The sequence below is a fragment of the Ursus americanus genome, chromosome 10 (assembly GCF_024610735.1).
Source record: "Ursus americanus isolate L20-20 chromosome 10, mUrsAme1.1.p, whole genome shotgun sequence".
NCBI classification, from domain to species: Eukaryota; Metazoa; Chordata; class Mammalia; order Carnivora; family Ursidae; genus Ursus; species Ursus americanus.
This window is the reverse complement of record NC_142136.1, coordinates 44,118,084-44,190,172: the sequence shown is the minus strand read 5'-3', so window position 1 is coordinate 44,190,172 and position 72,089 is coordinate 44,118,084. Positions and strand designations below refer to the sequence as shown.

The following is a 72,089-nucleotide window of genomic DNA, read 5'->3' as shown; positions in this document are numbered from 1 at the left end:
TCCCTCGTAGTCCTCTTTGCTGATGTCTGTCCTTCTGCCCCTTTCTCTTCTCACAGTTCACATTACTTACAAAATCTCATCCGCATCAGCCATCACAGACAATTTATATACGTAGAACTTTCAAATAGCAACCCTGATCTTCCTAGTTCCGGACTACTCTGCCCAAGAATCTAGTAAAATTTTTATTTGGATTTCCCAGAACTATGTCTAACTCATCCTACCCCAAATTGAATGAATGTGCTTCCTCACAAAAATGCTTACTTTGATAAACCTGTCCCTGATCACTCCTTGGGTCGTCCCTAGTCACCCAAAGCAGGAGACTGAGAGCCCACCTATTTAACTGACTACCCTTTGCCCTTCACACCCAGTTGGTCCCCAAACACTATTGACTCTGCCTCTTAAATACTTAACGGCTCTACTCTTGTCTTCTCCACTTTTATTGCTGTGGTCAGGTTCTCATCATTACTTTCCTGCAATGTAGCACTGGACTCCTAACTATCTCATTGTCTCTCCTTCTTAAATATATCCTGCAGAGTCCTTCTCTGCTTTTATTCCTTAAAAGACATACTATGAAGAAAACAATAAAACTTCCTAGCATATCATACAAATGATTCACCATCTCAAGAACACCGTTACTTCTTCTAATAATGTATTATTTAGATATTAATAATAGCTACTTCATAAGATTTTTGTGAGACATACATGGGTTAATATATATAAAATTCTTAGAAGAGTGTCTCATACAAAGAGACTGCTCAGAAAAATTAGATAATATTCTAGTAAGAACTTAATAATGTTCAATAAATAAATGATAACTGAGATGATCAGCAGAGGATTTCATGATTTGTATCCCAGTGCTGTGCTGCACACAGGAAGTTAAGTGTAGGCACACTCAGCTTCCGATTCCAGACTAATAGGAAAAAACTGCTAACGTGATGTCAGGTTAAGGCCCTCACTGGTTCAAAACTATATTTCTGGTTTTTGCAACCCATATCAGGGTAGACGGGCAGTTTGGGACTAAAAAGCACATTACAAGATCTCTTTCTTTGTCTCTTATTTTTATTTCAATTGGGAATGATTTGTTTCCATTTTCTTTTTTGCATTTTCACGTATTTGAAACTTTGAGCATAGACAGACACATGGTGAGGACTATACTGCACACAGTGGAAACTCAAGTTCTAAATGATGTTCTTTGGGTACATGGTGATGAGAACATGCTCCAGTGATGACCATGAAGACGCTGATCATCAGAATCCCCCTCTCCCACCCACCTGTGTCATATTAGGCTGCCAAAAGAGGTGTCTAACCCTTATAACCTTAAGGAAGATTTTACGTAAAAATACAACCGTCTTGCAGGGTCACAGGTGGCAGATCCTGTCTCTGTCAGAGGCACTGAAATTTATGCTGCAGAAGGACATCTCTGTGCTCATTCACATTAACCTCCAAGACATGCCTGAACTCCCATTAATGATCTGTCATTGTTATTTATCTAAACTAGGCCTACAAGCTGTTTATGTTATTAGTCTCCTTCACCATTTGTAGACAGTGAGCTTCTCAAGTTCCAAACTTTTCTCTTTTAAATTGAAAGGGGTCACTCAGGTGGACTTGGGTTTGAGGGGAAACAAAAAGGGCTGAATGGGGAAACTTCCTCTGTACTACTATGAGATCTGACAACAAAAGACTTAATATTCTCCCAGATCTTTCACTGGGGCAGGATATAGCCACAACTTTTAACACGAGGACCACAAACCACTGCTGATAATGCAGACACATATTTCACGTTAGTAATTAAGGCCAGAAAAGTACATTGTTTTAAAAAGAAAAACAAGTTATTTGATTTTAGACATTTTTAGTCTTCTGACTCTTCCCTGTTCTAAGGATTCAGAAAGAATCATATCATATAATTAAATTCTTTACATAAACATACAAAGCAAGTATAAGGCATTTAATATAGTGCCTGGCACAGAGTAAATGTAATAAATGGTCATCATGGATGTTGTTATTTTCATTATTCTGATCATCTCCCATAGTCCATTGGGGATACGACCAGAAAACAGAGCCAACCACAAGTGTGTCTTCTATTTAGGTAATAAATGTGGATAGAGATAGAGATAGAAGAATATATGAATGTAGATGAAAGTCTTCTGCACTTATCACATCACATTCACTTAGGACCCCTGTCAGTCAGGAAAGGTAATATAATTATCCTAATGTTACATATAAGGAAACTGACACCAAAAGAAGCAGATCACAGCAGTCAACGAAAGACTTAAGCCTGCAATGTTATCTTTCAGACTCCTACCTTCTTACTCTTTCTCTCTGAGGTTGAGGGAAGGGTGCAAAGGAGGCTGGGGGACAGTGATGCAAGAGAAGTCAGGGAATGAGAAATAGTATAGGAAGCTGTTGTCCAGGTTATCTGATTTCCTCAGCCTATGCAAAGTATATTGCTGTCAAGCAGTTTATTTTGTTTATGAAATTTACCTCTTTACTTGGTCATCATCATCATAATTAATTGTAAGTAGGCATTAGTCTACTTTCATGATGTGTTGTTTATTGCACCAGCATGAAAAGCAGAAGAAAGCGCTATATCCTACAAAGATTCAAATTTCTCTTTGAATTTATCATACTTGTTCTAAAGGAGAAGAGAGATTCTGACAAGCATGGGTTGATTTCCCATTATGTTCCCTAGTTTCTTGGCTCAATAAGCTAGACCTTCAACAGTGCCAAGCATACGCTGACTGCCCTGGATCACCCAAGGTACGCTGGAGGCCTTAGGAGACCATATGTTAGGCATCTGACATATGTTAAAAAAAAGAGCTGGTCATATTTCTGAAGCAGATTTCCATAATGTAGCTTCTCCATGCAGGAATTAGCCCTGTAGCTCGTCATGTTTAATTCATGCTTAATTACATTTGAATCCGTGAACTTTTCCATGAAGTCTTCACAATTGCACTTCCATTGTAGTAGTCATACTTGCTAAATTTTCCGTGCTTTAAACACAAATGTCAGTGCCTTGTGAAATTTCACAATTATGCTATTCACTGTCATTTTTCATTCAGCCATGAATCAACATAATTTGATGATAGCTGTACAATTATGAAAATACTGTCGAGTAGACATCACCCATGTGAACCTAGTGCTAAGCATTATTATAATAAAGTCAGGGAAAAGTCATGAAATTCCTAGCCAGCCTGAACTTAACAGAACATGAAGTTATTTAACTTAATTGAAAGTGTTCGCACTGAGTTTTTCTACTTCAGCAACAGAAGTTCCATACAAATTAGAGCTGCTGAGGAAAGGACTGCCTCCGTAGTTGCCTTTCACAGAGCCGACAAAACTACCAGATTTACAGTGGCATTTCATATTCACTCATCCTTCCTCTCTAAGTACCATTTGATTATCTCCTACTGCCATGTTTAAGTCAAATCCTATGAAGCTCCATATCAGAAAGTCATTGACTCATGGCTGAAAGGAACTTTGCTCACATTCTCATCTCCAAAAGGAACTTACATTCATTTTGGAGATGAGAAGCTCAGACCCAGACTTTCCTAGTATCACAGCTATTCAGCGACAGACTGGAACCGGAACTCAGGTTTCCTGATGCCCAAGCCAGGAAATCGTTTTCAGCACACACGAGGGCACATCTCAGTAATGGCAGCAGAGGGTTACAAAGTAAAGCTTTGGTCCGATGTGAGAAATGGAGCACTCAAGGCTCAAGTTCTGTCTCCTTCCCCACCCAGATGTACCATTCCCACTACTCTGGCCTTTTGCCTGGAAACTTCACCATTAGGAATTGGTTTTTGGATTTGAACCATCAGGTTCCTAGTAGAAACTTGTTAAAATGGAAATAATGTATTGTACAACAGAGGCTATCCCTTGAAATGGCCCAAGGAATCCTTTGCATGACTTTCAAGTCAGCAATCAGGGCCTGAACAAATGGTACAAGAGACAGATAATATTTGATAGACGTAACTGATGTGGTAGGATGAGGGATGAGACATTGGACATGGTGGGGAACCATAATGGGTACCTGGAATCTGAAAGTCTAGGTAGGAAAGAAGCTTCAGAGAGGCAGCAGTGAGTGCTTCTAATAGGTTGGGAAATGGAGGGGAAGAGACTCTGATAAAAGAACATTGGAGTGGGTGACTGATACATACCAGAACCCAGGAATAATGACCAGTGACTGGTACTTTCTTCTCCAGAGGAAAATTCTATTTCCATGCAGCATTTTCCTTTTTCATCTCTTTCTTATTCAGAAAAGAGAAGAACACTTCTGCATCTTTCTTAAGCACTCCTGCCCAAGATGTTTCTCTGGGCATGTATTGTCTGCAGGTGGTCAATCCTTTAGCCAGAAGGTCCATGATTTTAGAAAATCTTTCTCTGAGTTCAGGCAGCAGAGAGAAAGCTCCCAAACAAACCATCCTCCTCCCATCCATTTGCTGCAAGCTTCCTCGAGAAGGCTGTGTTCAGGTTTGAAGACCATAAAATACAGGAAAAGAGTGGAAGCAATTACCTAGGAACACCTCTGCCTGCCTCCTCCCTTCTCCATATCTTCTCACACATGTTGGGCAGGGGAAGGTGGTGACACTTAGGGACTCTGGGCTTAGTATACAGCCCCAATTTAAACTGAGTAAAAATATAATGGGGTAGGAATTTCCCATTGAGAGGTAAACTCTTCTTGGGATAAGATATTATATTTAGGTCACTTTCTGGTATGTCTAAATCAAACCACCAGTGAGGCTAGTGTGCTAGGCGATTTGAGTAGAGAGAAGAACACAGGTCTTATACTCAAGAACTTATAACCCACTAAAGGGGAGAGAGCATCTGTGTAGAGAGATAGCCAACAATGACATCAAGATCTGTCAATGAGAGGAAAGGGGAGAGGAAGAAAATGGACGAGAGACATGAGTGGGAAAGAAAGATGTAAATGCATGAAATAGAAGGGATAAGACAGATACCTTTAAGTACATGATAACAATGATTAACTAAGCACTGTGTTCCCAGCATAGTGCTGTGCTTTATACACACTATCTTATTTGATGATATTTGTGACCTTTTCTACAACTCCAGGAAGAAACTGCAATAATCTGTGGATTAGTACCTGTCTTCAAAGACTTGCCTCTAGGAAAAGTAACTGAGCAAAGGTTTATCATTAAAGGATGACAAAACCAAAGCAATGCCTGTGGTTTGATAACGGTGAGTCAATGGCAGAAAGTCTGCCATAGAGCTTCTTACTCTAGGAACGTTGTCTGCCATCTTGTCAACTTTGCTTTGAACGTCCCCTCATACCTGGCTCAGCACCCTGGGCAGAGCAGGTGCCCACTATCATCTATTGGTTGGCCTTGGATTATAACTTCTTGTGCGGGAAGTGACCCTGCATCGTTGTCATCCGTGACCAAATCCTTACCTTTCAGTTTATTAGCACTTCAAGTTCCCAAGATGCTTGACTGAACATGGCCAGACAAGACCCACTGTGGACCTCTGGCTAGTATGTCCTCAACATGGTCAACCATAAAAACTCCCTTACTTCTCCACAGGCCCACGAGTTCCTCCAAGTGCAAAGTCACCCTGAACTGCAAAGAGCACAGTGGAATTGAGAGATTAGTAATGCAAAGGTGGTCAGACAGTGGTAGAGGACAAGAGAACAAAAGCACTTGTCATGTCGAAGACATTTTCACCCCGAGCAGGCCAAACCTTTGTCTGCCAGCTTTGAAAACACTGGCCACAATACATCCTCGGTTTGCCAGGATAAAAGAGATTCTATTGTGGAACTCTCTCTAGGCTCAGGGAAATAATTATTAACTGTGGCTTCCACGGGCTAGGATTATGCCAGGTGGAAAAAACCATGGCTTTAATCTGCTTGATCTGAAATGTCAAATTGGGCCTAAACACTTCCTAGTGCTCTTAGTGCTGCTGGGGAAGCCAAGCTCTTGATGCCTTAGCCCTTCTGTTCACAACTCAGCCTTTTCTTCTACATATCCACATTAATTACAACTCTTTGCAAGGGAGAGAATGATTGTTCTGGCTATTATGTACTATCAACAGGCCATTTTCAAGCTTTTACCCAAAATTCAGTGATTCGGCCTCAGTCGGCATGCCTTCTGGATACCCTCGTTTAGCCCTTCACACTTGCTGCGTAGACAATACTCAGTCCTGTGGTTCTGAGATTGGAAAAATAGAAGGCCCCTTCCACCTTTAATCTCTGTGCCTACAGAACTCGGAGGGGGGAAGACCAGAGATGAATCCTCCTCCTGGGACCAAAGCAGAATCTAACTCACTTCCATAAAAGAGCCTGAGAAAGCCCGGCAGAGGCACATGGAAAACAGGCTTGAAACAACACTGGTCACATTGAGAAGCTGGGCACAACCAGACCGGCAACGTGGACTCTCAGGAATGAGGTGGATTTACACAAAGCAATAAAACGAGACCAGAGCCAGAGGGGCACGAGGGCATTGGCCTCTCCAGATGGAGACTCTCAATGGTGCTGTATGCTGCTGCACGTGCCGGCCTGACGGTGGCTTGTCACTGCCATTCCTTTGCCATCAGGAGCACGGCTGTCATGCATGGGAGGTCACTAAACCAACAAAAACCACAAATTCATTACCTTAGTCGTCACTTAGCTCCATCTACTTTTTGGAAATCGGAAAGATCATTTTCCAAGAGTAAAGAGGATCTGTGTAACTAAGCTCTCAAGGAATAGCAAACACTGTGTAATAAAGAGTCTGACTCCATTTTTTATGTTTGCTGACAGTTTTCAAGGCCCACTACTCCCCTCCTCCCTGCCCCATGGCTGAGCAAGCTAATAAGAAAGCCCAGTGCTCCCTCTTTTGGCACCAGCAGCAAATTCAAACCACACAAGTCACAGTCTGGGTGTGGGAAACTGTAGCCCAGCCACACCCCATGACCACCATAAAACCTCCTTTCTTTGCCTTCTGAAGCCATTGTCAGACCAGCTTGGGAGCCTGCCTTGTCCTCCCCAGAGACCCTCAATGTGTGTCCAATAAACTTTTTCATACCCTTGTGGTGCATGTGTGAAATTGTCACAACCTAATATGAGGTAGGGGTCCACCCTACCTCCGTGGATTGACCACAACACACTGTTTAAAATGCATAAGAGCAAATACTGTTTAAAAAACTTGACTTGAAAAAAAGGGGGGGGTGGCTCAGTTGGTTAAGGGTCTGCCTTCTGCTCAGGTCATGATCCCACGGTACTGGGATCAAGTCCCATATTGGGCTCCTTGCTCAGAGGGGAGCCTGTTTCTCCTGGCTGCTTTGTATGCCATTCCCCCTGCTTGTGTTCTCTTTCTCTCTGACAAATAAATAAATAACATCTTTTAAAAAAATAAAAATAAATTAAAAATTTGACTTGGGGAGATTTCCAAGATATAGTCAAGTTTAGAAAGCAATTTGCAAAACAGCATTGATTGTATGATTCCATTGATATAAAAATAAGTATTACATGTAGTGTATGTTTATATATATAAATGTAATATTGTATATATGTGTATATATGTGTGTGTATATATGTGTAAATGTGTGTGTGTGTGTGTGTATATATATATATATATATATATCTCCTAAAGAAAATGAACTGAAATCTGTTAATTCTGGTCACTCCTAGGCAAGGGAATAGAGAATAGAAAGAGATTAAAAGGTCACCATCATGTTTCAATCTTCATACTTATGTTAGGTTTGAATCATTTATCATAGATGTATTCTATTTGTCTAAGACTCTACCAATGATTAAAATCAAATAAAACAAAATAAAATATTAAGTCTAGGTGTGCCTGGGTGGCTCAGTCATTTGAGTGTCCCACTCTTGGTTTCAGCTCAGGTCATGATCTCAGGGTCATGAGATCGAGCCCCATGTTGGGCTCCATGCTGGGTGTGGAGCCTGCTTCAAATTCTCTCTCTCCCTCTGCCCATCCACCCCCCCAAATATATATATGTTATATATATATATATATAAATATATATATATATAAGGATATGTATATAGGATATAGGATTAGGATATATATATATGTATTTAGGAGATGATAGATAGATGATAGAAATTATTTCAGGATGTAGATAGATAGATCTATCTGTCTACATCCTGAAATAATTTTTTAAACTAATTTTAAAATGGTTTTACTCATCAGGCAGGAAAAACCTTTTTGAATGGGGGTACCCCACATTGAGAGGGATTTAAGGAAATGGGTGCTCTCTGCATTGCCAGTGAGCTGTGGAGAAAACTGATTAATATATATAAAAAGCCTAAAAAATGATCAAATCCTTTGACTCAGTAATTCCATTTCTAGTGATCAATTCTAAGGGAAAAAATTAGAGCTGTGTACAGCAAATTATATAAAAGAGCTATCACATTATTTTTAAAGTTAATTTTTATTTCTACCAGTAGAATACATGCACATAGTTTAAACATGACGTTTGTAAGGCTTATGGTGAACACAACAGCCGCTTCTCTAACATTTCCCATCTCCCGAAGACCATTCCTCCAATTCCACATCTCTCTGCTCTCTGATAGGTTTCTTCTAATGTGTCACTCCATGGTTTGTTTGTTTTGTTAAGATCTTATTTATTTACGTGAGAGAGAAAAAGAGAGCATGAGAAGGGGGAGGGGCAGAGGGAAAAGCAGGGAGCCTGACACAGGGCTCAATATCAGGACCCTGGGATCATGACTGAAGGCAGACACTTAACAAACTGAGCCACCCAGGCACCCCCATATTTTTTCCATACTATGCTTATCCTGCTACTTTTTGGTTCATGGTGGCTGAGACTTCAACTCCTGCATCATCATCCCCACCCATCCTTACTTCCTGTCCCCTCTTCCTCCAGTTCTGTTATCTCTCAGTTTTTATTCTCTATTATTATAACTGTGCAAGTATTGGATTGAGTCAAAAAGTGAGCTATAATCACATTTCCTTTCATGTACAGTACTTTTCCTAAAAAGTTAATCATTGCTTCTTTTTCTTTAACTCTCTTGTGTTTCCAGATGTTAAACTCCTCCTCAGTCAACTCCTCCTCACAGAACTTCCTAGGGCTTCCCTTTCCTGCCTCTCTCATGTTTGATACATATTCATTTTTCTTGATCTTCATCTTTCTTTGTTTACTCCCTACTTTGCTTGAAAGTATCTCCCAGCAGCCTCTCAAGAAGGGAAAAAAGGAAGATCCTTTTTTTTTTCAAAGTATTGTATATCTAGAAAATCCTTTATTACTTATTATAATAATAAGAAGGTAATCTCCCCACCTTTTTTATTTTCCTCTTATTAGTTAGATGTTAGATGTTCTGCATTGATTTTCTAATTTCCTCCAGTAGCCTCCATTTCTGTCTCTTTTTGTTCTGTTTTCTGAGCATTTGTCAATTTCATCCTCCAATCCTTTTATTGAATTGTTTATTCTACTACCATATTTCTAATTTTAAGGGCTCTTTCTAATCCCTTGATTTTTTTATAGCCTCTTGTGTTTGTTTTATAGAGGTAGTATCTTTTATTGCTCTGAAGATATTAAATATAGATTTTTGTTTGTTTTCTTCTGCATTGTCTCTGTTTTTTATGGGTCCTTTTTTTATTTGTTTGTTTGTTTTTCTCTTTAATGTTGGATGAGTTCCTCAAATATATAGTGATCCTTAACTGAACATTCACATTTCAGGCTGGCAATTCCAAAGCTGCTGATTAGAAGCTCAGTGTTCATGAGTGTGACTTGCCCACCATTGGAAGTGTGATGCACACAGGCATGATTTCTCCACCTATGAGCTAAACTGGAAGATTCTTAGCTGTGAAGTAAACAAGGCTTTTGGTGAGAAAGAAATAGCATCAGTATGAGATCTCTTCTCTGGAAGGATTACGTTTCTCCAAAAATTGTCTAGTCCCCTAGTGGGTGCAAGGGAATTTGGTGAAAAGGTATCATACGACCGGCTATCGGCATTCTGGAAGAGTAGGACAGGGGAAGATAGCCGAAGACTCGAAGAAGACTTAATGGCCCTGCTTTCAGCTCTGTGCCCTACCTGCTCATTCCTCCCACCTTCTGTGGTGCCATTGCAAGTCCTGTGACACTTAGTGTTACTACAAGAAGGAGACAGATAAATTGACAGTAAAGTGTGGAGCCTGAAGGAACTGTTATGTTATGGGGATGGTGTGCCATGCTCCTCAAAATGCGTCGGGCTGGAGTCTTCTGTAAGACCAGTGTAGTTTATTGACACTTCAGGTTTTCTAAAGATGAATCCTACTCTTAGGACTAACTCTGGCCAACATAAGGAGATAAAATGTTGTAAGCTGGATAAACAGTACCAGGCAGCAGCCTCACATAGAGCTATATTGCTAAAATAAATCTTCCCGGTTGCTGGTCTAAAGCTCACTGTTTCTGTGTATTGAATTTTAGCCTATTTTTATAGTCATGCATTCCTATAAAGACGCTTATTACAGACTGCAAAGACCTGATTATGAAGAGTCGCTGCAGAAAATGAATTATGCAAAGGAAAGATCTTGCATTCTTAATAAATATACTTGTTAACAAATATGCAGCAAAGAAACAACAGACTGAGAACCACTACCCTAGAAATCAATGCTTATTATTCTAAGGAGCGGGTCATCTAGAAACAAACTGTCTCGTTTGGCAAACACACATGAATGACATCCTGCCACTGGAGCAGATGAAAGGTGTTTAGCCCACAAGGGCTTTATCTTGTGCCATCACTGGGAGGAAACAAAGGAAGTTCTTTCTGCCCTCTTTCTGGGCTCTTGGTTCAAGTTAGACTTCTGTCAACATCAAGGTGAAACTCACTTCCACAGCTTCGTTGGTACTTGGCTCAAAGAGCTAAGGAGAAGCATCCAGAAAGCATGTTCAGAGATGGCTTTTGCATGACCTGGGGGATTTGGGAGCCCTATTTCTAGTCACTCCCAACCACCTGAGAGTAGTAGTTTTATGCTGTGAATAACTGAAATGCTGCTTTGCTGAACATCTCGTATGTGTGAGAAATTTTATAATGTATGATCCAATCCAAGGGAAGTCAGCTTGGTACAAACTCCAATGGATACATATAGCAATTCAAATATTTATTAGATATAATGCCGTCTGTCTACCCCCGTCTACTCATGCCTGCACATTAAAGTTACCATAGTGGTTAAATTATCCTATGACATATCCTTCAATCCTCAAGACCATAAGTAAGTACCCCTACTGTAAATTAGCATGTATACTTACTCCATCTTAACACTGTTATAATTGACTATTAATACATCTATTTACCTTTCGGACTCCTAGTTTTGAAGCCATAGATGGGGCAACTATTATATGCCCTGCCCAATGCCCAGCACAGTGCTGGGTACATAGCATACGCTCACTAAATACTTGCTGCAGGAAGGAATGGCTTACAATGTCTCTGTCAAATCTTCTCATCAAGCTTGCCTCACTGCTCATTCCAGCTTCTAAATAGTCTAGGGGTAAGTGTGGTTGTATAACGGGGGAGAGAGAGTGGATATGGATCAAATTGTCAAATGAATTTGACCACTTTCATGTATCTAAACCTGTCTGGAATGTGTATATTAAAAACCACAACTCCACCTACTTAGATGTATTGAGGGAAATGTAGGTTGAGTTTACATACTACGTCTACCATCCAGCAATTCCATTCCTATAGTCTTGAGGAACTCTTGCATATGCGCACAAAGGGACGTGCACACAAATGTCTATCGCAGCTTTCTATTACACCAGAGAAATGGAAACCCCTAAGGGACAATTGACAAGAGAATGTGGAAATGAAAAAATGGTGACTGAGCGGACATGAACTATAGCTACACACAGTAAGGGTGAATCTTAGAAACATGTGATGATTAATTTTCCATGTCAGCTTGGCTAAGCTATGGTGCCCACTTGTTTGGTCCAAACACTAATCTAAATGTTGCTGTGAAGTACTTTTTAGATGTGATGAAAATTTACAATCAGTAGACTTTAAGCTAAGAAGATTACCCTTCATAATGTGGGTGAGCCTCATCTAATCAGTAAAAGGCCGTAAGAGCAAAGATCGAGGTTTCTCAAAAAAAGAATTCTGCCTCAAGACTGCAACGTAGGAACCCTGCCTGCGTTTCCATTGCCAGCCTGCCAACCTGGCCTACAAATTTTAGATTTGCCAGTCCCCACTCTCACATGAGTTAATTTCTTAAAATGTATATAGATACATTCTTAATAGAAATTAATATACCTATAACAATATAAGTAAGTATAAAATATGTTTTTACCTTAAATTTTATGTATCTGTGTATAATATCTCCCACTGGGTCTGCCTCTGTGGAGAACGTTGACTAACACAAAACACAAACATGAGTGCTAGAGCGTGTAAAACTACACACAGTCGTACTCCAGTCTCAGGCCTATAAAGCTGAAAAAGAAGGGAAATCAAACAAAATCGTGTTAACAGATGTATACATATGTGAAAAAACATATTTTTAAAAGGAATGGTTAGGGGAACCTGGGTGGCTCTGATGGTTAAGCATCTGCCTTCAGCTCAGGTCATGACCCTCAGGTCTGGGGTCTGGGATTGAGCCCCTGTCGACTCTCTGCTCAGCAGGGGTCCGCTTCTCCCTCTGCCCCTCCCTCTCCCCCTGCTCGTGCTCTCTCTCTCTCTGTCTCAAATAAATAAATACAATCTTTAATAAAAAAGGAATGGTTAAGCCCCACATGTGTGAATTCACATTTCCTCTGTGCAAGGAGTCAGGGGAAGGAGCTTAGTCTTTCCTTTGGGGTGGTGTTGATAATGTTCTAGTTCTTAGGTAGGGTGGTAGGTTTATGAGTACTCATTTTATTAATATACTTTGTTTTTATATGTATATTAAACATCGTCTTTTTATGAAGCAAATATTCTATGATTAAAACTTTTTAAAATAACAAATCTTATAGGCACCTATATAAAAGAACATTGTGCTGAGCTCCCTTTGTTGGCTTAGCCACTGTTTTTAACATAAAATATTTCCTCTTGGAAGCCTCTGTCTGTTCCTTTTCCTTTAGTAACACTCTTTCCTCTTTTATCCTTGTCCCACTTGTACTTTTCACAGCTTCTAATCCATTAACCACTCTGACATATGGATTTAAATGCCCTTCTTATTACACTCTGTTGGACTCAAGTTCTCCAGGTCCGATTTTCCCAACTCTGTTTCATAATCAGTAGCTTTTCCTGTAGCCCTCATTTTGAACCCCCTCATCTGGTTGGACCGCATTTCCCTTACATTCATCTCGCCCAGACTCTGAGCTGAGTCCTGGGAGAGTACAATATCCCCTGTGGACTCCACAGTCTTTGATTACTTCTCCCCTTAACCTTGTTCTTTTGGTTAAGTAATTCTTCTTAGGCAAAAGTTCACGCCTGTTCCCCCAAGTTTCTTTCCTTCAATTCTCTCTTTGACCTTCTCTAATCCGGCTTTTACCCACTTCACTCCACCGAAACACAAAGCTACCAATTACGTCCTCCTCAGGGGCTAAGCCTCCTGGCCTCTGTGCCAGCCTCAGCCCCCTTGACCTCACAGCTGCCTTTGATCTTGTGAAACACTCTGTCTTTGGGTCAATTGATAACTCCCACAAGGGCCAGGCAGAATGCGTTCCTTGCCTAGAGTGTAGCCGAGTCAGCATACAGCTGGCTACCCAGAGTATTCTGCATGCTGCAAAGGAGCTCTCAGCTAAAAGAGGGGAGGCTTGAGATGAGAATTAGTTTTTCATTTAAAAGCTGAATAAAGGATTGATCGTGCAGGCTGAAGTAACTTGAGGAAAGAAAAGGCTGCCGATGATCAGCAAATGCAGACCTTCTTTCAAATAATTTCTCAGCAGTTTAACAAATAGTTGAAGAAAATGAAATTTTTTAGAGAATTTGAATTCCAAAGCTCACTGTAATAATTTGCCTCTGTGTTGTTGTTGTTTTTAATTTTCTGAGCGGCATATTTGGGTTTTAGTTTCATAGCTAAATATACGAGCAGCATATTTGGCCTTTTTTATTTGATTGTTTTTTTATTTAGATTTAGAAAGAGCTAGAAATAATCTTTTCTTCTCTGAAATCATACTAACAAAAATTCCTTTATGGCCCTTATTGAAATCTGTCATACATTAAGACAGAATGCATTATTAGTAATACAGTTGCATGAACTCGAGTTGATAATACGCAGTTGGATAGTCAAGATATCCTCTCGCAAAATATCTCCAAATTACTATTATCTCTATAATTTCGTACCCTTTAGCTAAACAGGACTTTTTTCTCCCTCATGCCTTTACTTTCCCTCCTCTTTATCTTTGCTCCTGAAGTTTTTTGCGTTTTTGTTTGTTTCTTTTTTCCTGACTTTAAGACCTCCTCGTTCTCTCATTTCCTCTGGTCAAAATTTCTCCCATTATTTGACCAGCAGTAATACTTGACTTGTACCCTTTCTGACCTTATTTTGTTTTGTATTATGCATTTGCTGTATTATTTAAACTTTTATTTGGAAATAATTTCAAACTCACAGAAAAGTTGCAAAAATAATACAGAACATAACACCCTTGCTTGGATACACAAATTTTAATATTCACCATATTTGTTGTTATCTCTTTCTTTCTCTGCATGCCTGTGTTACGTATAATATTTCCCTTTTGAACTTCTCTAGGATAGGTTGCAACTATTATGTCCTTTTATCCATTAACATTTCAATATGTATTTCCTAAGAATAAAGCTATTATTTTATAGAACCATGGTACAGTCATCAACTTGAGGAAATTTAACACTGACACTATACTTTTTATCTAAGCAGTCCATATTCCAATTTTGTCAATTGTGCCAATAAAATCCTTTAAACACTTTTTTTACTTCCAGTGCGGAATCCAGTCTAAGATCACGCATTGCATGTGGATTGCATTTCATCTAAGTCACGTCATTAGTTGGCCTGTATCATTGCAACTAACAAGCATTCTGAAGGTAGTCATGTTAAGAACATATAAATATCCTACTCTTCATCACACTCTTCCACTACATTAAGCATCCATTGATGATTCTTGCCCAAATTATTATGACCTCTGAAAAATGGTGAATTTCTAATTCTACCACCCCACATTTATCTGTCTGAATTATCCTTTAAGAAAGAGCCCTCCCTTTTCCTAATTTTTTTTAACTATCTAATTATTATCAATATAGACTCATAGGTTTCTAGTTTTTTCACTGGGCTACTGTCCTTATTTATCTTGATGCTTAAAATTGTCTCCGATTTGGCTGGTGAAAGCCTCTTCAGGCGGGCTTCCGGGCTTCTGTATGCTTCTGTTTCGCCCATGCATTTTCAGATCACTTCCTCACTTCCCGGCAGGATGATCCAGACTCTTCTTGCACCTTCTCAGCCCTGCAATCAGCTATTTATTCATTCATCTCGCAAACATTATTTTAGTACCTGCCATGTACCAGGCACTCTTCTAGGCTTCACCGATGGTGATAAGCAAATCTAGCCATCATCCTTTTCTTAATGGAATTTACAGGTAAGTGGATGATATGGACGTTAAAAATTTCTTTCCCCATGTCTCCTACTCATTCATCCTATCCCTGTGTGGTGAAGTACACAAATGTCTCACAAATTGGATTGCATGCTTACTGAATGAGTCTTCAAGTTTTTTTCCGGTCATCTCCAAATTTCTCCTTGTCAGAGGCTAGAGCGGGGTGATCCTGCAGGCTTGTAAGAAGTAGCTCTGAGTCTAAAGTTGTCTTCAGCCAGCAGGGAAGGAAGGTTTTTACAGGGAACTCTGTCCTGGAACCAGAGTGCACCTCAGTGTGTCCTGCTCACCTGCTGTGGTACAGACTTGCTGGGCACGCGCTGGCAGGAGGAGGCACGTGGCATTGGCTCTTAGGAACACAGGGCACTGGATCAACACTACATAGGAGTAATTAATGTCCATATCAGAGATCTTGGTTATGTGGAAAAGCCACAACTTCTCCAGTCACATGTTGAATGATTTTCCATTCATTCTCTTGCTCCTTATGCTTCAGCCACAGTAGTTTTCCTTCCATTTCTTGAAAAAGCCAAGCTCAACCACATCACAGCCTCTCTTATTCTTCTCCACACTATTCTTTTTTTTTTTTTTTCAGTAGGCTCCACATTCAAAGTGGGACTTGAACTCATGACTCTGAGATTGAGAGTCTCATGCTCTACCGACTGGGCCAGCCAGGCAGCCCCCACACTATTTTTATCATTCACATGGAGGGGCCATCTCTGGTCATCCCACCAAGACCCTTGCTGACCCTGTTCATTCCTCTAACTTTACCTTTACAGTCTGAAACACAGAACCTTGAAGAACACGGCAGGAAGCTTGGATTTGTATGCAAGGGCAATGGACTCTGAAAAAAAAAGAAGAAGAACCATCATGACATTTAAGGTAATTGACTATAGATATACCTCTCACTTGAGCTATGAAAAGTCACAACCTAGACAAAAAAGTTAGTATTCTTACCTCTATAATTTAGAAGATTTGCTTGAAATCTGAAAACCTAGAAATGAACAAATCATTGCACTCCGTTTCAAAATAAATGAAATGTCCCATGGTGAGGCTTTAAGCACAACCTCTCGTCTTATCTAGGGATGCAACTTCCTGCTTTGGTCATGCTGTTTTAAAGTATTAGTGTGACTGTTAGGTACGCCTCAGGGACTTCTGAGAATGTAATTTACAACATTTAATACAGATGAAATGTGAATGTTTTTCATACCCAGTTGCGCAAAGCTGAATGCATAAGAGCAGATGACTGAAAAAGTGTATTTGTGTTAGCGGTGCTCAATTTTGAAGACCTTTCCATGACCCTACAATCTTCTCTTTTTTATCGAGAAAGTGGTGGGAAGCAGTAAAATATCCCAGAAGAAAAGGTATCCTGGAGACTTCTCAGCATATAAGCTGTGGGAAGTTGAGGCCTTGAGAAAATGTAATCAATTCATCTGGAAATTGGACAGTAAAATAATCAAATTGTGACTGCTTTATTCACCAACAGATAAGAGTATCTATAATCATGAATGGAGAGATTGTCTCTCTAAAAAAGTCGATATGAAGGAAAGATTAGCATAAGCTTCTTTTAAATTATTTTTTTCTGATGATAAAAGTAACACATGAAAAAATCTGAAATCTTGAATTGCAAAAAAATGGAATAAAGTAAGTTTGCTACAATCCCACCATCCAAATATACTAACAATTGTTATCATTTTGATATGGTAGTCAGATGATAGAGAATTCTACATTCTGACTTTTGTAATCATTTTCTATTCTGAGCATTTCTCCTTGTTCTTAAATAATCTTTGAAATCATGATTTTTAATGCCTACATATTATTTCAGCATACACATACACCTGATTTATTCAACAACTTCCTGGTTTAGGTAAATGGAGGTTGTTTGCAATTGTTAGTCATAGTGAACAATGTTGTGGATTTCTGGTATAAAAATTGGCAGACTGACTACTCACACTTTAGCCTTCTGCTTTCCCAAACCTGCTAAAATTTCAGGAAAAGGGCATTAATTCACATGGAAAAACAGAGTGTGAGAGGAGACTTCAGTAAATTAGAGATTTTAATATATTCCTTGGAAGATTGAAAGAGGACAGAGGAAGGATTCCTGGGTGGCTCAGTTGGTTAAGGTCATGATCTTCTGTTCAGGTCATGATCCCAGGGTCCTGGGATCGAGTCCCGCATCATGCTCCCTGCTCGGTGGGAAGCCTGTTTCTCCCTCTGCCTGCTGCTCCCCCTGCTTGTGCTCTCTCTCTGGCAAATGAATAAATAAAATCTAAGAAGGAAGGAAGGAAGGAAGGAAGGAAGGAAGGAAGGAAGGAAGGAAGGAAGGAAGGAAGGAAGGAAGGAAGGAAGGAAATAACTGGCCATGGAAATATCTTGCTATTTCCTCCCTATAGATAACCTTTCTTTAGCATCTTTCCCTGCAATACCCATGCAAGAATAACAACACACCTTGAATTTACACAGTGTTACATGTGAAATGTATTTCAATTTAATTAATAATTGATTGATTAATTACTTTCCTTTTACCCTTTAAAAAAATGACATCACATTTGTCATTGACCAAGTTAAGAATCAATAAACTCTCAAAGGGCCACCTGCAAAGAGGGGTGGGTGGGTCAAGTAGAACTCTCAGTCAGAAGAGAGAATATACTGGTTGGTCACTGATTATTTGGGAAGGCCCTTTATTTTTCATGAGACGTAGGATGTAGTGTGTAAGCACATCCTGTACTGTGGTTTTCCCCTCCTCCTTCCAACTCCTACTCCCCATCCTTTTGTCCAGTTTCTCATGAGTTCTCATTTTGGTTCATAAAGCAAAAACTTGCTTTTTTGGGGTAAACATCCATTCCAATCTATTATTCTCTGGTATTTCATTTAGCTAGACCCTACCTCCAAGTCCACTGCCCTTTTAATTTGCATGCAACATAGATTATCTCATTTTATTCAGTATATATGTTGAAAATCTTAAACCTCACAACTTATTGCATTATGGTAGGAACTATAAGTCTATTTATGTGACTTTGAAAGTAGCCCAGCTTGCACCAGCAAGTTTAATAAAAGCTTCTGATGATAGAATAAGTGGTTCTTATTATGTTCAAATCTGAGTGCTTGGTTTTTGACACTTTCCTTTGGTGTAGGTAACACACTCTTGAAGGCTTTCTACCTCCATGCTATAATAGCTCTTCTATTACTGCATCTATCACTTCACACTGTAACTATTTGTTCACAGAACTGCCTTACATGCTAGCCTATGAGATCACCAAGGTCAGGAACTGTATTTTCATTCCTTCAACACGTATTTTTGGAGCACCTGCCACATATCACCCAGTGTGATAGGAACAGGAAATACCATGATGAACAAGGTAAACGTGGTTTATTAGGCAAATACAGTGTGGTCCAAACCCCAGGCTGGTATATTACTTAGCCATTGCCACTGTAATGTTGTATAACAAACCACTCCAAAACTCAGTTGCTTACAATAACAAGCATGATTTCTCATGCCATGAGTTTGCAGGTTCTCCATAGTTTGCGAGATCCAGGCTAGACTCCCGTGGGAGGTTCTGCATCAGGCCGAAGGATGGCTGGTACTGGTTCCTCACTGTGGCTTGGGTTCAAGTCTAAGATACTTGCATTTCTCCCGGGGCACAGGCTTCTCAGAGCCTGCTCTCCTCATGGTGGATCACTGGAACACATAATGTCAAATTCGCGGAGCAGGCAGAACAGCAGCTCCGTGACATCCATTAATTTTCCATTGGTGAAAGCGAGTTCATGACCAAGCTCAACATCAGTGGAGCAGGAAAGAGCCCCATGTGCAAGGACACGGTAAAGGGTGAGATTTTTATTTCCAATAGGAAATTGCAGAACGTAATTCAATCTACTAGATCACTGTTTTTGTTACCGCTGATCGTCGTACCCTGTAGTGCCCCCCTTTAAATTATTCATCATAAATAACTTGTTTGGTGTTTGTCTCTCTATTCTTCTGTAAGTTCTATAAAGATAGAGATCCTGGGGGTGCCTGGGTGGCTCAGTCAGTTGAGTTCCTGACTCTTGATTTCGGCTCAGGTCATGGTCTCAGGGTTGTGGGATCGAGTCCCATGACAGGCTCTGCTCAGTGTGGAGTCTGCTGGAGATTTTCTCTCTCCCTCTCCCTCTGCCCCTTCCCACTGCTTACATGTGGACTCTCCCTCTCTCAAATAAATAAATAAAAATCTTTAAAAAAAATAGAGATCCTGTTTTACTCACTAGTTATTTACTAAATTATCCCTTACACATAGTAAATGCTCAGTAAATTAATATTGGAGTAAATTGAATTGGTAAGAGTCATGATGGGGACGTCCAGAGAGCTGATAGATCATAAGGAACAGAGGTTCATACTATTTCCTGCTCATTGTCATCACCTGAGGAACTTTAAAAACTACATGCCTACGCCCCACCCAGCCCATTCAAAAGGAACCTTCTAGTTTTAATCTCTGAAAGTGGAGATGGGGCCTTGGCGAGTTCCCAATGCATACCAGGTGATTCTAATATCTAGCCAGGGATAAGAATCACTGAGCTGGGGCCACCTGACTTGGATTAGGGCGGTTAGGGAAAACTTCGTGAGGTACGTGGCGTCCAAGCAGAGGCTACCCGGGAAGTAGGTTTTGGCCCAGCGTGGGGCTGAGGAAGATGGAGGTTTTTAACAGAGGCCGCTGCATGGGCCAAGGAATTAAGGTAAAAGCTGTTTTACCTGGTGTCTGGATAGGGTGAGGTAAGCAATGTGGAGCCTAACGACTATTGTTCAGGGCAGAATTCTTAGATAAAATGGCCAGAAAATCTTCAGCGTTGAGGGGAAAGTTTTCCCATCGGAAGCAGCAGTCTCTCAGGAAAGGCTCTGCCCAGTCTGAGTAACTTCCCTTGGCTGCTTGCCCAGGTGAGGCTTTTGGTTGGTGCCCTTTTGCTCGAGTTTATTTTTGCTGTTGTTGGTATTATGCTGAAGTCTTTCCAGCTCTTCTTGGTTTATGTAACTCTCTGGGAAGACATCTCACATTTGGTTGTGACAGCCTTTCCAGGTGCCGTTTTTGGTTCATGATGGCTGCTGAGTTACATTTTAATAATAGACAAGCACGTGTATTTTTTTTCAAGTATTAATATATGAAGTAATCATACCAAGAAACTCTCTGCTTTAAAAACAATTCCTCTTCGAGATAGACTTTATGCAGCTTAATATTCTCCCTACACAAATCCATGTGATGAATCAATTTCAGATTTTTTTATCAGTAAAACTTTGTTGGTCTTGTCAAAGTGATTTACTTACTTGCATTCAGTTATGAAAAATATTTATCCATCATGTTTTATTTCTTGTCTCAGGAAGCTTAGAGCTAAAAATTGCAGGATTCAATATTAGCCAGGATTGGGATGTAATTCTCCTCCTGCCTATCAAATTTTAATTTTTTTCCTTTCATTTTTAGCAATTCTGCTCTATATGTGTCTTCAGTGGTAATCTACCTTAAATACTTTCTGTGAAGCAAGAAGCCAACAGATTACCAGGTAAGAAGGTTAAAACACTAACGAGATACTGTGGCAAATGGAAAGGTATAGGACTCATTCACTGTCCCCGAATTCCCAGTCTGTTAAATATTCAGAGAAGAATTTTTCTGCAAATAAGTATATTAGTGAAAGGCTTGTAATACCTAGGCCTCAAATTATCTCGACAGTAGGTCTAAAGCTAAAAATGTATTTCTTTGCATTCTATCTTAAAATCAAAGTTCCAACCATTTTGTAATTAAATTTTTTCCAACAATATACAGAGAGAGACCTGTATGTATGCATATGCACACATCTGCAGAGGTGACAGTAGTTAATACTACTGATTACCATCATTGTGAAGGTTGGCACATGGGAAATGTTTGTTTTTACCGGTTCCAGTTGGAAGGTATAGGGCACGGGCAGTGAAATCGTAAATGCATAAATGCCTGCTGCCTGCTGCAGCTTTCCAGAGAAAATCGTATCAATTGAAATCAAGTAATTTAGAGCCTTGTCATTTTGCAACAGCAGAAAATCTGAGAAAACTGAGCACCCTCCTCCAAGATGTTACGAATACAGGGTTCAATAAACCAACAAGTGGAGACTGCCAAAGAAAATTCTGCCATTGTAGATCCCAACTTTAGGGCTGTCCTCCAACGTCCCTCTTTTTAATAAAAAGAGTAATTTTTTTTAAAGATTTTATTTATTTATTTGACAGAGAGAGGACAAGCAGGGGGAGCATCAGGCAGAGGGAGCGGGAGAAGCAGGCTCCCTGCTGAGCAAGGAGACCCATATGGGGCTCGATCCCAGGACCCTGGCTAGGATCATAACCTGAGCCGAAGGCAGATGCTTAACTAACTGAGCCCCCCAGGCGCCCCAAAAAGAGTAATTTTTTAAACCCTCTGAAAAATACTTGTCACAATTCTACCTTCTGCATTTATTAGCAATTTTATTACCTTCATTTTATTAACCTCTATTAATCATGAAAAACATATTACTGGCATTCCATTGATCTTCTGGTCTGAATTTGTAAGAGAAAACCTTCTTATTTCTGTTTACTAACATGAATGAAAAAAGACACAGCATAGAAAACTCATAAACTTCCACCGAAATAAGCAGTTTCAGAAAAGCAGATGCACCTGGATTGCGTTGGTAAATGGTGCTTGGTTTGAGACCAATCAATACGGTTCATGCTAATTGTAATGCATTCTGGTCAAAATTGTACTTTATCTTCATTTCTTCTGATTTATGTCACTTTCCATAAAGTAATTCTGAAGACTTAAAGCTGATTGCATTCAGTTCCTACTAAAGGAAGACTGATACAATTTAAATATTATTTTTATCCTGGGTATTCAGATATCAGTTACATATTGCTGTTAGTTCAGAATAGACTGATGTTTACTAGATCATACCCCACCTGCCCCAGACTTCCAGTAACCTAGCTCCGAGTACCCGTGATCAACAGGTCTTGACCTGAGGCAAGCATTTGTCTCCAGAGGCAATATCCTTTATGACTGCCTGTGCAAATATTTATAATGCGTGTGGAGTGCCTTGACCATTTTGTTCAGTAAGCAATGCATTTACAAAATGGAAGAAGAATGAAAATTCAATTTTTTTTAAACTTGATTACAAGTCTCTAGTGAACTGTTCTGTGGTTGCTCCTTATATACAGTTCCTATTCCTTGGGACAAATGCAGAAACGGCAGGAGCCAGATCCATCACATGCTATTCTAAAGCAGCCGGAAAGTTTCACAACTTCCTGCTTCTGTGGATGTAAAAAAAAAAATCCTGCCTGCTCCTCTACTAGGCGGTATCGTGTCAGATGATTGCATAACATGTCCTTGTGCGAGCGCCACTTCCTCCTTCCCCCCCCCACCTCCCCACCTCCCCTTCCCCATTTAGTTCACATTTACCTTTAGAGAAATTTTTGGCTAGATAATTCACACGCTTTGGGGAAAAATAAAACTTAGCAAAATGCCAGGCTCTATACTAAGACATTTACAGAAGAGAATCCAATAATTTCCTGTAGTTATCCTTCCCAACATAGTATGGAAATGCATTCAGTAGTTTTTCTTTTCCTTCTCTTGCCAGAATTATTTATTGCTGAAAATTGAGGAGTTGTATTATAGTCATTATTTCTTTTAGTTTAAAAATTCAGTTTGATAGTAATCTTAAAAAAAAAATCCCACAAAGTTTAAATGTGGTTTGGAAAGGCAGCAGAGGGATTTGAAGAGAACAGATCTGATGAAAAAGAAAAATGTTTTAGCATTTTCAACCGACTAGAGTGGAATCAGTGAAAAACAGAAGTCTCCAAAGGAAACTGCAACAAAGTATAAAGGGTTTATAAAAGAATACATAGCCATTTTGAGAGTTGTGTTGGAAAGGATAAGGTGATATTTTTTTATCTGAGACTGTAATGAAAAGACCAGAATTACAGATTTGATGCCTCTGTGAGAATCAAACTTCTCCATGACAACAAACTAGACTTCCATCCCTGGCTAAACATCTTGAAAAGATGTGGAAATATGGAATTGATTATACAGAGTTGATCCATGACAATTTGTGGGAAAACAACACATAATTAAGGGTCATAGTGATCATGTTAATTGAGAACTGTTCCCTCAAACTAATCTGAATGATTATTAGAGCTGAAGGTTTCCTAGGCTATACCACACTCTACAGACATGAAGTAAACAAATTATGGCAAAATCTACTCATTGTTGCTATCCGTGGAGACTGTTCTGCCATCAATTCCACAGCCATGATTATTGTCAACAGCCAAAGTGAACATGCAAACAGCATGGTGCTCTGGGGAGAAACACACAGGGAATAGAGGTGAGGCCTTACCCCCTTCTCTACTCTTCCACTAACCAGCCATTTGATGTCCTGTATAGGGAAGCCCTATAAATTCCCTTTTAGTTCCCTCAACTCTCATATAGAAATAATAATAGTCCCTTATCTTCCACCTTGTTAGGACTATTGAATGATATAAGTAAAAGAACCTTAGGAAAGATTAAAAGCACTTACAAATGTAAGAGATTGATAGTGTTTATTGATCACAGGTGCCAGAGACTGTTCTTGCATCTACTCAAGGCTTTGCTTTCCTAGCAGTTGACAGCATTGATATTAGTTATGTTGTTTTTCAAACTTCATCTTAACACACTCCAATTTCAAAAATAGTACATGAGGGGTGCCTGGGTGACTCAGTCGTTAAGCGTCTGCCTTCGGCTCAGGTCATGATCCGAGGGTCCTGGGACCGAGCCCCACATTGGGCTCCCTGCTCGGCGGGAAGCCTGCTTCTCCCTCTCATACTCCCCTTGCTTGTGTTCCCTCTCTCGCTGTCTCTCTCTGTCAAATAAATCTTTAAAAAAAAAAAAAAAAGTACATGAGATGGTTTTTGCAAAGGGGATTTGTCTTTTGTCCTTGTGTTGCTATAAGTGGAAAAGTTCCTTTGTACAGACTTTCATTTTTAGTATTTGGGAAACTTTGGAAAGAAGTTCAAATTCAGAGGCAAGTTTTAAATCTCTGCAAGAATTTCAGTGGTGATGGTAACAATAATATTTACACTACCTGCATTGATAAAAGCCTTGACTTCCCTTTATGGTCATGTGTCTTGTGTCTACTGCAGTTCAAAAAAGACTAAGGAATACTTCCTGGGAAAAACCAACTGTCCTCAGACAGGTTCCCATAGAGAGGGAGAACATCGGTATGGTTATCAGGGGTCTGGGTCATGGATATGGAGGTTGGAAATTCAGGGTCAGTATATTCAGAGGTGATTGGGCTCAGGCACATGACTCATAGCAACTCAACTCAGAAGTCTGACATTATAAATATAAAATGTCAACTTATTCACTTATAATCAAAATTATAACTCTTCATGGGTAGATCTGGACAGCACAATGCTCATCAGAAGGTTGCTTGATAGATCTGGAATCAGAAGCTTACTGCCTAAACTGAATGGTAGTCAAGTCACCAGAGTTCTATGGGACATTTGTGCCTCACAGGCCAGGTTCTTGGGCTCATGGTTCAGGAAACCCAGTCTTTTAGACAAAGCTAGAGTTGGAAAGTCTTCCTTGCCCCTTTTGACCTGCCCTATTGTTGGCCAATTGGTTTTCAGATTAAGACATTCTTTTCCTTTTGTCATATGAATATTTTCTCTTCAGAATTAGCCTGGGAGGTATTCTACCTCTTTAAGGTCATTCTGTATCTTTGCTCTGATATAGTAAATGTTTGTTTCATAGAAACAATTGGAGGGTACTCTTTCCAAGTCCTCAGCTGTACTCACTGTTGCCCCACGTAATATACCACCAACCATTCTTCCTCACATTTCCCTGAGCTTGTTCTATGCTCTTCAACTTCTGGGCTTTTGAACATGATTTGGTCTGGAATGCTCACCATAACCAATAACCTCCTACGAAACTTTCAGTACCACTTTAAAAGTTCACTCCTCTGTGTCCACAAGGTAGGCATGGGCTAGTGTTCACTAAAAGAGCTACATTACCAAACTCAAATTGTACTGTAGGGCATAGTCACTTTGTTGGCACAGCCCTTCCTCAAAAGGAGAAAAATAGAGAAAAGCATCCTTCTCATTTTGCAAGAGTGACAACGTAGTAATCCATCCTCAAGGAGCTATTCTAGTTCTACAGGCCCACAGCAGCTATGGGACCTCCTCTTGGCCAAGGGGATTTTATTTCATCAAATAAAAAAGTTTTGCTGTTAATCACTGTCATACTTGGAGATTCAAGGAAGAGCCCCAGCACCAGTGGATTACATTTGTCATTGCAGCTAACATTTATCATGTGCTTACTGCATGCTAGGCAGAGTGTAAAGCAGCTTGTATGGATTATTTCATTTAACCTTCACAATAACCTTATGATGTAGGGGGTTTAATTATCCCAATTTATAGATAGGGAGACGGTAAGAACGGACAAGTGGTAGGAGGTAGAGCCAGGACATAAATCTAGTGAAATCTGAAGCTGTGTGGTGACCAAAAAAAGTGTTCCATTACCAAAAACATTTGTTTTTCCCCATGGAAGTTTCCCCTATAGTATGCCTGATACCTACAAGATAGATCTAGACGTTCCATGATGGCTAAGCATTTTGGCAAGATGGAGGCAAATAAGAAGTCAGTAGGTGTAGAAACTTCGACTCTGTTGATGTAGGAAGAATGCCGGGCACTCCCTGGATCAGCTACAGTGCCCAACGGACAACTCCCTCAGCGGCCGAGAGCCATAGACCTAGCTCCGGGGTCTAGTGATCGGGGCTCCGAGCTGTCCAGGGGAACGCCACACGACAAGGAAGGGTGAAGGTTTGAACTAAAAGAAGGGGGGGGTTGTGCCCTAAAAACCATAATTCAAAAAAAATTGTCTAATTTTTCAGAGTTTTCTCATAATTTCCAGAATATTAGACGTCTGCTGTTTGTATCTATGCACAGTTTCTACTCCCAAGAACATGTATTTGGCACCTACCAGGTGCAGGCCACTTTGCTATCAGCCCTCAGTGTTTTAAGTTTTATAAATGTATCCAAGTACAGAAAACCATTTGGTCAGGGTAAAAATGTAGGATTCGTGCTTAATGCGCCTATGAAATGTCAAACAAATACAGGTATCCTCTTCTCAAAAGTTTACTTCACGCCACTACACTTTTACAAAAGACCTACTTTTGTACCTGTTTTCACTCACCGAAAGAAATCCAATGGGATTTTCACTAGTATGAAAGAAGGCAAAAAGCAAAAATAGCATTTAGCATTTGTTTCGCAGCAAGCAGCTATGGAGGCAGCGCGCCCCGGAGCAGCAAGGGGGCACCACCACGCCCCTTGCCTGGGCTTGAGCTCTGTGAGCACCTGTGCTTTATCTTGATTTATTCTGCGCATCTGCTAGTAAGATGCATCCTAAGGTATCTGAAGAGGCTAAGAGAGGTTATTTTTTGGGTCTGGAAATGCTCAAAAATTTTTTCCATATAAGTTAATGGTAATTGCTTCTTTATACCATTTTGGTTTATGAAAGTTTTCATAGAAAGGCTCTGTTTTCAGATAGCGGGGGAAACCCAAGCTCTTGTGTAATTTAGACAAAAGTATGGCTTTTAGAATCAGAGGGCACTCAACTTTCGAAGCTGGTTGTTACCTCTCCCTTCTTCATCTGTCTTTTCCCCAAATCTATCTCCAAGTCACCTTCTCTCATCCCCTACATACAAACACACACTTAATCAAAACAGATCTGGAGAGCAGTTTTTCGCATGGCTACTCCATCATTAAGATCTATCACTTCACAGCACCTTATGGTTATAATAGGATTTCCCCTTTGATTAATTCTTGTTCAACATCTCTCACACTTGCCTACCCGCGAAACTCTTTCCTGGGGGAGAAAACAAAATTATACCTTCTTTTACAATGATCCAGCAGAGAAAATGAGATTGCCCAGCACATTACAGCTTCTATTCAGCGGAGCCACATGCTCCCTCTCGAGATAGGATGGAAAATGAGCTGCCAGCCAAAAAAAAAAACCCTCCTAAAGAGTGTCACAATTACAACTTTTCATTGGTGCTCCTAGTGACAGTACTTCTGACCTAAGACGACTGAGACATACAGATGTACTCCCGAGTCTGCTCATTAGCCTAATGAGGATGGAGTCAGGCAAAGAGTTAATTTGACTAATTTAATCAGCATGCCCCTCCATGCGTCTACTGGGAGAACACCAAAGTGACGGAGACAAACAGAAACACACAGAGGAGAGGAATTTACTGAGCTGTGTTTGCCATCAGGCAGAGCCACTATGAAAACATAATAGAATCAAAGCTGGAAAGAACCTTAATGATTGTTTAACCCATTCATATCATTTTATAAGATCTAATGAGGTTAAGAAATCATCATAAAAATAAAATTTTTTGTCGAATGATATATGGGAAAACATAAACTGTAACCTACTATGTGTGTATGTAAATATTATTAGATTGTTTTTTCCAAACAACATAGGGGAATTTAAACAATGGATGTAATGTTCTATAGTTTCATAGAACAAATACTATAAGTTTCTTTTCCTCCTCCCTATACAAACTGATTCTTTAGCTGTGTGGACAACCTTCAAGCTAGTCATCTTATAAAGATAGTTGGAAATTATAAAATTTTTTTTCCCAAGCTTTTCCTGCTTTTGAAGACTTGAGAATAAAGCACTGATGCATGTTCTTTGATGCTGGATATAAACTTTAGTTTTACCAGATTTAGGGATTTTCAGTTAATACTTGGTGTGGATGATTTATGTGTTTGATTAATGGTTTTCGATTTCTTTAAAGTTCCACCTTAAAATGAGCACCATAAAATGTCTATTTAATGTTGGCAGTACTTCTGATAGCGTGCCTTGATCTTACAATTAGAAATTAAGCCACAATTACCCATCAGATTCAGTAATTCTAAGAGAGTTGATTGAGGGTTTTTCCTGGACAATAGAATGTCATTTGCATTGATTATTTCATTATATTAATTTTCTCATCACTTTTCCTTTTTCTTTTTTTTTTTTATTTCAACATTATTAAGGAAGTTTTTTCAACAGGCTTAAGCCTAAGGGGATGAAAGAGAAAATGAATGGGTTTCTTTGGTTTAAAAAAGAAGAAGAAGAAAAAGGCTTATGGGGATACTAAGCCTCATATCCTATAAATTGGTCCTGTTCTCTTTTTTCCTTGATGATAGTTGGTGGAATTAAAACAGGATAGGAAAAATTATATTTTGAGGTTGAGTCTTTTAAAAAATCAAACTTTTGTAGTGTCCCTTCTATTTGAACAAGATTGTTGCTATCCCAGCAGCCAGACCAGGCAATACATAATGTTCTTTTTCTGTAAGTTTTCTTACAAATCATTTTTCTTTATTCAGTTATTGGTGGAGAGCCTATTATGTATAGTAGGTATAAAATTTATACTCTTGTAGGAGAGATGGACTTTAATTAAACAAATATGACTTTAAATAGAAGTGCAATAAAAGAAAAGAATTTTGTTCTATCACAGAAAAAAAGGAGATAACCTAATTTATATGTGAAGGCAGTCAAGGAAGGCCTCTCTGAGAGAGGTGAAGAGCGGGTGCATGTTTAGGCTTGTAGAGGACAGGAAGAGGGACCAGTCTAAAGCAACTGTATATGAAAACGATCTTGAATCAGGGAAGACCTTGGTGGGTTCAAGGTCACCAACATCAGTGTAGCTGGAATAAAGGAAAAAATGGTACAAAATAAGGCTGAAGAGGAGGCCAGTGTCCAACTTGGAGCAGTTGAAGAGTGAATGGAAGAGTTGATATTACAACAGTGGTGGACTGAATGCAGGATTGAACTCTGCTTCCTTCCAAAACCTCGCTACAGAATGACAGACAGAAAAGAAAATTGTTATAAAAGGCATAAACCCCCAAGAACAAAAAGAGATGCAGAGGAATCCTTGGCATCAAAATTTTTTGCCTCTGCAAAGCATGTGAGCAAGTGGTGATTGATTTATCAAATCTGAGAAAGTCTGCAGTGGGGGAAAGCTGAGAAGTGACCCAATTTACCAAGTTACCTCTAGAATTGGGGTAAAGACGAAGCTAAACACAGGAGTAGTTGAAAGCCCATTCGAGGAGAACTTAGACTCTGTACCTGTCAGGAGGGGATTCAATACAGAGAATGAGATGCTTCTAAACCAGTTGGAAGAACTAGAGAGGCACAGGTCAGAGAAAGCCATGGCTACTTCTTAGATTTACTGGCAGTTTTCAGAGAATCAAGCATTGCAGGAACTTAAGGAAACTGCCAAAGACATCTCAACTATCTGAAGCTTCATAGCAAGTAATTTGCAAAGAAATGCTCCTCAGTTGCTGAAAAATCTCATCTTTGCTGAAGTCCATAAATTGCCTTCAGTAGCCAGAAAGCAATAAAACCTTTCTTATGCCTTCCAGTATTGTAGGCTTGTATCTCATTGGCAGACTCGAATCCAGAACCTGGCCAGAAGATTATTCTGGAAGTGCAGTTCCTTGGCTTCTAGCTCCTGCAATATAAGCAAGACCTTAGAAGAGTCACGATGTCCGGGACAGCAGAAGGAATGTTGGAACTGAGTTGTTATCCATCAGTCCAGGATAGATCCACCCTCCCAGAACCCATTCCCCTTTGTGCAACTGGGCAATTGCCCTTCCCTCCACAGGCAGAAGATGAGGTATAGGGGCGCCTGGGTGGCTCAGCTATTAAGCATCTGCCTTCAGCTCAGGTTATGATCCTGGGGTCCTGGGATCGAGCCCTGCATCGGGCTCCCTGCTCAGTGAGGAGCCTGCTTCTCCCTCTCCCACTCCCCTTGCTTGTGTTCCCTCTCTTGCTGTCTCTCTCTGTCAAATAAATAAAATCTTAAAAGAAAGAAAAAAGAGGTATAGAACAGATGGTCTTTAGACTGGAACACCAGATACAGCTAATGGCTGGGAGACAGTTCTTCATATGAGGGTGTGAGAAAAATTAATATATTAGACCTCTCCTCCCATTTAACTCTGGGTTTAAACTCCCTGGGCCAGACCCTGGATGAGCCTTTCATAGAAAACCTCACCAGCCCAAGTGAAAAGGCCTCAGAGACACTGATCTCAGGGGTTTCTCCAGGAAATGTCCCTGTTAGGTCACTTTATAGAGAATCCACAATGGTAAGCCCACACAAGGGCTTAAGCTTTAAACTATTTAATTTTCTACCTTAAATATGAGCCAAGGATCATCAACATTTGAGGAAGGCAACAAACATGGAAATCACAGCCCAAAATAAACGAAAAGAAAAAAAAAAAAACACAGAAGACAGGTTATGAAGGAAAGAGGAAAATGTCAAAAAGAAAACCAATAATAACTATCTTTGGAAAATAAGGAGAATATACTGAAGTGAGAACAGAAAGCTTTTTTTTTTTTAAAATTAAAGCATGATAACAGAACTAAAGACCTTGATAGAAACCTTAGAAAATAGTATCCCAAAAATTAGAGTAAAAAACTCAGAGGTTTTAAACAAAAAGGGAGGGAAAGGATAGAGAATGGTTCAAATGATGGAATCTCCAAAAATTAAAAACAAAACAAAAAAACAAGGAATTATAAATGAAGAAATTTTAGTGGGAATAATTCAAGATGCTATATCAGAAATGTAGGACACTGTGCTCAGTACAATGAATGAACATAAACTAAGACATTTAAAACACTGGGGACAAAAATCGTACAAAAATTTTTTTAAACATTTTTTTTTAAAGATTTTATTTATTTATTTGACAGAGACAGCCAGCGAGAGAAGGAACACAAGCAGGGGGAGTGGGAGAGGAAGAAGCAGGCTCATAGCAGAGGAGCCTGATGTGGGGCTCGATCCCGGAATGCTGGGATCACGCCCTGAGCCGAAGGCAGACTCTTAACGACTGCGCCACCCAGGCGCCCCAAAAATCGTACAAAATTTTAAAGAAGAAACAAACACAGGACTTAGACCCAGGATTGGCAAACTTTTCTGGAGAGAACCAGATCATAAATGTTTTAGAACTTGAGGGCCATAAAGTAAGTGCCAAACTACCCAAATTTGCTGTTATAGTGTGAAAGCAGACATAAACAATATGTAAATGAGTGAGCATGGCTGTGTTCTAATAAAACTTTATTAACAAAAATAGGCTATGTGCTCAATTTGCTAACCTCTGACTTACATAAAAATTCAAGAATCAAAATGGCATCAGACTGTGGTAAACAGACTGAGGACTAGATGGCAATTGCTCAATGTTGATAAAATACTGAAGGAAAATTATTTTTCACCTAGAATTCCATTCCCAGAGAAATTATCAAATGTGAGGTATGAATAAGTTCTCAAAAAAAATCTGATCTTCCATGAAACTTACTCAGGACACTAACTGACACTGGGCTTCATCTAAATAAGAAAGAAAATCAAAGAAAAAGACATGGGATCCTGAAGCCAGGAATTAGCTTCCATTTCTTGGAACTCAGATTATGATAAAGCAAAATACCAAGACTGCAAGTCATTCAGCACAGAGGGCAATCACTCTCCATTGGAGCAGATCACAGGGTTTTGATAGAAACTGCTTTAAGATGAAACTGAGAGAATACCAACTGTGTTTATATGGATTCACAGAGTATTTATGTAACAGGAGAGGTTTTGGGTGTACTTTAATTATAAGCACGTGGAAAACTAAACAGAACAACTAATATTAACTCCATAGGAAACAAAGTTGCACAGGAAAAAAAATTAATCATTGATAACTACATAATTCCAACTCAGAGGTCTCAGAGTCATTAATAAACATTATATATTGATCTAATCGAAATTATGATAGAACTATATTGAACAGATCGAGGGAAGTTATTGCAGTATGTGGTAGAGATAGGTGTTTGTAGATCAGGGACTTAAAACTTTGTCTCCCATTAGTAGAAAATCAAAAGATAATAGATAAAGCCTAAATTATAAAAATAAATAGTGCTACAAAATTTAGAGTTTTGGAGATAAATACCAAACAAGTCAGCTGCAAAAGTTTAAAGTGGATATTCAGGGTATTCTGGATTAGGGGTGGTGAGTCATTTAACAAGACTTGTAGAACAATTCAACTCTTTGAAACTCTGTATAACACTTCAAATTTAGAGTTAATTTTAAAGAACAATAAGTAGTTTTTTAACAATAGGAAAATAAGCAAATGGTATATGTAATCAATGGATTTTTGTATAATTCTTAAAGTAATCAGGTAAAACTTTTATGTTTTAAGGTAGATAAAGGTTAATAGCAATGCTGAGCAAACAAAACAGCAAATTGCAGAAAGAGATGTAGGGTATGATAGGAAGCAATACTACATTTTATTTATACATAAATGTGTGCTAAAGAGTAATGACTCACACGGAAAAAATAAAAAATTCAGAATGTGATTGCCTCTTGGAGGAAGGACAATGAGAGCAGAGAGTGGTCCCGAAAGTGCTTCCACTCTAGAATATTTTATTTCTCATAAGCAGATGAGGGGAAGTACTACCTTTAGACAAGACAGGAAGCAGTTAAAGATGCAAGAAAGAGAAGGGTAAACATGAACAGCAACAACAGAGATGGGTTCCTCTTTCTGACAACTCTTGGGCCTTCCGTAGAGTCCTTCCATTTTCCTTTCACTTCTCTTTCCTTCTGTTGTGTTTTGCATTTGTTGTTTTGGGTGTCATGTTTGTTTGGGTTTTCCATCAGCATTTGAACATGCTGCTGCAATGACTCTACCTCTCTCCAATGACCGTCCTGTGCTGCCCCACCGCCTGACAGGGTCTCCATTTTCTTACCTCCCATCTGCTTTTAAAGTTGCTTGTGGTAGTGTTTTTAAGTAACAAGGCCTCAGTAGGAGTAATTCTGAGTAAAATACAGTATCACCAATTAAAACTGTTTTCTACCCCAGCCCACCATGCAGTCATGTCTTTGGAGAGCAGGAGCTTTAAGTAAAACCCCTGTGAGATTTGAAACACGGATGTAGCATTAAGCATTATGAGAAAACAGGAAGTAGCTCCTACCGCGATTGGTTCAGTCATGCCACACTGCCATCGGAGCCAAGCTCCTTGTACCCTGCCATCCACAGAGCATGGACTCAGTCCTCAGATTTGCCCCTTGCGGTACTGTGGGGATTGGCATGGTCCCAAAGTCCACTTGAAGGGAGTTGCACCTCTGTTTGTTACAGAGGAAACTTTTCTTGGCAACAAAAGCAGACATTCTTTCAGGTTGCATTCACCAGGGTTCGGTCCCATGCAAAGGGGGGTAGAAAAATGAGAATCTAGGATTTTCAATTCCTACGGTGGGAGGCAGCTTCTGCCAGCAAGCTAGCGGGGGTAGGGCATAGCTGTTGGATAGGGAATCCACGGGGCCTACCACTGACCTCCGGTGCTTCAGAACATCCACCACCATACCCCGCAGAGGGCATAGCAGCGCCCCAGCAGACAGAGCCATAGCCAGCAGAAGCGGCGGCCGTGCCTACCAGAAGCGGCACTCCCCAGAAGGAAAGCCAGTACCGCATGGAAGCCTCAGTGGTGCCAGTGGGTACAATGGGCCCAAAAGACACAGCCAAGTCCAGCACAGGGGAGGCTGTAGCTGCGTTAACATGATCACCAATGTCCTCATGTGGTTCTTTACAATTTAAAATTCACTTCCTCAGTCACACCACCTACATTTCAAGTATGCATTACCCACCAGTTGCTACAGCTAGTTGCCATCATATTGTACATCGCAGATAAAGAACATTTCCATTTTTACAAAAAGTTTATTGGACCGTGCTGGGCTAGAGCAAGAAAGAATTTCTTCAATGACAAATCCACATATGTAGAAATAGGATTATATTATAGCTCGTCTCCAAGTATCTCTAGGGATTCCTAGAGTCATGGTATAAACCTTTGGCCAAAGTGGGAATGAAATGTATTAGCTAATGATTTGTAAGATGCTGTTTAAAGCCCAAAATTCCCCTGGAGGCACCCGTTGTCAGTGAGTCCGCATTGTTTATTGAAAATGTATAGATGACGGTCCCTACCTGGTTTACCTGGTCGTTCGGACTGAGTCTGTGAGATCAGTGCGGTATAAAAACCTCCACGCGGACTTGTGCCGCATCCTCCCTGACACAGATATCTTGTTCTCATGTTGGTGGATCGTGATTTCCAGATGGAGCATATTCTGAGCAACTCAGAGAGGACTCTGGAAGCTGTGCCCAGGTGTTCCAGATCTCTGTAATGTTGCTTTGTGCTTCCTTGCTCCTGGTGCTATGTATCCTTTGCTTGTAATAAATCTTTCATGAGTATACCTTGTTAGAGTCCTGTGAGTCCTTTCAATTATCTGACCCCAAGTAATTGCTGCACTCCGTGGTGGCCAATCAGATTTGGTCATTAACACATATGAACACCCTCAGGACACTGCTAGAAATAACTAGGTTGAACTTTACAAGGCTCTCGAGGTCCCACACTAGCAGATGTGAGCAAGAAACATCATTATATATATAAGATTTTATTGTTCTTCTTCATTCTTTCATGTCAAAAGGAAGTTATGAATGAAGTGATGTATTTTGGCATGAATATAAGTCAGATTATTTGTGTTCAAATAATTTTAGTGCCTAAACCTCAATTTTTCTCTTCTATAAAATGGGCAATATTACAGAATTCACATCATAGGATTGCTTGAGGGTTGATTTATATAATACATGTATTAAGGAAGTACAATGATGAGCATGTAGGAAGAACTCTGTATGAGCTCTTGTTAGCACGCTCCCCAAATGAACATATCTGTTAAATGTGAACATTAACAACAAACTGGGTGATGCATTACCTTAAAGATCTCATTATATGTCTTAGATTTTATTTTATTTCATCTGGTAGCTTTATCTCAATTACCTTCAATTTTGTTTTCCTTTAAATGATATTTTATAGAAATGCAAACTGTGTCTGAGTAGAGTGCTACATCTTCCCACCCTAAACAGAGTATATTTTCATATGCTCTATATTTTTATTCTATGCATGGCTCTTGCTCAGTGGGAAAATTATGGATGTAATTGTTAGGCCACTAACTCAAATTCTTCCCCTGGTGGTTAATCATGGTTTCTAATCCCAGTGGTATAAACGGCTTTCTGGTAGTCTTCTGGCATAATCCTCTCACTTTATAGTGAGATTTCACAGCTAGTAAATGATAGAACTGGGACTCTAATCCAATCAGACCCATATAAATGCTGAAGTTGTAAGAAAAGCTAGATGATACAGTACATTCTTGGGGAGGATATCATTTGTGATGGAAGTAAGAGATTATAAAGAGACAAACATAATTTTAAGAAATTGCTCAAACTAATTTATAGGGCAGTGCTACAGGAGAGGCAACAAAGTATGAGAGAGTCTTCCTACTATTAAAGAACTTGGACCCCAATTATACTTGTCCTATTCAAGTTTCTTTAAGTCACATAAAATAAAAACCCATTCAAGATAACTCAAGAAAAATGGTCATTTATTATAAGGCTATCTCAGAGAAGAAAAGGTAAGAGAGATGCGTCTCAGGGCAACTAGAATCGGAAGGTAGAACGGGATTAGGAATTGAGGCAGACACTTCATCTCTTCCTCTCCTGATGATTAGTTCTCTAATCTCTGCCTTTCTTGATTCTTTACTTTGAGTTCTCTTCTGTCTTCTGTCTTTGAGTTCTCTGCCTGCATATCTGAACAGGGCCGACACAGCCTTGCTCTTAACTGTGGAGTTCATCACTTTGTCACGACCAGCATTGTGTCTCTTTTCTGTTGGGCAGCATCCTCCTTACCATTACGGTCCATCTGCATTGTTTGCCTTTGGTTCAGAAGTTTATCTGTTGTTAATCGGTTTGGCTGGTGGTTTGTGGACGCTTGGAATCTACAGCTGACCTTTATAGGGCTGTGGGAAAGTAAGTACCTCCAAACATATCCTTTATACATATATATGTATGTATCAACGTTCAAGAACCATACAAGGGCAGTCATTTAGGGCTATTTTAGAGGTGTCATGTGAGGTATATGCCAGATATACCTTTACTATATAGTAAAAACAAATGCTTCAATAATTCATGGTAGGAGATATCCATGTTCACTGAAGCTCCAGGAAGTCGGAATAGAAGAGGTGGGTATTAAGTGGTATCTTGAAGAATGGGTAGTGTATGATTATTTGGAAAGAAGATAAAAGGGTATTCCATTCAGGTAAAAAGGTATAAAGGTAGGAAATGTTAAGGTAGAAAGAGTATTTAAACTGGAATCGAATGTTCATCTACAGGTATAATAAAAGATAAGGTTGTGAAAGGTAAATCTTGGGCTAATTGGGGAGGGTCCTACAGTCCATATTATAGAGAACAGATTTGATTCTAGAGGCAAATTTGGGTAAGAGTCGGTTGTAAAATATATTCTATTTGGGGTAGATGGGGAGAAGTTTTGGTATTGGGGCTGTTAGAAAGTAAGTCTTGGGTGGTCCAGGGTAGGAAAAGAAAGGAAAGGTAATGTAACATATTCTACTTCTAAGACTCCATCCTTATGAAATTTTAAAAGATAAAGCAAAAGATTTATGTACCAAAATATTTATGGCAACCCTACAAATAACACAAAAATCTGGAAATGATTTAAATACCCAAAAACATGGAGACTCATTAATAAATTATGTATATCCAGATGTTGTATCAGAATGTTTCCAAAGAATATTTGATGATATGGAGGGAAGGGAGGTGAAGCTACTTGTCACATATTAAATGCAAAATTCAAGGACAAAGCTAATGTTTATGTATATGGTATTGCCAAAAACTTAAATCTTTCAAAGTTTTGATAATTCAGTCTCTACTTCCTAAACAGAGGAAATTAACGTTACTGTTTCATTCTGTTTTATTGTTTACGTTCTTGACAAAGATATAGCAAATATTGGTATCTGCTATATATGTTAAATGCTAAGTTTCTGTAGCAAAAAACACCAAAAAGTATGGCTTCAATAAGAAGTTTATTTCTCTCTCATGTAATTGGCTGGTGTAGGCTTGTTGGGTAGCCCCACTTTGCAAGGTATTTGCAGGGAACTAGAATATAATAGCTATTCAGAAAAACTTTATTAACTGTTTCTCAAAAATCGAAGGGTTTGTTGTTGTTGTTCTTGTTTTGCCTTTAGGTCAGTAATGGAGACTGTGACCATCAGTAAACCAGCCAGCCATTTGTTTTACTGTTAAGTGAGCAATTAGATAATCAAAATATAGGAAGGATAAATCTCAGATCAGAAACTTAGGTGGGAAAAAGTAACCATATTCCTTTATTTTCTTTAAATCTATTTAAATCTGGCTCCAACCCCATGCAGTCTGGTAGGGAAAAAATTCACTCTTAGGTATTACTGGACTCTTCTCCTGGGGCTGTGTCTAGCACTTCGACCAAGCCCCCATGGTCATCAGCCATCAATGAGCATTAGGTATGCGTTCCTTCAAGTGCTGAACTCTGCACAGGGGACAGGAACATTTCTGAGACCACAAGTGCATGACACAGGTCTTACCTCTGGAATCTTTCTGCCATCAGTTCCCATCCCAATTCTAGCGCTGTCAGGGAATAGGTCCCAGAACCCTGTAGGCGGGGCCTCTGGATCTGGGTTTTCTTTTTCTTTTTCTTTTTTTTTTGGCAGTATAATTAACATACAATGTTATATTAGTTTCAGCTGTACAACATAATGATTCAATGATTCTATACATTACTCAATGCTCACCACCATAGTGCAGTCACCATCTGTCACCAAACAATGTTTTTACAATATTATTGACTATATTCCCCATGCGGTATTTTTCATTTCCGTGAGTTATTTATTTTATAACTGGAAGTTTGTACCTCTTAATCCCCTTTATCTATTTCACAATTCCCTCACCCTCCTCCCTTCTGGCAGCCACATTTGTTCTCTGTGTTTAAGAGTCTGGTTTTAGGTTGTTTGTTTATTTTTTAGATTCCACATATAAGTGAAATCAAATGGTATTGGTCTTTTTCTGACTTATTTCACTTAGCATATACACTCTAGGTCCACCCATGTTTTTGCGAATGGCAAGATCTCATTCTTTTTTAAGGCTGAGTAATATTGAAGAGTGTGTGTGTGTGTGTATTACATCTTCCTTATTCATTCATCTATTGACAGACACTTGGGTTGCTTTCATATATTGGCTATTAAAAATAATGCTGCAATAAACATAAAAAAGTACATGTCTTTTTCAGTTAGTATTTTCATTTAATTTGGGTGAATACCGGTTGTTGAATTACTGGATCATATGGTAGTTCTATTTTTAATTTTTTGAGGAGCCTCCATAGTGTTTTCCACAGTGGCTATACAAGGTTTCCCTTTTCACCACATCCTTGCCAACATTTGTTATTTCTTGTCTTTTTGATTCTAGACATTCTGACAGATGTAAGGTGATAATCTGTTTATGGTTCCGACTTGCATTTCCCTGATGATTAGTGACGTTGAGCATCTTTTCCATGCATCTGTTGGTCACGTGTATGTCTTCTTTGGAAAAAATCTCTATTCAGGTCCTCAGCCCATTTTTAAATCTGATTGCTTAGTTTTTTTTTGATGTTGAGTTGTAGGAGTTCTTTATATATTTTGGATATTAACCCCTTACTGGATATATCATATGCAAATATCTTCTCTCATTCAGTAGGTTGCCTTTTAGTTTGGTTGATGGTTTCCTTTACTGTGCAAAAGGCTTTTTATTTTGGTGTAGTCCCAATAGTTTATTTTTGCTTTTGTTTCCCTTGCCTGGGAGACATATCTAGAAAAATGATGCTATGGCCAAAATCAAAGTGATTACTGCCTATGTTTTCTTCTGGGAATATTATACTTCCATGTCTCACATTTAGGTATTTAATCCACTTTGAGTTAGCTTTTGTGTATGGTGTAAGAAAGTGATTCAGTTTCGTTCTTTTACATGTAGCAATCAGCTAAGAAAAAGAAACAAAATGCATCCAAATTGGTACGGTAGAAGTAAAATTGCCATCATGTGCAGATGACATGATACTGCATATGGAAAACCCTAAAGACCACCTCAAAACTACTAGAGATGATAAATGAACTCATTAAAGTTGCAGGATACAATTTTTTTTTTCTTTTTGCTGTTCGCCTTGGTTGCTTTCCTTTACCCTATCTTCAGGTCACTGATCCGTTCTGCTTCTTCTAATATGCTGTTGATTCCCTCTAGTGTAGTTTTTTCTTTCAGTTATTGAGTTCTTCATCTCTGGTTCTTTTTTATATTTTCTAACTCTTTGTTAAAGTTCTCACTCAGATCCTTCATTCTTTTCTCAAATCCAGTAAGTAACTTTGTGACAACTACTCTAAATTCTTTATCAAGCATATTGTTTATCTTCGTTTAGCCCTTTTGCTGTTACATTGTCCTGTTCTTTCATTTGAAACATATTCCTCAGCCTCATTTTGTCTAACTCTCTGTGTTTGTCTCCATGTATTAGGAAAATCAGCTATGTCTCCTGGACTTGCAAATAGTGGCCTTGTATAAAAGGGGCCCTGCGATGCCCTGTAACACAATGTCTCCTGGTCAAAAGAACCAGGCACTCCAAGGGTGTCTCCTCTGTGGGCTGTGTATGTCCTACTGTTATGGCTGAGCTGCATTTGCTTTCAATCCCATTCACTGCAATGATCTGCTTTTCCGTTATTGGTGCGCTGGGCAGGGTTCGGTCCCTGCACTGTCCGAGGCCACTGCGGGCTTGTAGATGGGCAGGGCTAGCAGTCAGACTAGATGTCTGCACTTAGTCTCTCTGCTAGGGCTGCAGGTACACCAAACAGCAGGGCTTTCTCCCATGTGGTCAATTGAAAGACTTGTTGCTGGAACTGCAGGCACGCTGGTATGTGGGGTTATCTCCCGTCTCCCCAGGGCAGGAGTCACTTTGGAGTGGCATCTGTCCCTACTTGGGTTACTTGCATAATGTAGTAGGGCAGCAGCTGCTTTGGAGAGAAGTGGCAGGTTGGGTGGGGTAGGTCCACAGGGGCACACAGTACTAACAAGATAAGCAAAGGATGTTTACACTGGTCCCCACAAACATCTGGCTATCTAGCCAGGGTGAGAGGAAGAGAAATGGCACCTGTCAGTACTTTTTTTATTGGAGAAGTCTCCTGAAGATCCCTGCCCTTCCCCTTATTTATTATACTGGCTCTTTAAGGGTGGTGACTCAATTGCCCTCTGGTTCTCCTGGAACTAAGCCTGCTGATGTTTAAAGCTCGTGAAATTAAGCCCACTGGTTTTCAAAACTTAATGCTGTAGACTAGTCTTCTCAGTGTGGGTCCCCAGTGCCCGGGGTGCCTGGCGTGGGGTCTGCTCCTCTTGCTCCTCCATGGTTAGTCTGGCCAGGAGTTTGGTTCCCAACCATATGTCTGTCCATCCTATTCTTTCAATGTGGCCTACTCTCTACATCGACTGTGGAATGTCTGGTCTTCCCAACTTTGGGTCATCTGCAGAGTTAGTTGTACAGAGGCGGCTGTTATCTCAGAGTATCCATAGGGTGAGATGAACTCAGGTCCTCCTACTCCACCATCTTCCTCACCACCCTCCCAATCTGTGGATCTGTTTTGACCTTCTCAGTTTGATGTAAAACTTTCTTTTCTCCCTCAGTAATGATCAGGGAAATATTGTGAAAGCCTGAAGTCTAGACTAACATTATAAATGACAGAAAATGCTTTAGCCTTTAAGCAGGACTGCTTTCCACCCTGTAAAGTTTCTACTGGCTTAAAATGAGAAAGGAGGGTAAAATAGAGCAAACAAGCCACAAATAATCACCTATAAAAATGATTCTGCCACCAACTTCTGGAATCCCATGTAAAATCGAACCAGCTTACTTCAGCATATGAACTATTTTTTTAATTTAATACTCCTTTATATTTTGCAATAATTATAGATATACATAAAGTTGCAAAAATAGTACAGTGAGTCCCATGTACCCTTCATGCAGTTTCTACCAGTGGTAAGATCTTACAAACTCTAGTACAACTTCAAAACCAGCAAATTGACAATGGCAGAAAACTGCTCACTAGACTACAGACCTTATTCAGCCTCACCAGATTTTACATGCATTCGTTTGTGGTTATGTGTAGGTCTATGTATGAACTATTTTAAATTCACAGAGATTTTTCCGCTGTGCTTGGTTCCTCATGATTGGTCAGATTTCAGAGAGTTGGAAAGGTCAGATAACCTGCACCTGAGTGATGTGTCTGTGTCTGAGTTCCTTGAGGACAAAAATGGGTGAACAGCACAAGGAAAATGGGAAAGAGGAAAAGGTTACTTATTTAACTGCTGTAACTACAAAGTTTGCCTGGGGTTTGAAATAAAGAATCTGGAGGCTGTCATAAAGCTCGGAGAGCGTTTATTATTACCAAAACGTAGGTCACCAGATGGATATAGAATAGCATAGGGAGACCTGAGCATACGAAGAGAGTGGGAAAAAATGTAAGTTTCACCCAGTTCACAACCAGGGCAGGTAAACGGGCTCCTTGCATTCCTGCGGCAGCTTTCTACCCATTCCCACCCCCCTTGAGAGAAGAAAACTCTCTCTCTTAAAATCAGTTTTTCAAGAATCAAATCTCTTATTTCCCAGTTCTTTGCCTATCCGACTTCTCAAATATCAACATTTCAAATTTTTTTTTTAGAAATATTTGACATTTTTCCTGTCAATTTAACACAAACTGGTGATTTTTTTTTAAGAAAACTCATTTTAACACATGAAAACATGACAAGAAGCAGCGTGCAGCCAAGGCTCTGCTAAAGGCACAGGCTGCCTCTTAGCAGACACTTGGTAGGGCCTTGAAAGTCAAACAAACAAGAAGGAAGATCTCAGTTATTTTATGTCAAGGAAAACTTTCTCTACATCTTCACTTTTTCCTGAAGATGAAGAAGTGTGGTAGCAACTTTCCAAGCTGCTATGGTTGACATCTTTATTAATGATCTTGCAGAGACAGCAAATGGTACTTAAATGAAGTTTGCAGATGGTGCTAAATTAAGAGCTGTTGCTAATACCAGTAAAGACAACACAGTAATAAATAAACTCATGATGGTTAAAAATACAGTGAAGAAAAACCCTTACAGAAGAGGCACATTTTGTGATGGTATATGAAAGCTACGCTGCCCCCACAAAGGAGACCCGTATTAGGGTAAATATGAAGACAGCGCCTTACGGAAAGAGGAAATTCCATGTCCCTTCCTCCCAACTACAACGGAACTGAACTTGGAACAGCATGTCTGATTTGGAGCCCTTTATTCAACCTGAAAAAGTCTTAGGAAAGAGAAGAAAGCTGAACTGAGAATCACTAAGTGTGATGCAAATTAAAAGGTTAATGGGAATAAATATTTACAATTTCAAGACTAAAAAAAGTCTGCAACTATTTGAAAGGTACAAATACTACAAAGAAGAGCAATTATTTAGTCTGGGGAAAGGGACTGTAACTAGAAATAATGAAGTTAAGTATGACATTATTTCAGAAATATCCAGAAACTTTTTTCCCAGCCACAAAAAAATTATAAGATCTAAGCAATAGGTACAAAGAACATTCTTCTAGAATATTCCATCCTGTGGGGAAGAGGAGAAGTAATGGAAAGGATCACAAGGTAGTTTAAGGAAAAGCTTTAGTCCACCAGGGAGCAAAGAGCAGGGAAAGCAAAGACCTGGAGCTCAGGAGAACCAACAAATCCCTGGGGGCCTTGAGATGAGGAGCCGTGTGCCTGGACTTACACAGCCAAGGGGAATGCATTACAAAAAGAAGACTCAGGATTCCCAGAACCCCTCCTTCCAGTCTTAGAAAGACTCTACTCATGTATTATGTGAAATGCTTAGAAGAGATCTCTGACTCATATTGCTGGGGTCCTCTATCAATTAATTTTCCTGTGATGGCAAGTAGCTTATTCATCACAGCAGCAAGTGTACTGAGAACAGACAAATCTTTCAAGTGAATATTGATACATTCTGACAACAATGAACTTTGACGATTTCTCCTCCCATCTCTTCCAGATAGTTAAATTATTACACCATGGAGCAGCCCAACATTGTTGGCAAGCCTCAGCTCTGCCACAGACTATGATATCTTGACTAAGTTACCTGACCTTTGTGAGCCTCAGTTTTCCCATCTATAAAAACAGGTGTCATGATAATGTTTAAAAACTACCATTTGTAGTTTTCTACAATTCCCAAAAGCCAAGAATCTCCCTAATCCCCTAAATAAAATAGTTTCATAAACTACTAATTTTGTAAATAACTTACTTTTCTAAGGTAGGAGGTGGGCAATGGATGGCACATCAGACAGAGTTCTTGATCACATGCAACAAAAGCCATCTTATCAAAAGATGATAAAAATTATTTTTAATATAAATGTTAAGGATTGTTTAAAGGCTATTTAAAATAGAGATGGTATGGGAAAATTGGATATTCACATGCAAAATAATGAAGCTAGACTATGAGAGAATTAACAAAATCAACTTGAAACAGATCACAGGCTTAAATATAAGACCTAAAACCATAAAACTCCTAGAGAAAACATAGATGGAAAACTCTTTGGCGTAAGTCTTAGCAATGATTTTTTGGATACAACACCTTAATCACAAGCAACAAAAGCAAAAATAAGCAAGTGTGAGTACATCAAACTAAAAAGCTTCTGCCTGGCAAAGAAAATGGCCAATAAAATGAAAAGTCAACCTACAGAATGGGAGGAAATAGTTGCAAACCACATATCTGATAAAAGGTTAATATCCAAGATATAAAAGGAACTCATACAACTCAATAACAAAACAAAACAAAATCTGATTAAAAAGTAGGCAAAGGAGCCAAGCAGACATTTTTCCAAAAAAGATATACAAGTGACTAACAGGTACAAAAAGAGGTGCTCAATATCACTAATTATCAAGGAAATTCAAATTAAAACCACAGTGACCTATCACCTCACACCTGTTAGAATGACTGCTATCAAAAAGACAAGAGATAACAAATGTCAGTGACAATATGAAGGAAAAGGATTCTTTGTGCCCTGTTGCAAATTTGTACAACCACTATGGAAAACAGTATGAAGAGTCCTCAAAAAGTTAAAAACAGAGCTACCATATTGTCCAGCAATCCCACTTCTGGGTATAAATCTGAAGGAAACGAAATCACTCTCTCAAAGAAATACTTGTACTACCATGTTTACTGCAGCATTATTTACAATAGTCAAGACAAGGAAACAACCTAAGTGTCCATCAACAGATGAATAGATAAAGAAAATATGGGATACACACACACACACACACAGTGGAATATTATTTAGCAATAAAAAGAAGGAAATACTGTCATTTGTGACAACATGGATGGACAGAACTTGAGGGCATTGTGGTAAGTGAAATAAGTCAGAGAAAAATGAATATTGTCTTATCATATTCATACATATGATTCCATACTTATGGAATTTTAGAAAGTCAAACTCATAAACAGAGCAGATTGATGGTAACCAGAGCAGGGGGTAGGGAAATGGGTAAAGGTGGTCAAAAGGTAAAAATTCCTCGTTATAGATAAGTTCTGGGGATGTAACTTGCAGCATGATGATTATAATTTACAATACTGTACTGTATATTTGAAAGGTGTTATGAGAATAGATCTTAAAATTTCTTATAAAAATGTAAATATGTGGGGTGACAGATGTAATTCAACTTAGTGTGGTAATTATTTCACAGTATATTACATGTATCAAATCATGTTGTACACTCTAAACTCATATGTTAATTATATCTCAATAAAACTGGGGGTGGGGTCGAGGACAGAAAAATGAGCTCAAGGGTAAGCTTCTGGAACAATGCTCAAACCTCACCACAAAAACCACTGGTTTTGTCATCATCCCTCTCACCAGTAAAGTCTCCTGCCGTCTGGAGATGCTGTCATTCACAGATCGGCCAGAAACACAACTTGACAGCACGCATGGTTGCCATTAGCACTCTCGCAACTTTTATGCCCCCAAAATGACCTTGTAGCACTGCTTATATCAACAGCCAAAAACCCAGGCAGTCATCTCCTATCAAATGGATTCCACTTATGGGAAAAGAGGTGTTATGACTTCTACATGTGGGAGGCAGGACTCACAAGGCTGAATATTTCTCCAGACATAAGAAGGGTTTCAAGAGATGCTGGGCAGGATATGTGGCAATCTGACTGTGACATTTTGATTCAGCTGATCTGGCTGGTGAGAGAAGTATTCCCCTCCTCATCACTCCATATGCGTCCCTACCCAAGCCGAGTGCTCTTCGGTCAAAGAGGACTACCTTCGCCAAGAGAGGGGGAATCGTTCTTCAGTCACAGGTGTATGACTAGCTGCTCTCCCTTGTTAGAACCTTCAAACAAGCTCTCGAGAGATTCTGGGCAGTCCAAAAACATGACAAACAGCTACTGAAGGACTTGGCTCTGAAACATTAACATACTTATGCTTTGTCCATATTTAAAATTAAACAGCAACAGATTTAGCAACTCTGGAACACAGAACACTGCCACTGAGAAAGTTCCTCGTATGAGGCATCCCAAAAGATAGTCTCGACTGATACTACCTGTAGGCCCAAATCCAAGTTCTTTGAGTCAAGTCAGTTCCTCCTCTACATCTTTCACAATTTTCTCTGGAGTCTTTAAGCTAGGCACTACTTTGCAGACTTCACTCACACTAAATAAAATATGGAAAGGAACGGTTAGTTAAAATGTACAACAAGTATATGCATGAAACAGGGAGGATAATATGAGTAGCTACAACAGTCCTTATCTCTGAATGGGTCACAAGGTTATAGCACTATTTTTTAATTTCCTTTCTCTTCTACATGTTTCATGCTCCCATTGTTATCAACCAGTACCTCAGCTGGTCAGGATTCTTTGCCCAGTAGATAACCCCCATTTTATTCCCAAGGTAAATAAGCCCTTAGTAAACTTGCTTGTAAAGGGTTGCTGCAGTTTTCTTATCTTTAGCACCGGATAAGGAAAAACTAGGAGACATCACATGCGCTGAGGTCCCCATAAAATCTTCCTTGTCTCCATCGCATAACTTTATTTTCCATTGATAATAAGGATCAACCACTTCAGTTAACATGGAACCCTTATTTTTGCCTGTTTTCCAGAAGCAAGAGGAACGCTAAATGGCCAAGTAGCAATCTCAGCTTCCAACACTGTTGTATCACTTGATGAAGGAAACCTTTCTCTCAGGGCTACTGAGACCCATACTAGATTTCAAAGTTACAGGAGAGGAAATAAAGGCCATCAGAGTGATTTAGCTATAATAGTGCGATGTGCCACGCCCACTTCCACTCCTTGGTTTTCAGGGCCCCTGTTTTTGGGCTATGGAGGAGCAGCACTGGATATTGGTTCCTGGTTGGAGTCAAACAAATCTGTAGAAGAGCACACAACCTGCCAAGGAACTGTTACCTACCCAACCAGAGTGGTAACTGAGTTTTCAATGGACCATTCCACTGAGTTATCAGGCTGGCTGCTTTTGGATGGTTGGGTATACAGTAGGACCAGTAATCCCATGGCTCAAGTACATTGGCTCATGTCTTTTGCTCTGAAATAAATTTTCTGTTCTGTCAATTCTGGCCCCAGCTCAGACCTTACTAAGGGCAATTATCTTAAATTTTTCAAATGGGCAGCCTTTGGTATCCTGCCTTTACATAGTTCTCTCCTTAAATTTTCCACACAGTTTAGGGAGCCAGAGAACAGGATTCTTGAGATTGCTCAGAATCACACAGCAATCACAGTAAGGCATTCTAACCCACCAACTGGACTGAGAGGCCAAGTTCACAGCAGTTTCTAATCTCCTCTCTCCCCCTCCACTCCCCACCCTCTCCCCCCCATTCCCTTTACTTCTAGAACCTTTCTTCTTCCTTTACTGTCTCTCTTTTTTTCTCTTCCTTCCCCTTCTAATTCTTCTCCTTCTTCCCCTTGCACATTCTTCATCATTTTTGTAGTTTCAACCATCTGCTGCCTATCCATCTTGGGAGAAGCCCAATCCCTACCTAATTTTCCCAGGGCAACCTTTATCCCACTAGACTGCCTCCCCCAATCCCCAGCATGCTAGGTTGGAGGAAACTCAGCACATATAGAAAAACAACAACAAAATAGTCTTGAGACTATTAAATTATTCTCCCTAGCATAAAAACATCAATTTCTCTCATTTGTCTTTAAAATTCCAAACTTTCATTCTTTCACTATAAAGTGTACACATTTAGATATCAAGGGAAGTGTTAACAAATTCCTTCATACAATCCTTACAAATTTTCTCAGTTTCAACCTCTAAGATGATTTTTTTCTATAATAAAAATCCTCTTTCACATCCATAGTCTTATTAAATAATTGTTTTAACTGAGTATTTGATAGGCCTTTAATCTGCATAGTTCTTTGTTGGTTTTATCATGTTAGTTTTAAGTACAGATTTTTCAAGAACAGTACTTTTAACCACCTTGGGCATTTTCGTCTATCTGTGTTGCTGCTGTTATTGTTGTTTTACCCTTTTCTAACTTGTGTTGACAAATTTTATTTTGTGACTTTGATTTTAGTAATAGATCTGTGATAAAAGTAATCATTATTTCTATAATCTGACATCTTTCACAAACTTTGAAGCCCAGGCATAAGTGTTCTCTATTGACTGTCAAACATCTGTTTTTATTAATAATATGGTTTTATGGAAAAGATAAAGAATGACTTAAAATTTCAGTAAGGATTTTTCAATTGAGTCATAAATGGGAATGCACAAAAAAAGCAATTTATTGCAAATAACATGTGAGTAGAAATGGTCTGAAATGGAAGGAAATTTTCTGAGAATAAGAAAAGGAGTGGTTGGAACATACCCACACACATAAACACGCTTTTCTCTGGGGTCATGATTCTTAGCCTTGTTAGGTATTGAATCCTTTTAAGAATCTAAATAAAGCTATGGACTTTCTCCCCAGAAAGAAAGGCATTGATACACAAGGTCCATGGACTCTAAGTTAAAAACCTACGTCTAAGGAATAATATCAGACAATCCTAGTCCAGGTACCCTCTTGTTCCCCTTCGACCCCAAAGCCCCACTTGTTGAAACTTAGTATTCATCCAGAGGCAGAGGTAGAAGGTCAGCACTACCCACGGTTTAACCTTCTATCCATTACAACGGAGCAGAGAAAGAAAGAATGAGGAAATGAGCGAATTAATACAAACACAGTTCCTCATTGATGTAACTAGGTACGAATGTTCTGGGGTTTGGAGAAGGTCATTCTGGGCCTGGGCAAAGGGAGGAGGTGTGAAGCACCATGCTGGATGTGGCAAATTACCAGCGTGAAGGGGCAGGAGAAGAGAGGGGATCATTTCATGGGGCTGGGGAGGGAGCCGTTGTATGTAGTGACTGGCACTTAGATTTTACCCTGTGAAGAAAGAGTTTGGAACAGTTGAGGAACTGGTCAGCTTTGAATGTTAGAGACATCACTCTGACTGAAGTGTGGAGAATGCATTTGAGGAGGACAAGACCAGAATCCAGGAGACAGGGACACCACTGGGAGGTGGTTTCAGCAGTCCAGGACAAAGATGATGGAAGACTGAACTAAAGCATTGATACTACGACCCAGCAAAAAAAAAAAAAAAAAAAAAAAAAAAGGAAACCCATGTAGGAAATTAAAAAGAGCTGGACTTGATAATGGAGTGGAGAGCGGAGGTGATGGAAATGAAAACGTCAATGTGTGCTGCTCTTCCTAGGGATGCTTATGTTTTACAGGAGACTTAAATTGTGGAATGAACAGCTTTAACATGCTAGGACCATCCCACTGAGGGCTTTGGCTGGTCTTGGGCTGAGGACACATCACCAAGACTTTTCCTTCCACAAAATTCCTTCTAAGACTGAAGCAGAAATATTGGGGAGGTGGGGTAAAGAAAGAGGACTCACAAAGAGGTTTATATAGTCTAACTGTGCTTGTAGTCTCCCAAGTACACACGAACATACACGTGCTCCTGGGGGTGCACACCCCCCCCCCAGGCTGAGCCCGGGAGCAGCGAGAAGGCGCTATCAGTGTCATGCACACACGTCTGTCCGGCCAGCATTCTTGGGCAACACGGAACTCCGTCACTGAGCACCTCAAGTATGTTTTCTCTAATTTTCAAAATACGTTCTTTCATACTGAAAAATTAATCCCATAAATGCTTACACTAGTAAAATCACAGCTGAAGACTCAGATGTCAGATTCTGCTTCACTGAATTTTGACTCTATTTATAACTGAAATATTTGGGGGATTTTTTTAAATTCCTGGTGAATCCCCCCTTTCTCTCTTCTTTGGGTCACTGGCAAATGAAAGATAGAATCAAAAAGGAAAAGGAAAGGTCAGTAATTGTGTGTGTGTGTGTGTGTGTGTGTGTGTGTGTGTGTGTGTAAGTCCTCTGAACTAGTGTTAGCTACTGATGGTTATATCACAGCCCTTCACACTTGCCTTTTCTTCATCAAGCCCAGAACAGGTGGTGGTGTCAAGGGGGTGGCTACAGAGAGGGTTTCAGTGCCCCCCTGGGCTTTTTTTTTTTTTTTTTTTTTTGCACACCCAGTTACAAGTCTCCCAAGTCCCCACCTCCAACTTGTTGTTCCCAAGCCCTGTTAGGTTGAGCCATATTAAATAGCGCTTTTCATATGTCAGGAAGGGATGAATGAAAATTATTTCACATGGTTCAAGTTAATGTCAAGATTCTGGACTCACATCCAGAATGTGTCTCTTCTTGAGATCATAGGGAAGGAAGGCATTCTGAGCCACTCATTCTGCCAGTGTCACCTGTTGCTCGTCTCTGTGAATCCCGTGTCTCCTGCTGCACTTGAAGGTTCTCTGTCCTAGGTTTGTGTTGCGTTGTAGGAGAAATGACAAGGAGTTCTGAAGAACTTCAGGGTTCTCTTGGAAAAGTCCAAAGGAAAGCCTTCTGCAGTCTAGCCTGTGTCAGAGCCGGTGCCGTGATATGCAATCCTCCTCCAGCTTCCCAGGAGCCCCCCACTGAGAGCCGCGGTGGTCTTGTGGCGCCGAGGACAGAGTGCTAGTGCATGGCAAGATGAGGGGAGAACACACTGCCCGCACACCAGAGCCTGTGCTCACATCCAGAGCACTGTCCTGGGCTCCTGAGAATGATCCCTCCCTCCTGCACACAGAAAGGAAAAAATACAGATTTTACAAAATGTGGCCAACAAGAGCAGACTAAAGAGTCCAAGCTTGGAGACACTGCTGGAAAAATTCATATCTGACTTTAATAATCAATAGCTTATGCTGGCATGCCAGCTATCATCACACACGCTGTACGCCTGCAGACTATGATATAATCAAACTTTCATTTATATTTATGTGACCAGGAGGACTCTGTATTTGATGATTTTAAAAGATGCATGGACTCAGCTCTGTTTAATTCTGATATATTGGTCTATTATCTATAAGAGGCCATTGGCTAAATTGTACTATTCACATGAGGGTCCACGATGAAAATTTATCAGAATGATAGGGAAATATTCAGATTTCAGTTTTCTCCAACAGTAAAATTTGAGAATATAAGCATATTGTGTCTCCAAATGGCCGTCGGAACTAGATTTAAGAGGATCTCATTGTATAACAAATGCATTATTAAAATAGTTTGTTATGCTGCATTAAAAGAGAAGCAGTGTGACAACTGATGGAGCAGGAGAGATTGATCCACAGAAGTGCAGCCGAGGAGCTGCAGCCTCAGGAGCCAGACCGGCAAGCCTGGCGGGTGCCCCTAATGTTGGAGGTAGCTAGCATTTCTTAAATAAGCAGTTATTTCAGTTTTTGCTTTGTTTCAATAATGCAATATTTATTTAACTTCCTCACTGCTAATTCAGTAGAGACAAGTCACGTCAGTTCTCCAGGCTCTTCAGCACCCAGTGTGATAGTTATTGTGATGGACGTGGATTTTCAAGGAGAATACTCATGGCCACCGCCTTCAGGAATCTCACAGTTCGGAGAAAATACACAATATTGATTGATAAAACACACTAGTTTTTTTTATTTTATTATATTTTATTTTAATTTTATTTTATTTTATGTTATTGGAGTTTCAAGTTTTTATTTAAATTCCAGTTAACATACAGTGTAATATTACTTTTGGGTATAGAAATAGAACACACTAGTTTAGTGTTCTTCTGGGAGGAGGTAAAGAGAAGCAGAAAATTCCTGGTTCCCAGTGGGAATTTCAATAGTATTAGAGAAAGGTGTTGTACGGACAGGAGTCCCAGTGAGCACGTTTTCCTCTCAATGTCATCACTGTGAAGTTGTCCTCTTAAGGGGCAGGGTATATGTCTGCCATTGTTTCAAGGAATGGAAAACGGCTTGCAGCAAGTCATTCTTGTGTGGGATCAGTGACACACATATTCAGAGTGCTTGTCTTGGTGAGCCAAAATAATCGACTTATTGTAAGCAACGTGGAAAATTAAAAATGTGTTAGGTTTAATGTCAGAAGGCCTGGCACTGAGCTGTAGCTCTGCCACTCCTGCCTGTGGGACCCTAGAAAAATCACGCCAGTTCCAAGGATCTCGGCTGTGAATGTTAATCCAATATGCAAAGTCACTAGAGGCCTACGTTTGATGGCTTGATGTGGCACTGAACCTTTGCCCACCATTTCTAGCTAGATATCTTTAAATGAGGGCAGCTGTGGAGCATTTTGACTTTGTTCTAGAGCCAGATATAGAATCCTGCCTATATGAGGCCACGTGGTCATGTGAATAAAACAGAGTTTGTTGTCTTTGCACATTGGAAACTAAAGACTGAGGACCCATCCATTCAATGAACATATACTGAGCATGTAACATAGGTATTGGGAAACAATGGGAATAAGACAAGGTGCCTTCCCCTCCCTGCAGGAATTAGCAAGAGAAAGATCCAGGAATTTAGATCAAGGAGCTCGAATATCTTCTAATAGAATGCATAGCTTATAGCTAGCATTGCAAAATTCTACATCTGAAGTGACCTTAGAGGTCATATAGGACAAGCTCTTCATTTTTCACTAGGGGAAACTGAGACCTAGACACATATATCTTTCCAAAGTCTCTTGAGAAGCTAGTTACATTCTTCATTTATCCCGCAAACATTTGAGCTCCAGACAATTTGCTAGGTACCAAGAAAATAACAATAAGGCACTCCCAAGTCTAATGGGTGACACAGATGACTAAACATGACTTGATCAGTATTATGATCTGGAAACCCATGTTAGACGGGAGTCAGAGAAGGTTTCTTTGAAGGAATCAAGTCCAGCCTGAACTCTAAAGGATGAGCAGGAGACAGAGCTAGGGCACTGAACCCTAATTTAGAGTTCAACCCTCTTCTACAAGCCAGGACTATGGGAACTCGTTGGGATTCGCTGCTCAGTGGGGAATGTTCTTAGAGATTTGCCTGCTCTCACAAAGTGTCAGGTAGCTCCTGAAAACTTTTGACTGGGTTCAGTCTGCCCCTTGCTTCAATGGATGGTGAGTAGAATAACAGTAGAACAAAAATGTCCAGCTGAGTCTGAGCAGACGTGGACTGAATCCTTTCTCTCACGGTGACTATAGCTGTGATCCATGGGCAAACCCTCTCTGAACCTCACATTTCCCCGATGCAAAATGAGGAAAATATCTCCTTAATAAAGTTGTTAAATCTTTAATCAAATAATGGATATAAAACAGCCAGTGCCTCCAGCAGCCAGGCCAGATAAAGAGCCCACAGAGAGTAGCTTTGAAGGGTCAAGCAACTGTAAGCACCTGAAATTGCAGGCTTCTTATCAGAGGTGACTAATTGATTTTGCAAAAGGCAACAATAAATTCAAGGGCTCTAAACACTAAGACACTATCTTCTGTTCTGCTCCTCTGCTTCCTTATTATCAATTAAAATTATTATAAACTTTCTTGATGCTTTACATCAAATCCATGAAAAGATAGCTCTATAAACGCTCCATCCCAAGCTCATCACCACTATAGGCTTACTGAGAAAAGCACAAAGGTACAATTCAAACATACAGACTCACTGATTAGAATCAATTCACTCAGCCATAAAGTGTGAAAGAAGCACAATTTCTGTTGTCTTGTTCTTCTGGCATAAATTAATTATAGTTTATTCAAAGGAATTTTTAATGAAGGACCTAACAAAATTGTAGTCCTGGCCATGTTTTAAATAAAAGTATCAAGTACTCCATTCTACTTTCTGCTTTAGAAGGATTCTTCCACTACAGAGCACGTATGAAAGAAATTGAGGAAGATACAAAGAAATGGAAAAACATTCCACGCTCATGGAATAGAAGAACAAATACTGTTAAAATGTCTATGCTACCCAGAGTAATCTACACATTCAAGGCAATTCCTATCAAAATACCTTCAACTTTTTTCACAAAACTGGAACAAATAATCCTAAAATTTGTATGGAACCATAAAAGACCCTGAATAACCAGAGGAATATTGAAAAACAAAACCAAAGCTGGGAGCATCGCAATTCCAGACTTCAAGCTGTGTTACAAAGCTATAATCATCAAGACAATATGGTACTGGCACAAAAACAGACACATAGATCAATGGAACAGAATAGAGAACCCAGAAATGGACATTCAACTCTATGGTCAACTAATCTTCGACAAAGCAGTAATGAATATCCAATGGAAAAAAGAAAGTCTCTTCAACAATGGTGTTAGGAAAATTGGACAGCCACATGCAGAAGAATGAAACTGTACCATTTTCTTACACTATATACAAATAGACTCCAAATGGATGAAAGACCTAAACGTGAGACAAGAATCCAACAAAATCCTGGAGGAGAACACAGGCAACAACCTCTTCGACCTCGACTACAGCAACTTCTTGCAAGACAATAAAAATAAATTTAAAAAAGGGCTAGTATCCAAGATCTATAAAGAATTTATCAAATTCAACACCCAAAAAACAAATAATCCAGGGGGGCCTGGGTGGCTCAAATCTGCCTTTGGCTCAGGTCATGATCCTGGGGTCCTGGGATCGAGTCCCATGTCAGGCTTCCTGCTCGATGTGGAGTCTGCTTCTCCCTCTCCCTCTGCCTGTTGCTCCACCTGCTTGTATGCTCTTTCTCTCTCAAATAAATAAATAAATAAATAAAATCTTGCAAACAACAACAACAACAACAAATAACCCTGTCAAGAAATGGGCAGAAGACATGAACAGACATTTCTCCAAAGAAGACCTACAAATGGCCAACAGACACATGAAAAAATGCTCCACATCACTCAGCATCAAGGAAATACAATCAAAACCACAATGAGAGATCACCTCAGACCAGTCAGAATGGCTAAAATTAACAAGACAGGAAACAACAAATGTTGGTGAGGATGCAGAGAAAGGGGAACCCTCTTACACTGTTGGTGGGAATTCAAGCTGGTGCAGCCACTCTGGAAAAGAGTACAGAGGTTAAAAATAGAGCTACCCTATGACCCAGCAATTACCCTATTAGGTATTGACCCCAAAGATACAAATGTGGTAATCTGAAGGGGCACCTGCACCCCAATGTTTATAGCAGCAATGTCCACAATAGCCAAATTGTGGAAAGAGCCCAGATGTCCACTGACAGAAGAATGGATAAAGAAGATGTGAGATAGATAGATATATAGATATATAGATGATATATATATCTCCACACACACATAGATATATAGATATATGCACATACATATATTTATGCACATATACACACACACACAATGAAATATTACTCAGCCATCAGAAAGGATGAAATCTCACCATTTACATTGATGTGGATGGAATTGGAGGGTATTATGCTGAGTGAAATAAGTCAATAAGAGAAAGACAATTATATGGTTTCACTCATGTGGAATGTGAGAAACAGCACAGAGGATCATAGGGGAAGGGAGGAGAAACTGGGAAGAAATCAGAGAGGGAGACGAACCATGAGAAACTCAGCTATAGAAAACAAACTGAGGGTTGCTGGGGGAATGGGGTAACTGGGTGATGGGCATTAAGGCGGGCATGTGATGTGATGAGCACTGGGTGTTATATGCAACTGATCAGTAACTGAACACTACATCTGCAGCTAATGTTGTACTATATGTTGGTTAATTGAATTTAAATTAAAAAAAGAAAGGGTTCTTCCAGAGTGGGTAGAAATGCTACTCCCAAAACTAATCCTCCTTTTTTGGATACAGAACAAAGTAGGTGAAGAGATGACATCCAGACACAAAGTCCTACACCCCAATGCATAATTTCTCTTCAGGGAGCTGGAGTTCTGACTCTGTCAAAAGTATCCATATTTAGTGATGACCACCATAGCTCTCGGCTGCCTGGTTTTTACTCCATATAATTTCCTTTTTATATTCTCTTCAAATGTTTTGATAAGCATCTCTTAAGACTTTGCAAAGGAGGGAAATGACAAGTTGCAAACTAACCACGCTGGGCCTGGACCAAGCTATTGAGTGGGGGTTTGGAAGACTAGAAGGCTGATCAAATAAATGCCTGCGGGTTCTGGCATGCAAGTTTTTGAGTCTGGCTTTTCAGAAACAGTGATGATACCAACTCACTCTTTCCTACTCAAGGATGTTATGCTCCATCAACTTCCAGTCTCTGATTTTTACAATGTTAATCATCTGTAACCAATAGATTTTTAATTCCAGCTGCAAAAATTCTAAAGATTTCTCTAACTGCTGGGCAAGCAACCAGCAAGTTCTTTTGTCTTTTTTTCTTCACAGATGCCAATGTTATCAATAAAGGTCGAACTCACCACCTTTATGAGAAAGGAAACATAGCACAGCATTTTCAGCCCTGAGAGAGCTTCATCCTGTGATTTAATTAATCCAGTTAGTGACCCTAGTACCTTTCCAGCTAATTTTAAACCTCTATCAGTGGGTGATTACCCCCATATAACTTTAATGAAGAGAGTCAAAATTTCAGAAATAAGCAAGAGTGCTCAAAAAAGGGAATATGCAGTTATTCTAACCAATGTGAAAAGAGCCAATTCTAAGTTTTTAAACTCAGCAGGGGCTCTGGTACCTCCCACAGCTTCTGTGTTAGTGTTGTCACCAAACACACTGATAATCTAATAAGGTGGGCTTATTGCAGGTTCGATTCTACCCCACCATAATAAAGTGAATATCGCAATAAAGCAAGTCAAGTGAATTTTTTGGCTTCCCAGTGCATATAAAAGTTACATTTGCACTCTACCGTAGTCTATGAACTGTGCAATAGCAGTGTCTTTAAAAATGTACATACCTTAATTAAGAATTACTTTATTGCGAAAAAATGCTAACCATCATCTGAGTTTTCATGATTTGCAATCACTGATCACAGATCACCGCAGTATAATAATGCAAAAGTTTGAAATACTGTGTTAATTACTAAAATGTGACATGAAGACATGAAGTAAGCAAACGGCATTGGAAAAATGGTGCCAATAGACGTGCTCAATGCAAGGCTGCCACAAACTTTCAATTTGTAAAAAGGACCCCATCTGCAAAGTGTGATCAAGTGAAGGGCAATAAAACAAGTTACGCCTATCGTTACCGACAGAGTCACTCTTCATAGGGTCTTAGTATCAGCTCGATTCTCTTGTTCCTTCTCACATCGCAAGGCCCATACACCAGAGCAGTGATCCCTGCGGAGATGGTCAAACTGGGGACTCACAGATCTGGGACTACGCAAAGCCCTTCCGAAGGGCATAGGAATTCCTATAGGTTTTTGTTGTGGGTTTTTTTTTTTTTCTTAAATTGAGGTACAGTTGACATAACATATTGGGTCAGGTATACAATGTAACATTTTGATATTTGTATATATTGCAAAATGATCACCAAGTCCAGTTTGCGTCCACCACCATACATAATTGCAAATTTCTTTTTCTTGTGATGAGAACTTTCAAGATCCATCCTCCTAGATACTTGCAAATATGCAATACAGTATTATTAACTATAGTCACCATGCTGTGGTGAAATTTATGGCTAAATTGTGTCCCAGCTGTCCAACCTGCTTCACTGTGGCCCTTCTTTTGTTAACCTGATGTATAGGGGTCAGCCAACCGGTTTTGAGGTTTTTCCCAGAGAAAGTCATTCCATATGTAGCTGTGGATTTGGTGTGTTTCTGGGAGGAGGTGAGGTCAGGATCCCATGTTGCCACCTCGAACCAGAATTCCCCTATAATTCTGGGAAATCGATTTCCAGGCTCTCAAACTTACCCATATACTTTCCTGAAACAGATTTGCCTAAGCACGCACCTGTGCTCACCAAGAGCCCCTTTCTCACTTTACTGAAAGTGAGCCGTGACCTGACTCCCCGCCTCCAGTGTCAAAATTGTCAGGGTACCAAAAAAAAAGGTGAGAGTAACTTCTTTCATGACCATTCTAAATGAAGATACACAATAAAAAGGGGCTGGTAGTAAAAATAAAAATGAAATGAAGTGGGAGTAATGATAATTTTTATTTAATGACTTCACTTTGTCTATCCCCTATTATCAAAGAATTCATTATTCATGAGGGAGAATCTGTTGAGAGCAAGGCAAAAAGAGCATCTGTGGGAAATATTTGGTACCAAAAATGGTCCTTTTTTAATGTATTTAAATGTAAGCACTTCTTTTCAGCTATTCTCAATGCTCATCCCTAAGATATGTTATTAGCTGGGAAAAAAGAAAAGCAACTTCCATCAGCCAAAAAAAAAAAAAAAAAAAGTACCTTCCACCAGCCAAAACAGTATGAGTTAGTGCCATAGATCTTTTAAATGTTACTGGAATGTTTTCTGAGAGTTCTAATTTTTAAGGTACATTGGCTAAAATGCACAGATAAACTTCTGTACGGTTTCTTTTAGGATTTGGTTTGTGTTAGTATTAAATAAGGCAGTAAAACCTATTTTATTTAGTCATACCTTGAAATATTCTAATCCTTATCTTATGAAAAGTTTAATATTTCCACCCCTTACTAATAAAATATAAAATTATGTTAGCTGCCAGACTGATTCATTTTCAGCAGTTTATATAGTTTTCTCTTTTGTTTCATATGTAAGAACTTTGATCTTATCAAACTTTTTTTAGGCTCAAACTAAAACTATGGTGCTATTTGTGTTTATACCTGAACGTTAGTGAAATATACTTAAAAGCCAGGCATCAAAATATAACACACCACATATGCACATACATACATACTTACCCAAGAAATGCCATGACTTTGGTTATAATCTCTACTTTTTTGGTAACTCTTCATTTCACCTATACATTACACTACCTTGTTACAAATTAAGTAATGAGAAACTATGTATTGAATTATTTTGTTTATATATGTTAGTACAAAGAGGATAAATTATATCTATTAGATTAAAAATATTTAAATATGGATTCAACTGTATTATTCATCACTTTTATATGACGCATTCCATAATTTCTTTCTTCATAGTTTCTAGTATATAACTCAAAATCTACTTATTGGCATATTTATTTAGTTTAGAAATGAAGTCAGATTTGCAATTCTAGAAAATGATGAAGTAGGGCACAGTTCTCTATATTCTTCCTGCTAAGTACAGCTAAGAACTCTGAACATTATATAAAACGCAAGAAGACTCTGAAAGGTGGAGAGAAGAAGGCATTAAAGTGAAGGACCTTGGGACCTATGGAACAATGAGTTCCCTGGTTTTTCTGTTTGCCCTGTAGACCCTGGATTGGGCACTAAAGAAGTCAGAAACACCAACAGGCAGAGGAAAAAAAAATCTCTTTCTAACCAAAGATCAAAAAAGGGTTGCCTATCAAGATAAAAAATGTAGGCCACAACTGCCCTACTTCAACTCTATGGGAAAAAATAAGGCCATGTTCCCACTCCCACCAGCAAAGACCATATAGAGAGCCAGAGTTCCATCTCACCAGGCCATAACAAGGAGTGCTCTCCTATGACAACAGTGGTGTCAGAGAGGGCCAAGTATGGAGCCAGGATTTCACTACCACCAGTGGTAAGGAGAGCACCTTCCTCCGTGGTGTCAATGAAGTCCTCATGGGGAGTCTAAATGTCCACTCCTGCCCAACAGGGAGGCACTCTATCCCAGAGTTAATGGAACCTTGACATCTACCCCTCCTGAGAACAACTGAGTGATGTCCACCTTTCCCTACCAGTATGGTGTCAGAGATCTACTAAAACAGAACATTTAAATAAAATCCCAGGTCTCATTACACAACATTCAAAATGTTCAGGATAACCGGGGATGTACTGTATGGTGACTAACATAATATAATAAAAAATCATTATTAAAAAATAAAAAAAAAATGTTCAGGATATAATAAAAAATCACTAATCACACCAAGAACGGGAAAAAAAAAAATCTTACCTGAGTTAAGATAATCAATATACTTGAACACTGAGATAACACTGGTGGTAGAATTATCTGATAGAAACTCCAAAGCAGCCATGATAAAACTATTTGAGCAATTTTGAACATGATTTAAACAAATGGAAAAAAAAGAAGTAAGTCTCAGCAAAGAAATAGTAAACTCAGTAAAGAATTAAAAGATACGAAAGAGAGCCAAATGAAAATTTTAGAATTAAAAAATATAATAGCTGAAATAAAAGTCCCAATGAATGGGGTCAATAGAAGAATGGAGAGGACAGAGGAAAGAATCAGTGAACTGGAAAATAGAACAATAGAAATTATCCAATCTGAACAACAAACAGAAAGACTGCAAAAAAAAAAAATTAACTGAACCTTAGGGATTTGTGCCTAAAACAATAGAGCTAACATTCATGTTGTCAGTCTCAGAACAAGACAAGAAAGGGAATAGTGCTGAAAAAGTATTCAAAGAATAAATGGCTAAAAATTTTGTAAGTTCGGCAAGAGATATAAATCTACACACCCGAAAAGCTGAGCAAACCGTAAACAGATTAAACCCAAAGACATTCATGCCAGACACAACATAATCAAACTTCTGAACACAAAAGAAAAAATTTGAAAGCAGCAAGAAAGAAACATCTTACCTATTGGGGGGGGGGGTGTGGAATTCTAAGATTCTCATTGGAAAACATGGAGGCCAAAAGAAATAGTAAAATATTTTTCAAGTCCTGAAAGAGAAGAATTTTTAACCCCAAATCTTGTATGCAACAAAAGTATCCTTCAGGAATGAAATGAAAATTAAGACGTTCTGTGAAGGAGGAAGAATAAGAGAATTTGTTACCAGTAAGTCTACCCTAAAAGAACAGTAAAGGAACTTCCTGAAACAGAATGTAAATACTAAAAGAAAAAATTTTGGAACATTATTAAAGAAGAACAATGGAAAGCATAAAAATATGAGTAATACAATAAACTTCCCTGCCCTGAGTTTCTAAATCGTGTGTGGTGGTCAAACCAAAAATTATAATGTTCTCTGATATAGTTCTCAGGGTACATAGAGGAAATATTTAAGACAGTTATATTACAAATGGTGAAAGGCAAAGGGGCTTAAAGGGAAGTAAGGTTTCTACAATTCACTCAATCTGATCAAATGTCAATGGCAGGAAATTGTGATAAGTTATATATGTATAATGTAATACCTAGAGTAACCACTAAAAAAACCTCCCACACAAAGCTATGCACTCATAAGGATTACACATAAATCCTAATGGAATTCTAAAAAACATCAAGAAACCCATGGGGCGACAGGAGAAAAATAAGAAAAAGACACAAAAAACCAGAGGGATCAAACAAACAACAACAATAACAACAACAAATGACACATTTTAGCCCGAGATGTTAAGGATGGAAGTGGGAAGAAGGGTAACTTGTGGAAGATCTTTGTGCTGATAGAACAGTTCTGTATCTTGATTGTCATAGTGGTTACATAAATACATATATGTGATGAATGACCTGGACCTATACACACACATTGTACCAATATCAGGTTCCTGGTTTGACGTGTAAGATGCAACCATTGGGGGAAACTGGGTGAAGAGTACATGAAATCTCTACTGCTTTTGCAATTTTCTGTGAATATATAATTATCTCAAAACTAATTTTAGATTTAAAAAATGAAGTCAGACATCTTCTGAGTTGAAGTAAGTCTGATTTGGTTGATTGGTTTGACAATGTGCTATTGCTTTCTAAATAAGCTCTATGTTGATCATTAATGAACTAAATTTCCTACTCTAAGCTTTAAAGTAGAAAAACTAAGCCATATGACAGAAGTTTTTTATCAAACATATAATACTAGCAAAATGTAATAAAATTAACAATATATTTATTTTCCCCATCCTTCCTGAGTGTGTATTGGATTTGGGTAAACAGAGTGCCTATAAATTTTTAAATAATAGGTACAATTGCCATTTGGTAAGTCTGATAGAGTATTTTTGGTATACTGTGCTCTCCTGAAATTGGAAACTCAAGTTCAGGAAGACAAGGGAAAATTGTAAGAATTTCCAAATTTAAAGAAGAGCTTTGGGGCGTCTGGGTGGCACAGCGGTTGGGCGTCTGCCTTCGGCTCAGGGCGTGATCCCAGCGTTCTGGGATCGAGCCCCACATCAGGCTCCTCTGCTATGAGCCTGCTTCTTCCTCTCCCACTCCCCCTGCTTGTGTTCCCTCTCTCGCTGGCTGTCTCTCTCTCTGTCAAATAAATAAAAACTTAAAAAAAAAAAAAAGAGCTTAATCATATATATTTAAACTGGATGATAGTGTGTATTAAATCATTATGATATTTGAATCCCATTGGATACATTTAAAATAGTGATGTAGGGCACCTAGGTGGCTCAGTCAGTTAAGCGTTTGCCTTTGGCTCAGGTCATGATCCTGGGATCAAGTCCCACATCAGGTTCCCTGCTCAATGGGGCGTCTGCTGCTCTGTCCACCCCTCCCTCCACTTTTGCTAGCTCTCTCTCTCTCAAAAATAAATTAAAAATTTTTTAAATTTTAAAATAGTGATGTAGCAGTTTCATATTTTTTTTTAAAGATTTTATTTTTTTGACAGAGAGAGAGACAGTGAAAGAGGGAACACAAGCAAGGGGCATGTGAGATGGAGAAGCAGGCTTCCCACTGAACAGGGAGCCTGACGCGGGGCTCGATCCCAGGACCCTGGGATCATGACCTGAGCCGAAGGCAGACGCTTAAAGACTGATCCACCCAGGTGCCGTTCTGTTTCATATTTCAATGTGAGTATTTATAAAGTACCAAAAATTGCATCCTTTGCAGTTACTTAAACTTATGATGAAAAATCTTTGAGATCAATTTGAAAATGTGTGGGAGGTCAATTAAGCAAAAAATGCCTGAAGACCATATACATAAGCCCAGTATCTATCAGAATTGCCTTCTTCACCAGACCACTCTTGGCGCTGACCATCTATCACCCCAAATGACTATGTAGCCTTTCACATTGGACTTCTAGGATTCAACCTCTCTCCTATTTTCCCTTCTGTCATACTCACTACTGGACCCTTCCTAGAGCAAGTCTTGGAGTCAGGTACTCTGGGTGTGGAGACAAAAGACTTTCATTGTCATCTAAACAAAGAGTAAATGGGGGGCACCTGGGTGGTTCAGTTGGTTGAGTGCCCACCTCTTGATTTCAGCTCAGGTCATGATCTCTGGGCCGTGACATGGAGCCCGCCCCCCCCCCCCAACCCACAGGCACCAGGGTCCAGCTCAGCAGAAGTCTGCTTCTCTCCCTTTTCCTCTCCCTTTGCCTCTCTACCCACTCACACTTGCTTGTGAGTGTGCGCTCTCTCTCTCAAATAAATAAATCTTTAAAAAAAAAAAAAAAGGTAAATGGAGGGGTCAGTCAAGGAGGTTTTGTGCCTGGAGCACATTTGACCCAGGACTAGTTCTGACCCATTTGATCTTTTTAATGGTGACTTTTTCAGCTCTTGATCTCCTTTACAAATTTTGCTTAGGAAATAGTTATAAAAAATCTATACACCAGACATGGTACTTCATGCAGGAAGATTTTACACACACACACACACACACACACTCACACACACTCACACACTCACACATCACTTGGCTTTCAAGGACATTACAACTAATAGATTTCAATAGATTTCAAACAAATAAATGAAGTACTGAAGGAAAGGTACAGTAATAGAATATACAGAAACACTATATTTTATCAAATCTTAGATACCATGGATTATAAAATGTACCATTACTTCATGTACCATTAAGGAAAACAGCTACCACTCAAATTATGACACAACACTTTCTTATCTCTTAGAATCTTTATTTTATACTTACTGAAAGGACTTTTAAAAATTATTTAGATATAGAGCTTTATCATATTGCATATACATTAAAAGGAAAATATAAGTGAAATAAATTAGGATGTTCCTGAATCTTCTTCCAGTTCAGTTTATCTTTTTAATATTGCATTTTGAATCAGATTTTTTAATGTCTGTGTCCTTCAACATGGTATTAGATTTTCTTTCAAGCTGCTGATACTCTCTCTGCAAGTATCTGCAGGTTTTGATGTTGACCCTTTTTAGACCTTAAAGAGAAATTGTCAGAAAAGATTTCAAACAATTAAGACTCATGATCTCATGAAATTTGGACTGAGCTCTATCTAGATTTGGATGAGAGTTCACGAGATTTGAACTAAGATCTCACTAGGTTGGCTATGAATCTCAGGAGATGTGTGAGAGATCTCATGAGAACTGGAAAAGATATGACAAAATTTGGACTACGTTCTATCAGGATTTGGAATGAGATCTCATAATATTTGGATAGAAACTGCACAAGATGTGTGTGAGATCTCAAGATGTGCACTGAGCTCTGGAGAGATTTGGATAAGATCTCAGGAAATTCAGACTGCATTCTAATGAGATTTGTACTGAGAGCTCATGGGATGTGAGGAGAAATCTCGCAAGATGTGCTTGAGATCTCACCAGATTAGGACTGAGATCGGGAGAGATTTGGATGAGATCACTTGCTACTGGCCTGCGTTCTCAAGAAGTTTAGAGCAGCAATGTCCACAATAGCCAAATATAGAAAGAGCCCAGATGTCCACCACCAGATGAACAGATAAAGAAGAGGTAATATACACACACACACACACACACACACAATGGAATACTACTCAGACATCAAAAAAAATGAAATCTTGCTATTTGCAATGACATGGATGGAACTAGAGGGAATTATGCTAAGCAAAATAAGTCAATCAGAGAAAGACAATTATCATATAATCTCACTTACATTTGAAATTTAAGAAACAAAACAGAGGATCAGAGGGAAAGAGAGGAAAAAATAAAACAACAAAATCAGAGAGATAGACAAACCATAACTCTTAATCATAGGAAACAAACTGAGGGTAGCTGGAGGGGAGGAGGGTGGGGGATGGGGTAACTGGGTGATGGACATTAAGAAGGCCACATGATGTAATGAGCACTGGGTATTATATAAGGCGATGAATCACTGACCTCTACCTCTGAAACTAATAATACATTGTATGTTAATTAATTGAATTTAAATTAAAAAATTTAAAAAGAAAAGCAGGAAAGCTAAACAGAAAAAAAAATTAAAAATTTAAAAAAAAATAAGAATAGATTAATGGACTCAGCAACATCATCAAGCATAATAACATTCACATTATTGGGATCCCACAAGGAAAAGAGAAAAGGGAGCAGAAAATTTATTTGAAGAAATAACTGAAAACTTTTCGTATTTGGGCAAAGAAACAGACATCCAGGTCCAGGCAGCACAGAGAACCCCCAACAAAATCAGCTCAGGGATTGATCCACACTACACTACATAATAATTAAAATGGCAAAAAAGTAGTGATAAAGAGAGAATTTTAGAAGCAGCAAGAAAAAACAAAAGAGTTATATACAAGGGAAACCGCATAAGGCTCTCAGCTGATTTTTCAACAGAAACACAGTCCAGAAGGAAGTGGCAGGATATATTCAAAGTGCTGAAAGCAAAAAGCCTGCAACCAAGAATACTCTATCCAACAAAATTATCATTCGAAATAGAAAGAGAGATGAAGAGTTCCCCAGACAAACAAATGTTAAAGGAGTTCATCATTACTAAACCTGCCTTCCAAGAAAGTTTAAGGAAATTCTTTAAGTGCAAAGAATGGCTACAATCAGGAATAAGAAAATTATGAAAGGGAAAAGCTTCACAGATAAATACAAACATAATAAAACTAGTAGATTAATCACTTATAACACCAGTACAGAGGTTAAAGCAGTAAAATAAATTCTATCTATAAAAATCAGCCTAAGGGTTTTACAAAATAAAAGGATGTAAAGTATGAGATCATATACATAAAAATTGGAGTAAAAATTTAGTGCTTTTAGAAAGAGTTCAAACTTAAGCATCAACTTAATATAGACTGCTATATGTATAAAGTGTTATATATGAAACTAATGGTAACCACAAATCAAAAACCTGTAATTGATACACAAAAAATAGAGAGGAATCTAAGCATAACACTAATGAAAGCTATCAAACCACAAAGGAAAACAAGAGAAGAAAGTAACAGAGAAGAACTACAAAAAGAACCACACAACAAGTAACAGATGGCAATGAGAAATACTTATCAATAATTACTTTGAATGTAAATAGACTAAATGTTCCAATCAAAAGTCATAGAGTGACTGAATGAATAAAAAATAAGACCTGTCTAAATGCTGCCTAAAAGAGGTTCATTTCAGACCCAAAGACACATGAACACATGCAGATTGAAAATGAAGGGATGGAAAAACATTTATAGTGCAAATGTTAGCAAAAAGAAAGCTGAGGTAGCAATACCTATATCAAACAAACTAGACTTTAAAACAAAGACTATAACAAGAGACAAAGAAGAGTACCACATAATGATAAGCAATAATCCTACAAGAGAATATAGCAATTGTAAATATTTATGCACCCCACATGGGAGCACCTAAATATGTAAAGCAACTATTACCAGATAAAGGAAGTAATTGATAATAATACCAATAATAGTAGGGGACTTTAATATCCCACTCACATCAGTGAATACATCATCCAGACAGAAAATCAACAACAAAATAGTGGCTTTGAATGACACATTGGATCAATAGACCGAACACATATATTTAAAACATCCCATCCAAAAATAGAGGAATTCACGTTCTCTTCAAATGCACATGGAACATTCTCCAGAACAGATCACATATCAGGCCACAAAACAAGTTTCAATAAACTCAAAATTATTGAAATAATTAAACATCTTTTAAGACCATAACAGTGTGAAACTAGAAATCAATCACAAGAAAAATTCTGGAAAGAACACAAATACAGGGGCGCCTGGGTGGCACAGTGGTTAAGAGTCTGCCTTCGGCTCAGGGCGTGATCCCGGTGTTATGGGATCGAGCCCCACATCTGGCTCCTCCGCTATGAGCCTGCTTCTTCCTCTCCCACTCCCCCTGCTTGTGTTCCCTCTCTCGCTGGCTGTTTCTATCTCTGTCGAATAAATAAATAAAATCTTTAAAAAAAAAAACACAAACACATGCAGGCTAGTCAATATGCTATTAAACATTGAATGGGTCAACCAAGAAATCAAAGAGGAAATAAAAAAAATAAATGATGCAAATGAAAAAAAAAATAATCTAAAATCTTTAGGATGAAGCAAAAGCAGTTCTAAGAGGAAAGGCAATAGCAATGCAGGTCTACCTTAAGAAGCAAGAAAAATCTTAAATAAACAATCTAATGTTCTACCTAAAGGAGCTAGAAAAAGAAGAACAAAGCCCAAAGCTAGTAGAAGAAAGGAATTAATAAAGATTAGAGCAGAAAAAAATGAAATAGAGGCTTTAACAAGAGAAAAGATCAATCTAACCAGGAGCTGGTTCTTTGAAAAGATCAACAAAATTGATGAAACTTTAGCCAGACACATAAAAAAGAGACAGAGGACTCAAATAAATAAAATCAGAAATGAAGGAGGAGAAATAACAACTGACACCATAGAAATAAAAAGAATTATAAGAGACTTATGAAAAATTATATGCCAACAAATTAAACCACCAGATAAATAATAATAGATAAATTCCTATAAATATATAGCCTTCCAAGACTGGATGACAAAGAAATAGAAAATTTGAACAGGCTGATTACTAACAATGACATTGAATCAGTAATCAAAAATCTCCCAAAAAACAAAAGTCCAGGACCAGGGCACCTGGGTGGCTCAGTCAGTTAAGCATATAACTCTTGATTTCAGCACAGATGATGATCTCTGGGTCATGAGATCGAACCCCAGGTCAGGCTCTACATTCAGCACAGAGTCTGCTTGAGAGTCTCCCTCCCTCTGCCCCTCCTCCTGATTGTGCTCTCTAAATAAATAAATAAATAAATAAATAAATAAATAAATAAATAAATAAAATCTTAAAAAAAAAAACCTAGAGATTTTCCTCCAAGATCATGAACAAGACAAGGATGCCCACTCTTGCCACTTTTTAACATAGTACTAAAAGTCTCAGCCACAACAATCAGATAAGAAAAAGAAATAAAAGGCATCCAAATTGATAAGAAGTAAAATTGTTACTACTTGCACATGGCATGATACTATATATAGAAAACTCTAAAAACTGCACCAAAAAACTAGTAGAACTGATAAATGAATTCAGTAAAGTTGTAGGATACAACATTAATACACAGAAATATGTTGCATTTCTATATACTAATAACAAAGTAACAAGAGGGAAATTAAGAAAACAATCTCATTTACAATTGCACCAAAAAGAGTGAAGTACCTACAGACAAACTTAACCAAGGGTGTGAAAGATCTGTACTCTGAAAACTATAAAATATTGATGAGAGAAATTGAAGATGATACAAATGGAACAATATTCCATGCTCATGGATTGGAAGAGCTCGTATTGTTAAAATGTCCATACTATCTAAAGCAATTTATAGATTTAATATAATCCCTAATAAAATACCACCAACATTTTTCATAGAAATAGAAAAACTAATCCTAAAATTTGTATGCAACCACAAAAGACTCCAAATAGCTAAAGAAATCTTGAGAAAAAAGAACAGAGCAGGAGGTATTATAATCCCAGATTTCAAGATACCCTACAAAGGTATAGTAATCAAAACAGTATGCTTCTTCTACACAAATGGACAGATCAATGGAACAGAATAGAGTGCAGAAATAGACCCACAGTTTTAGGGTCAATTAATCTATGGTAAAGGAGGCAAGAATATCCAATGGGGAAAAGAGAGTCTCTTCAACAAATGATTTTGGGAAACTGGACCACTTTCTTACACCATACACAAAGGTAAAGTCAGAATGGATTTAAAAGCCTAAATGTGAGACCTAAAATCATAAAATTCCTAGAAGGCAACACAGGCAGTAATTTCTTTGATATAGGTCATAAAAACATTTTTCTAGATATGTCTCCTCTGGCAAAGGAAACAAAGGCAAAATTAAACTATTAAGACTACACCAAAATCAAAAGCTTTGACACAGCAAAGGAAAACATCAACAAAACAAAAAGTCAACCTATTAAATGGGAAAAGATATTTGCAAATGATATATTCAGTAAGGGGTTAACACCCAAAATATATGAAGAACTTATAACAACTCAACACACACAAAAAAAACCCTAATAATCTTATTTAAAAAATGAGCAGAAGACCCAAATAGACATTTTTCCAAAGAATACATACAGATGGCCAACAGATGCATAAAAACATGTTCAGTGTCAGTAATCATCAGGGAAATGTGAATCAAAACCACCATGAAATATCACCTCAAACAAATAAGAATACTATTAAAAAGACAAGAAATAGCAAATGTTGGCAAAGATGTGGAGAAAAAGGGAACACTTGTGCGCTGTTGGTGGGAATGCAAACTGATGCAGCCACTGTGGAAAACAGTACGGAGGTTCCTTAAAAAATTAAAAATAGAATTATACCATAGTATCCAGTAATTCAACTACTGGGTATTTACCCAAAGAAAAAACACTAACTTGAAAGATATATGCAGTCATAGGTTCATGGCAGAATTACTTATAAGAGCCAAGATATGGAAATATTCCAAGTGTCCATCAAAAGATGAATGGATAAAGAAGAGATGGCATGTGTGGAGATAAATAGATATAGATATACATATAGATGATATATAGATATAACTTAACCATAAAAAAGAATGAAATCATGCCATTTGCAACAACATGGATGGACTAAGAGGGCATAATGCTAAGTGAAATAAGTCAGAGAAAGATAAATACCATATGATTTCACTCATATATGGAAGTTAAGAAAGTAAACAAATGAACAAAGGGAAAAAAAAAAGCACTGAAGTATGGAGAACAAACTGGTGGTTGCCAGAGGGAAGGTGGTAGGAAGGGAATGGGTGAACTAGATAAAGGGGACTGAAAGTACACTTATCTTGATGAGTACTGATAAATGTATAGAACAGCTGAATCCTTATATTGTACACCTGAAACTAATATAACACTGTGTTAATTATATTTGAATTAAAAAAATAAGCTTAGACTTTGGTGGTCAGACTCTATGAATAACTAAAATTTTAAAGTAGATATAGCAGAAAATAACTAAAATTTTAAATCAACTTTTACATTGATTAAAAAGAAAACACTCCAGTCCCCAGGGGCTACACAGGAGGGAGGCCGAGGGAGCAGATGAGATCATTAAGGCTCAGGCCCCCTGGCCTGGTCATCATACAATCTTCAGGAAGATCATTTGCAAGGAAATCCCCACCAAAATCATTTTTGAAGACAACCAGTGCCTTGCCCTCCATGACATTTCCCCTCAAGCACCAACACATTTTCTGGTGATACCCAAGAAACATATATCCCAGATTTCTGTAGCAGAAGGTGATGATGAAAATCTTCTTGGCATTTAATCACTGTTGGCATGAAATGTGCTGCTGATCAGGCCTGAAGAAGGGCTATCGAATGGCAGAGAATGAAGTTTCAGGTGGGGGACTGTGTCCGTCATGTTCGGCTCCATGTTCTTGAAGGTGGGCAGATGAGTGAGTTGGCTTCCTGGTTATGCATGTTCTAGGGATAATTTTCCCTTCTCTAGACAATGATCAATATTTGCCAGTTCCAATATGTTACACAGTATACTTATTTTTGCCTATGTATGGAGAGATTGAGGAAATAATTTTAATAACCCAGACATAATAAAAGACAACATTGCATGGCTAAATAACGACTCCAATTGCCCAGTAGAGGAGAAGTTTAAGTGGTAGATTGCTAGAGAGTAAGGAAAACAGGAAAGAAAGCTTCTGGCGGCAACAGACCAAAGATGATGCTTGGATGCTAAGACAACAGCATGCCTCCCAGCAGTTCTACACAAAACCAAACCAGTGTCTACAACATCCACATCCATGATGCCATGAGAGCCAAGCTCCAGTGCAGTTCTGAGAAGATGGAAATTGTAGAGAGAATCTGGTGCTGGAGTGAATCTCCAGTGGTGGTCCTTTGCCTTCAACCTGTCACATCCCAACTAGGTCTATCTGAAGCTCACGCCCCCAATTCCACCCAAGCAGTATTGAGCCTCTACAACCAAAGAGCTTAATAGGTACTCTCTAGTGGAGGCTAACAGTAGGAACTCAGTAACGCTTTTGTTCTTCAGAAAATATAGTAGGGATTCAATAAACATTTGCTGACAGGAAGAGACAGAGGACAGAGGAGGAGAAGCCATGGCGGGAGGGTGGGAGGAAAAGAGAAAGAACTTTAAAAAAAAAATCACTTCAAATAAGAAATGTTTTTGTACTTTGAAAGTTTAAAGGGTTTTAACAGACAATCCAATAAGACATCTGAAGTTTCTTCTGACAGGGTGAAGTTCTGGTAAATTTCTTCATGCTTCCTCCTGTATTTTTACCCATTTCTATTCACTCACATGAATATTAGATTGTTATTCCATTCTCTCCTCTGCTTCCAAAACTTCAATTTTATATAAGTTAGACCTTTTTATATCATTCCATATGTCCCTGAGGCTCCATTCAGTTTTTTCATCCTTTCTATTATTCAGATTAGGTAATTTTTATTAATCTGTCTTCAAACTCACTGATTTCCCTCTATTATCCATATTCTGCTATTAAGTTCATTCAGTATTTTTTTAAATTTCAGATATTGCATTTTTCAATTCTAGAATACATAAATGATTCTTATGTCAGCGAGATTTCCTGTATTTCCATTCATTGCAAATGTTTTTTTTTTTTTTTTAAGATTTTATTTATTTGACAGCGAGACACAGTGAGAGAGGGAACACCAGCAGGGGGAGTGGGAGAGGGAGAAGCAGGCTTCCCGCTCAGCAGGGAGCCCGATGCGGGGCTTGATCCCAGGACCCTGGGATGACACCTTGAGCTGAAGGCAGATGCTTAATGACCAAGCCACCCAGGTGCCCCTTCTTTATGTTCTTAAGCATGGTTAAATAGTTGCTTTAAAATCTTTGCTAATTCTAACATCTTGTTCACCTCAGAGTTTGTCTTTTCTTGAGAATGGGTCATATTTCCCTGATTCTCTGAATTTCAAGTTATTTGGGATTGTATCCTCAATATTATGTTTTAGACACCGAATTCTTTTGTATTCCTGTGAAGAGTGTGGATTTTCTTTTTTAGCAAGCAATTATTTCGTTGCACTCAAACTAAAAACACTGCCTCCTGGGCAACACCTTATGGGTTCGTTCAGTTCTTTAATCCTTTGCTGGAGTCTGCCCCACACAAGCGTGGTTCACAGCCTGAGGTAAGGTGGAGTTTGTAATAGAACTTTCTCTCCCTCTTGAAATCTCTGGGATCTCCCCTTCACTTGCCAACAACTGTG

The 72,089-nt window shown here is 38.9% G+C and overlaps 1 long non-coding RNA gene and 1 pseudogene across 1 annotated transcript; both read left to right on the top strand.

Moving 5' to 3' along the window:
- The first annotated feature begins 20,068 nt into the window (after positions 1–20,068).
- Positions 20,069–47,509, top strand: LOC148109358 (uncharacterized). The gene is made up of 3 exons (XR_015725862.1): positions 20,069–20,187; positions 20,925–21,003; positions 46,532–47,509. It is a non-coding gene; the product is annotated as an uncharacterized LOC148109358 (long non-coding RNA).
- Positions 47,510–53,056: 5,547 nt separating this feature from the next.
- Positions 53,057–70,323, top strand: LOC148109357 (adenosine 5'-monophosphoramidase HINT1 pseudogene; annotated as a pseudogene).
- Positions 70,324–72,089: the final 1,766 nt, after the last annotated feature.